This window comes from Miscanthus floridulus, chromosome 9 (genome assembly GCF_019320115.1).
Source record: "Miscanthus floridulus cultivar M001 chromosome 9, ASM1932011v1, whole genome shotgun sequence".
NCBI classification, from domain to species: Eukaryota; Viridiplantae; Streptophyta; class Magnoliopsida; order Poales; family Poaceae; genus Miscanthus; species Miscanthus floridulus.
In genome coordinates this window covers 123705708-123777796 of record NC_089588.1, presented here as the reverse complement: position 1 = coordinate 123777796, position 72089 = coordinate 123705708, and the positions used below count along the sequence as shown (strand labels likewise).

Below are 72089 nucleotides of genomic sequence, written 5' to 3'. Positions count from 1 at the left end.
TCAGCAATATCAACCTACCCGATCAAGATCGATCTAGATCGGCCACACATCCTTTTAATCCATCGTTTATTTTTGTTACATTCATCGGTTCTTGCTTTAAACAATGGATTAAGTTTCTTCGGGCATTCTGCTTCGATCTTGGTCATGCATAGCACGTGGTCAAGGCATGTATGATCTTTAGAAGGTTTACTAGCTAGTTGAATCTGGTCCATAGCTAGCTATTATGGATGTATCGATCCGGTCGACCCCCACTATTAATACTTTAGATCGGAGGATGCTAGCTTGTAGATTTGCTTTCGACTAGGCATGACCTTGACTGTTTGCTACGCCCACATTGGCTAAATTGTTGATCGCCTGTGCTTTAACTCCTACAGTGTGTTTCCATGATTATGTTAAATATGAATAGATCTGTTTATTTTAAAGGTTCGATTTGTTGTCTTTATCATGGCTGCCATCGATCCAGTTAAACCCTACTATTCAATATAACAGTTTAGGTCTGATGAGTTTATAGATCTATCCATGTGAAATAGTTGATTGTTCACTTGCTATAGTCCCTTTTCTACCTGGATCGGCTATTCCAGCCGATTCGCTTGTGCTTTCACGCATATAGCATGTCTCTCAGAAAATCTGTCAATTTATAGATGATTTTATGGATTCTTCGGGTTTAGTTTGTTATTATCATCATAGCTGCCATAGATTCGGTCGAACCTCACTGTTGATGGTAACATATTAGATTCAGAGCGTTGGTAAATCTAATTGTACTAAACAATCGATTTGTTCGCATGCTATATCCTTTCTTGTTGAACTCATCGGCTCAATGCTTTACACTGGTAATATTCACCTAGCTGATGATTTTACTTACATCTGCGTGCATTATACTTGTCATCATAAAATCAATCGCAACCCACAAGCTTTATAGTCCTGAATAGCTGATTTCTTTGAGTATTGGCTGTTTAGTCGATTTCTCTGTCTAGCTGTTCCCGAAGCAGCACACTTGGAACTGTCTGGGCAAAGACTGGCATGTTCCACCTTAAATTACTGATAAACTTTGTCTCCTTATCAATTATAGGTCAAATTGACTCACATGTCTTCGGGAATTCACAGGATTGGCTAGCCCTACGTTGAAGCCAAGTGAATCTCTAGCCTTGCTCCATCAAGCTGATCCTTCCAGCTTGCTATGTGCCAGGCACATCGACATGTTTTTGCGCCAACACACGTTCTGGCACGCTCGGTGGGACCACAATCGTTTGATTAGAAGTCAGAGGCCGATGTTAGCATTTATTCGGCCATCATCAAGACGCTATGAGTTAATTCATCATCGTCAAATAAACAAGGGACACGCCAGATGAGTAACACATACCATAGATTATTTGACTAGCTTGATCACAGAGGTACAACATTTAAGAAGGAGAAGCTGTCTAAAGGGAAGCATATACATGTTTACATCCAATCGATTAAATAAAGCCAATGATGGAGGGGCTGTCAGGCCTGAACTCATGCACGTCGATTCTCCAAATATCTGAGTCATGGTGGATGAAGATTGCGGGCATCTCCAAGGTCACGCCAGTAGTTCCTTAGGTTCTCCAGCAAACTTCCTACGAAATCAGATCGAAACAGGAGTAGACTCTATTGACATGGTCATATACATCTAGAATCAGCTTCTGGCAGAAGTAAATTCATTGGCTATGGACACATCTAACTACAAGTGTTTCTGAAGGTTCATGTTACAACGGTAAAACAGCTGATGATTATATTCTAGAATAATGATATTGGCTTGGAAGATCATGGATAAATTCTATCGACTCATCAACTCGCATGAAATCCTAAGTGGCCTCTAGGTTGCCTATCGGCTTGCATAAAATGAGTATAGCTCATCGGCTATAAAAACTAAATAGCTGATGGAGTATTAGCTGAATGGAGTTATTTTATTGAGAAGCTAATCGCCAATGAAGCATGGTCATGTAATGAAGTTTCAAAGGAGAATGATGTGGACCCCGAGCAGATCATCAGCCGTGCCGGATGAACAAGAGTGCCGAGGAAAAGATCCACAACTACATTGGATGGGAAAAGGAAAGCGCTTATGAACCATGGTAGTTCATCAGCCTCCTGCCACTGTTTGATCAACTGTGACATGACATCATGGAGAACAAGGCCGGCGATGGACGGTCCAATCAACAAGGTAGACGGATCCATCGAGATGTTCCTAAAGTGCAGGTATGAGATCATGAAGTGGCTAGACACATCTACGGCGTACCAGTGATGGCGTGAACAACACGTCGACGCTGAGGAAGACAGACGTCAACATCACAGTGAACGACATGATGGATACGGCTCCGACCTCTGAGTGCATCGGACATCATACCGATGAATTCGGGTTGAGCATGATCTTGAGTACCATGTTCGCCATCTACGGCGAGGATGAACGAGAAGCGCTGGCACTGTAAAAAGGATGTCGCACGGCCTCAACCAGGCTACCGCCAATCCTGACTCCTTCGGCGATGACAACCAGGACCGCTATGTGCTATCAAAGCTCGACAAGCAGGTCACAAAGTACGCCGAGGTAGTCATGTCTAGGGAGCTGCACACATTCAAGGTGCATGACAAATTCATCGTTAAGCTCAAAAACTTCAACTTATGACAGCCGATGGTACGCAAGTCAATAAAAGCCAATGAGCTCTTTTACTGCAAGCAGCCAAGAATCAAGAGTCCAGACATATAGAGATCGGCTGGGGGCCAGTACTGGCTCAGTTTCCACTCCAGCTAATACATCAGGTGATGAAGCCATTTGGCCTGGCAGACACGACGTGGCCGACTCAAGTAGATCTACCGCCAGCAAAGGTACATCAGTAGTGGACAACCGCGTGCGACGTGAAGAGCTCGGATACGTAGATGGTGTTCTGAACGCACAATCGGCTATGTAGAGCCGATGCAGACACAATCGACTAAATTTGCTGCTGAAAAAAGGAGAAAGGATCAGAGTGCAAACATGAATCTATCGGGGACTATCACATATGCAAGTATTGATATGATGGCCGATAATCAGGACTCCAAATATATTGTGACACGGGGTGCATATATGAAGAAATAAATAAAAGGAAAATTTGCATGTGTGTGTTTACAAAAAGAGGTGGAGTCCAAACTCAGGTTTTTCGTAGGTCAGGTTTGCATGCTGTTATAAATGGCAGATAGGTTAAGGAAATATTTCTTCAAATTATCCCACCATCGGCCGACTGATTTTCAGCAATAACCATTGGCCGAAAGTTATTATCAACATATAGAAAATCGGATCCGAGTATTGAAAGGTTCTCAGAGTTTGTTTAAATATTGTGGTAGCCAAGAACAAAGGTATCAAGTCAATAGCCGATAAGATGCTCGGAGTATATCATTGTTATGCCAAATGATGCAAGCAAGAGAAGATCAAATTAATAATGATTATTCTGATATATGGAGATTGGCTATTTTTACATTGGCTTACTATTCATGGATGCGTACATGACATGGATTAATTGAGATCGGCTATTTTACATATGCATGAAGGCGTTTTACTGTTAGTGGCCTTATTGAAAAGCAGACCAAGAAACAAGGAATTGTTGTTTCTTTAAGTTGCCATGTGAGGAGGGTCTTGTCGATGACGCATTTACTCTCCAAGCTGACAAAGACCAATCACCTCTCTTGAGATAGAATCGGCTGTTGGTTAAAGACCTTACCCTTCAAACTAACGGAGTCTGCAGCCGATCGACAAGGGTGTAAGACTAGTGAGATATCAGTTTCTGGTACAGCAGTGGAATTTGAAGAATAATCACATAGAGCCAATGAGGATCAACATAGCCGATGATCATCGCTAGTCCAATTGTCGAGGTCACATTGAGTTTTCCACCATGGGTTATTTTCATCGGCTGTTCGGCGAAGTATATTTTTTGATAAGAAGGAAAAGTCATCATGGGAGGTTGTACCAGAGATACAAAAAAGGTTGACAACCTGACAGCCAATAGGAGACCATCGGCTGAAAATTATTATCGACATGCGGAAGATGGTGGAGATTAGCTATCGATAAGGATATCAGGACAAGGTCGTCTAGCTTGATTACTTCATCGTCGTCGCCGAGAATACCATTGTCATTCAGGAGGTCGGATCCCCAGAGTGAGGACTAGTGATGGCTGCCAACACCCTGTGTCCTGGACGCCATCTTCCAATGAAGTAGAATCGGCTGCCCCAAGCATATGAACCATTTGTTCTCCAAGAGTGGATAAACAAGCATGAGGACCCGGTGTATCATGTCATGCTAGGTGCCGACAAGTTCTCACTGGAATTCTTGCTTAACACGCTCAACATCTCATTGGAGCATGACTTGGTAGCAATGGCCGACCGAGTAGAGACTGCTATGTACGTGTGGCGATGCAAGGTTAGTGGCAGCAGCAACAAGTTACTGTGGAACAAGACCAAGGAACTCATGGCTGACGGTGATGACAAGGAAGTGATACTACCAAACAAGGCTATGGACCTCCTCCTCTACATCGACTATATTCTCTCATGGAGGCATAACTGATGGATGAGCAAAGGACGTGGAAGAGTCTGGGCCATAACATGACAAATGCTACTCATTGTTGTCCACATGGAGTCTTGTTGATATGGCGAGTGACCTCAGCTATGCCGTGTCCGACACATCCACGTCCTTCTCGAAGCAGTGCAGCAGCGTCAACATCAACAGACTATTTGAGACGACCGCCACAGTGGCCAAGCTCCTTGGCTAATCCTTGACATTTACCACCACACCCTTCAGACGGCTCAGCATGAAGCCCCACGCCAACATGACCGACCGCTGCTCCATTGGTGACAAGATCGGAGCTGGCGGAAGATAGGGTCTCTAAGCTCGTGCTTAGCAAGGACATGTCTTACAACAACAAAGGTATCTACACTACCATGTTGTACCTACAACGCGCTCAGCGGACAACGTAGGGAGCCTCTTGGCCAGCCCTGACCTTTGTTGCAGTTTGTGGCTTCGGCAAGCGAAATTTTCGTAGTGCTCTCTCTCTCTCTCTGTGTTCTCAACTTGATTTGATTGCGTGACTTCTGAAATTGACAATCGCCTTATTAAAAGTCAGAAGCAGTAAATGAAAGATTGCTCGCAATCGGCTTAAAATAGGAAGATCAAGGCATCATCCGATAGAGCCCTTTATGTAGTGCGTGCAAGTCAGATTTCCATGCATATATGTACACAATGTACATGGGCACAAAAGGATGAATCAGATCTTGGAAGTCTGTGTGGTCATACCATATCATATGTTTGATTGGGAATGCAGAGATCATAAGCCCGACGAAGTCTAGCTGATATATGTCTAGCTCCCTGGCGTTATTGGCTTCTATACAACTTGATTCACACTTGTTATGGTGCCGCTTGTAATTTTGTAGTAGTATCAGAAAACAATGCCAGGCAATTCATCTAGATTGTGGGTTTAGGCCTCCTCAAATGCTTATACAACAACCATCATTTTGTCAAAAAAGCAACAATATCTAAGATTGGACGGTCAGGATCAAACCATCCAAAGAAGTGGTTGACGACCAAAAGGACGGCCAAAAAGAAAGGGTACCAGGATTATTGTAGCAAAAAACCACAAATTAAAAAAAACAATCTAAGATTGGGCGGTCAGGATCAAACCATCCAAAGAAATGGTTGACGACAAAAAGGAGGACCAAGTCAAGGGGCTGTGCGACCATTCTCCGTGAGGGGAGGTGTGTCAGAGAGTGGGAAGGATGGTGAGTTCTTCGGTGGTGCTACTGATGGTAGGCTAGTTCCATTGGAGTTAGGCCATGGCAAGAACAAAGAGGAGGTGGCCGGCGGTGAGGTATGACAACTTCAGAAGAATATAGGATATGGCGTTGCATGTGGACGCTTGATGAGACGTAGTGAGGTGGGTGCTATTAGAGTGCGTAGCGGAATCTGGCCCAGCTTGCTATAGCCATGAGCTAACGTCCCTCGGGCTCAGGTTTTTTCTGACCATGGGCTCCGATTCCACTTGTTGATTCCACTGCGCACTCTAACAAGTATTGGGCCTAACTCAACCCAAAAGACTAGTATGATAGGTGAGAACTGTCCTCGTTTTATATGTTGTGCGCCTCTGTTGGTCCTGAGATCTCCTGCATGGGTGAGCCGACCGCTCACCGCCGACCATACACTATGTCTGGAGGTAGAAGAGGGAGGGAGAACGCACACACACACACAGCACAGGCACCAGCGTTGGCTGGACCTCTGCAAAGGAGATGGCAAAACTAAACTCGCTCTCTTTACTGAGTTGCTGTGGGAAATTATATATACAACTCTGCCCATCTAATCCTAGTACACAGACATGCCAGGCTGCCATGCTGCTACAATGATTAGATGTGACAGCAGGGCTGACTTTGGTGCCTGCCCCTATTGTGGCTACGATGCGGCAGGGGAGCCCTTTCGGCGTCTGCCCCTGCAGCGCGTATAAAGGGAGAGCAACAGATTACTTTACAATTCTTGCCCTAATCCTGCTGCTAACCCTAGAGCCTCCACCATGCTGATCATCTTCTTCAGCTCCATGAACCGAAGACAGGCAAGCGGCTTGGTGAGGACATCCGCGAGTTGCCGACCAGTTTCGATGAACTCGATGACGATCAGCCCTCCATCGACATAGTCCCTAAGGAAGTGGAACTTGACGTCGATGTGCTTGCTCTAGTCATGGAGAACTAGATTCTTTGTGAGGGCAATGGCAGGCTAGTTGTCCACCATCAGTGCTTGTGGGTGAGCTTCCACACCAGTCAGCTCGGCCAGCAGATGACGCAGCCACATAGCTTGGCACGCCATTGTGGCCACCGCCACGTACTCTGTTTTGCACGTGGACAGCGCCACCACCTTTTGTTTCAGTAACAGCCATGAGATTGGAGCCGACCCGAGGAAGACGAGCACACCAGAGGTGCTCCGCCATCCATCGATGTCCCTGCCATGTCTGCATTGCTGAACATAGTGAGCTATAGCCCACTTCTGTTGGTCTTGGGGAAGACGATCACCTGATCCACCGTCCCCTTCACGTAGTGCAGCAGCCACTTCAACGCGGCCTAGTGATCCTCTCGGGGATCCTCCATGAAGCGGCTGACATAGCCTACGGCGAACGCAATGTCTGCCCTCGTATGGACTAGGTAGCGTAGACCACCGATGATGCTCAGATAGAGTGTTGCATCTACATTTGCCACGGTACTGGCCTTCGTCAGCTTTAGCCACTCCTCCATCAGAGTCACGCACGACTTGCACTCAGCCAAGCCGCTCCGCTCCAACAGCTTCGAGGCGTACGCGCTCTGACCGAGCATGAGCATCTCCTTCCCCTGTCTCACCTCGATGACGAGGTAGTAGGAGAGCGTGCTGAGATCACTCATTCAAAAATGAGCCACCATCTCAGGCTTGAAGCTGTTGATGTCCTCCGCACATGCGCGGGTGATGATCAAGTCATCCACATACATGCTGATGACGAGTTCCTACTCCTCCTATCACCGCATGTACAACACATGCTCGGTTGCACACTGTGTGAACCCAAGCTCACCCAGCATGGCATCAAGCTTGGCGTTCCACAATCCTGAGGCCTGCCACAACCCATAGAGTGCCTTGCGCAGTTGGAGTACCCTGTGCTCCGCTCCTTTGATGGCAAAACCTAGAGGTTGCTTGATGAAGACCATCTCCGTCAGCTCATCATTGAGGAAGGCTGATTTTATGTCCAGGTGATGGACACGCCAGTCCTTCGCTACTGCCACAGCCAACAACAGTCGGATAGACTCCATACGCGCTACCGGCGCAAAGACTTCCTTGAAGTCGATGCCCTCACGCTGGACAAAGCCTTGGGCAATGAGGCGTGCCTTGTGCTTGACAATGACGCCACGCTCATCCCACATGACCTTGTACACCCACTTCAGGCCGATCGGATGGCATCCTAGAGGTGGATCGACGAGCTCCCAAGTCTCGTTTTCCTCGATCGCCTTTGTCTCCTCCAGTATTATTCATCGCCTATTTGCATCACGCTCGGCCAGCACGAACGTGGGTGGTTCCTCTGCACTGACGAGAAGCAGCTCTGGGTCATTGAGCAGCCGACCCACCTACCTAAGGACCCTGTGCCACCGACGATGTCATCCAGCCTATGGAACCACGCCTCCTCACCATCATGGAAGGCATCCATGAACTCAGTGATGTCACTTGGAGGTGTGGCGAACTCGATCGGCATTGATGGAGTCCACAATTTTGCCATAGTGGTCGGCATAGCACCTAGAGTGCTCGGTACCCCAACTAAAGTGCTCAGCACTACTCCTGGACCACTCGTCACCACTCCTGGAGTGGTTGGCACCACTATAGGAGTGCTCGGTACCCATCTTGTAGTGGTCGGCACCACTGCAGGAGTGCTCGGCACTAGTCTTGGAGTGGTCGGCACCACTGCAAGACATCTCGGCTCTACTACGGGAGCGTTCGGCACCCGTCCTGGAGTGATAGGCACCACAATAGGACTGCTCGGCACCACTCCTGGAGTGTTCAACACCCCTCCCGGAGTGCTCAGCTCTATTGCTAGAGTGGTCGGCACCTCCTCTCCAGCGTCTCCACCATTGTGGATGACAAAAGTGCTTAACGACGAAGGTGCTGGTGAAGTCGCTAGCTTCCCCCATGCCAGGACTGTCCCAGTCCTAGGCCGCCTTCTTGTTGAACACGACATCGCTTGAGACAACCACCTTGCCTCTGCGTGGGTCGTAGTGCCGGTATGCCTTCGTACCTTGCTCGTAGCCCAGGAGCACCATCGGTGTGCTCTTGTCCTCCAGCTTGGTGAGGACCGGCTTCGTCTTCCTGACTTAGCCGATGCTGCCAAAATTCGAAAGGAAGGACACACTCGGCTTGCGCCCATACCAAGCTTCGAACGACATCACGCCCTTCAGGGCCTTTGTGGTCATGCAGTTGAGGATGAACACCGCCGTGGTCACCGCCTCACCCTAGAACCTTGTCAGCATGCTCTTGGCCTTCATCATGGATTGAGCCATGATGACCAGCGTCTGGTTCCACAGTTCCACCATGCCATTCTGTTGTGCTGAATATGGCATGGTGTGGTGTCGCACCACACCCTGATCCATGCAGTATGCAGCGAACTCCACTGAAGTGAATTCACTGTCGTGATCTGTCCTCAGCATGCGTAGCTTGTGAAGGGTCGAGATGGCGACTAGAGGGGGGTGAATAGTCTTTTCTAAAACTTAATCGCGTCGGCTAACCGATACAAATGCGGAATTTAAACTAACGGTCTAGCCAAGACTACACCCCACTATATGTGTTCACTAGCACCTTGCAAAGATAACAATTATGCAACAAAGGTGCCGGGCTAGCTAGAGCTCTCCTAAACAATTCTAGGAGCAAGGTTACACAAACCTATGCCACTAGTACTTTAAGCGACAAGGGAGCTCCTACACATGCTAGTAAGCAAAAGCACAAAGCTAACGATGCTCACTAGCAATGCTCAATAACAAGGCAACCAATGCCTAATTAGAGAGCGCAAATACTTAGCTACACAAACTAAGCAATGTGACTAACAAGGTTACTAAAACCAAATTAGCCACGCAAGGGAGCTACTTCTATGCTACACAAGCAAGAAGGTAATTAGCAAGCTACACAAGCTATCTAATTACAAGAGCAACTACACAAGCTTAATATGTATAAAAGTAATAGCAAGCTTGTGTAATGGGGATGCAAACCAACGGGAAGAACAAGGTTGACACGATGATTTTTCTCCCGAGGTTCACGTGTTTGCCAACACGCTAGTCCCCGTTGTGTCGACCGCTCACTTGGTGGTTCGGCGGCTAATTAGCATCACCCGCTAAGCCTGCACGTCGGGCGCCGCAAGAACCTACCCCTTGAGTGAGGGTAGCTCAATGACACGCTTTACTAGAGTTGCTCTTTGCGGCTCCCGCGGGGCGAGCACAATGCCCCTCACAAGCACTTCTCCGGAGCGCCGCACAAGCTTCTTGCGCGCTTCGATGGAGACCACCACCAAGCCATCTAGGAGGTGGTAACCTCCAAGAGTAACAAGCACCACCGGCTTGCAACTCGATCACCTAGTGCCACTCGATGCAACCTCACGATGCAATCGCACTAGAATCGCTCACTCACACAATCGGATGATCACTATCAAGTATGTGTGAGATGGAGGGCTCCTAAGCACTCTCAAGCATGGACACAAAGTCCCCCAAGGTGCTCAGCACTAGCCATGGCCGAAGGCCACTTCTATTTATAGCCCCAAGGGCTAAACTAGCCGTTACCCCTTCACTGGGCAACGGTCGGGACGACCGGACGCTCCGGTCGTGTTGACCGGACGCTGGACCTCAGCGTCCGGTCACTCGCAGACGACCATGTGTCCCAGTTCCAACGGTCATTTGACTTGACCGGACGCAGCAGCACTCAACTGACCGGACGCTGAACCCCCAGCATCCGGTCGTTTCTAGTAAGCTCCTGAGCATGACCGGACGCGTTCGGTCGAACGTGATCGGACGCAGCCAGCGTCCGGTCACACTCCAGTTACTACATCACCGTACGTCAGCCTGATCGGACGCAGCCTTCTAGCGTCTGGTGCATTCAGATCCAACGTCCGGTCAGTTGACCGACGCCGGCATCTTCGCGACCAACACGTTTTCACTTCTAACTTCTTCACCCTTGCACCAATGTGCTAACCACCAGAATTTGCATCCGGCGCAATAGAAAATAGACATTCCATTTTCTCGAACCCAAACCCATCTCACCCCTACAAACACCACCTCCTTTGTAAATGTGCCAACACCACCAAGTGTACACCACCATGTGTATGTGTGTTAGCATTTTCACAATCATTTCCCAAAGGATGTTAGCCACTCAACTTGCCACGCCACTCGATCCTAGCGACAATGCAAAGTTAGATCACTCGAGTGGCACTAGATGACCGATATGCAAACAAGTTTGCCCCTCTTGATAGTACGACCATCTATCCTAAACCCGGTCATAAACTTCTCTACACACCTATGACCGGTGAAATGAAATGCCCTAGGTTATACCTTTGCCTTGCGCATTCCATTCCATCTCCTTCAATGTCGATGCAACACATGCACCAACATGATCAACAATGATATGATCCACTTTATATCATCACATGATCATATTGGTTCATCGATCTTGACTTTACTTGCTCTTCACCGTTGCCATCGTCCATCGGCGCCAAGTCTTGCTCAAGCTTCACCGCCACGCGGTCCATCACTCCAAAGCCTTCGACTTGCCCTTCACGCTTGCAACCGGTCCATCAAGCCAAGTCTTGTCTTGATCTTCTCCACCTTGATCACATGACTCAATGTCATGTCTCATGTGCATTTAAGCTCCTTCACCATCATATGTGTGAGCTTTGCAACATCTTCAAGCCATTTTCACCTCCATGGCATATGTTGCTCACACACATGTACCTATGGACTAATCACCTGTGTATCTCACATAAACACAATTAGTCCACCTAAGTTGTCACTCAATTACCAAAACCAAACAAGGACCTTTCAGCTTGTTTCCTGACTCTGCCTCCACACGCACCTAGAACCTCCTGATCGCCTCTGCCGCCTTGTCCGCGCTTGTCAGGAGTTGCAGCCACATATAGCGACCGCAATCATCCATGAGCTGGAGGAAGTACCGCTGACCACCGTTTGTGGCTGGCGTGAGTAGCCCGTAGAGATCACCGTGGATGAGCTTGAGAGCGTCCGCCACACGATACTTGGCTACCTTTGGGAATGGCAGCCACCTCTGCTTCCCGGCTAGGCAACTGTCACACAGCTCGCCTACGTGGTTGATGTGGGGCAGCCCTCGAACCATCTTCTCCAACTGACTAAGCACGTCAAAGCAGAGATGGCCGAACCGGGCATGCCACTCCCATGGCTTCTCGGTGTGCCGTGCTGCAAGGTACACCGACTGCACCACCTCTTCACCTTGGCAAGAAGCCGCTACTCCTGTTCCCTGATCCTGAGGATGCTGTCCTTGAGCAGTACCTCGCTGCCACGCTCATCTAGCTGCCAATGCTAATGATGCTTGAACATAGCTGCGGGATGTAATATACATCCGTCAGCACGTGGTTCTCGTCGTTCTGCCACCTGAAGATGATGGTGCCGCACCCTCGGATCACCACCCTTGAGCCGTCACCAAACTTCACCGTGCCGGCCATGTTGCCATCGAGCTCAGAGAAGTCTTTCTTGGAGCCCATCATGTGGTTGCTGGCACCAGAGTCTAGGTACCACCGCTACTCCTGCTCACCGCCCACACGTCTAAGGTGGACTTGGACGCGCGGTTCGTTGAGGTTGACAACCTTTAGAGCCTTGTTGTGCCCTTCCACCACCATCACCTCTCCCTTCTCCTTGGCCACAATGTCATGAAGTGCACAGAATGTCGCCATCAGGAGAGTGGCCTCATCATCCTCATCAACCTGCGCTAAATGAGCCTTAGCCTTCTTCTCCTACTTACGATTTGGGCACTCTTTTGCCCAATGGCCTATCTTCCCACAGCGCCAATAGGTGTTGGACCTTCTTCTTCTTCGAAGAAGCCTTGCCGCGGCGCTTGCCATCGCCACCATGGTTGGAGGAGGCTTCGTCGGACTTCTTCTCATTCATCCAGGGAGCCCACTCCTCCTCTGTCAGTAGTAGCTTGCCACTGTCCATCATTGCTGCGGCCTGCTCCATGCGCTCATCCACCGCCCGCAAATGGCCTGTCACATCCTCAATGGTGAGGGCAAATAAGTCCAGCATCATCACTATGGAAAGAGTGATCTGGATGTACTTCACCGGCACGAAGTGGAGGTACTTGGAGACCGCCTCTTCTTCATCGATGGTGACACCGTGGCTCCCCAGCTTGCTGATGAGCAACTACTGGCGGAGGGAGAAGTCCTCCATCGAGTCACCATCCTTGAACTTTAGGTTGGCGTACTCCTGCTTCAGCAGCTGGGCCATCGCCTTCTTTGCACGGTCGAAACCGACGCGCATCGCTGCAATGGCGTCCCACGGCTCCATAGTAGGGTTCTTCGCCCCCAACGGCTCCCTATACTCTGCTAGCACAGCAGCGAGAATAGCCTCCAATGCTGACATGTCATCTTCTTCATTGTCAGTGCCCCTGTCAATGGCATTCCTGAGCTGTCGGGCTCTGAGCTTGACCTTCATGGTCACCGCCCACTGGCCATAGTTGGTGCGAGTCAGCGTCGCCCAACTGGTGCCGCTGTCCTCCCGCACCATGCGCACGACGACCTCCTGTCATGGTTGGGCAGCCACAGCAGCGCCGCTGTCGCCCATCTTCAAACCGTCCGTCATCGCTAGCGGTTAGTCAGGCAACAGCGCTTGTACGGCTTCAATACCACTTGTTGGTCCTGAGATCTTCTGCACGGGTGAGCCAACCACTCACCGTCGTTCCCGACTGCACACTATGGCTAGAGGTAGAAGAGGAAGGGAGAACAGAATGCACACACACAGCACAAGCAACAACGTTGGCCAGAGCTCTGCAGTGGAGATGGCAAAACTGAACTCGCTCTCTTTACTTAGTTGCAACTAGAAACTATATATACAACTCTACCCATCTAATCTTAGTACATAGATATGTCAGGCTGCCATGCTGTTACTGTGACTAGATGTGACAGCAGGACTGACTTTGGCGCCTGTCCCTGCTGTGGCTACAGTACAGTAGAGGAGCCTTTCGGCGCCTGCCCCTGCAGTGGCTACAGTGGAGCTGCAGGGGAGCCCTTTCGGCGCCTGCCCCTACCGCGCATATAGAGGGAGAGCAGCAGATTACTTTACATCCTCCACCATCAATTACCGATGTGGGACTAAACCTAACGATCTCTCCCGTCACACATTGGACCCAACTCTTCACATCACACAACTCCGTGCGACCTCCAGAAGCCGTTATCCAGGCCCCGAGTCCAACGCTTCATATCACACACAACCCGTGTGACCTCCGAGATACTAATGGACTCCCCCGTCACCATGTCACCCTAAGATGTTCCAGTTTTTTTTTTCGACCATGGGCTCTGACCATGTGACACTGTTAGAGTGCGCAGTGGAATCCGGCCCAGCTCGCTATACCCACGAGCCGGCGCCCCTCAGGCCTAGGTCCACCAAAACCCACAACATACATAGATTTTGAGTCTGACTCAACCCAGTGTCTGGGCAGTAGGTATGTGGGACGAGATAATGGTAGTTGACAGGGCTTCCATTCATGTCTGAGAATCGTGTTCTGCATGATTAAATGGGGAAAAGGTACGGCAGGAGAACATATGGCCTGTTCGGCAGGACTGAAAAATACTGTTCCGGCTGATTGTTGTGAGAGAAAAATACTGTTCTGGCAGGACGTGAACAGTGATTTTGTGAGGTGGCTGGCCAGCCAGCCGAACACTGCCATAGAGGGTCGGGTTGTAGTGTGTGGCCACGTGGAAGCGCTTACGTCCAGGATTCCACGTTGGTTTGGGGCCTTTGCAGGGAATGACGTTGTTGGAAGAGATTGGTGGCAGTTAGACATAGGAGAGGAGGCAAAGGTGGGTCCTACTTGTCATTGAAAATGAGTGTGAGTTGGTGGGCTAGACTGCTCTTGTTATGGGCATTGACAATGGGCTGGTGGATGAGCAAGATTGGAAAGGAAGCACATGTTCTAGCAGGCCTTGCGGAAACCAGCCTAATTGAGAACATGGCAAAAGAGAAATGATGAAATAGACAAAGGAAAGCGGTGCTGCTAGGCTGAGTTTTAGGTAGTCTAGCGCTGGTTTTGGCCGTCAACAGAATTTATAATCCTCTAAATCTTGTTTTCAAATATGTTAGTAGTGAACAAACCTCTTAAGAATTAAAACTTGGGCAAGAAATACAATTCTAGTTTAGCTGATTTTAAACTCATGTATTTGTAATCTCTTTTTCAAACTCATTTAGAGATCCTTCATAAAATCCTTTTTCCAAACTATTTAAACTATACTTTGTGAAAATGAATCTAAAACTATTTTTTGATGCTATTTTTAGAAAACCATATAAACAATTTTTGAAACCGATAGACTTGACACCAAAATAGGAATCAGATACGTGGATGTGGGGACCGGGGGAGGCAATTTTCCACCCAACCTTCTCTGTTCATCAATTTTATGATACAATCATTTATCAAACTATCTCCATAAATGTACAGGCTGCCTCTGAAGTTAACTACCTCTTTGTGAAGACTATATCTATTTTTACCCACCTCGGTAAAAAAGGCCAGTCTCCTAAAACCAAATTCATAGTAGTGTTCAAACAGTGAAATCGGATACCAGACACACTACAGCTATCAAAACCATACCATTTCAAGCTGGGTTTCTATTTTGTATTTTAATAAAAATATGGTTTAATACTTAAAAGTTCACAATAATTTATTTTAAACACAAAACATGAGACTAGTATCCATTTTTTTCCAAAATGTTATCTATGTGTTCGTGCTTAATTATTTGGATCGTATTAGTTCATGTCCCCATTGTGTCATAGCTTGTAACAATAACTAATATTATTTAAATTATCAGTTTTCACTCTACCTTGTTTTGATTGTAGACTAGTTAGTTACATGATGTTTGAGACACTTCCTTGTTTAAAACATATAATTGCTAAATACGATCTATACATCTGTACATGCAGTGGGGTAATGGTATGTATCTCTCAGGTTGGTGTCATATTCCCCATCTGTCTACTGCCACGTCTGCTTCTTGGTCAGTTCCCAAGTCTTGTACACTGGAAAGCAATTATTTAAATAAATAATGAGCATGACTACAAGAAATTAAACACTATAAGCACAAAGAAATGAATTCAAGATACATCTAAATAGACTAGTATGTTTCATATTTTGCTAATTCAAAATTAATTGGTGATTAATCTTTCGAGAACCCAACTGTCAGTATTACTTTTCTAAAATAGAAATCCTTTCTGAATATAGGTGATGACCAAATTTAACTGGCTTTTATAGTTGGAGAACGTACCCTGTTTTGTAGTATTTAAAGCTTGAAAATCATAATACCATGCGATTTTTTTTTGTGAATCATAATACAGACACATACACTCAATATATAGAGGCATACTCACCTTACCTCTATGAAAAAAACCTCCGAAGAACTAAGATTGAACCGGCATATATCAAAATTGATGGTCACAATAGGAGCCTCGCTGTCCGCGGGTACAATAACAATGGTATTAAATTCTAGAATAAGTCTAGTAAAATGCGAGCGCCAGTGTCAAGTCGATGACTCAACTAGAGTGGACAAATTCAACTAGTTAAGCTATGCTCAGTTCACGTACTACCATGCAAGTTGATGGTGGGAAAATGAAAATTGTTCTCGTGAACACAGAAGCAACAACACTTGATGGTGCTATATATTTGTATAGAAGTGTTGCTACTTTCGTTCCATGTTCCGAGGTTACTAGATACAAGAAGGGTCGTTGCTTTCATGCGTTTTATATGGTACATACATCTCCTCGGTGGTCTCCCCGGTGGTCTTAGATCACATGCAAGGTAGGGACGTAACTGGCATTCATGTGTGCACCAGCAAGTTGCCGATCGAGTTGGCATTTGCTCATCCTACTTGCAGCCCACTATATATGGCCTACCAAGACTCCAAGGACATCCCATCTCTGAGACGACAAAGCCATCCAGATCAAGAGCAGCTAGGAGAAGAAATGTACGTAACAAGGCCTCTGTCAAGGTACCTGGCCGACCCCAAGGCCACGGCAGAGCCACCGCCTGAAGGACCGGGCTCAGGGTTCCTCGTCGTGCTCGACGAGGCTACGGAGCAAGCGAGTACGCTCTGCTGTGGCCTGTGCCTAGATCCCAGGGTGCGCTGTCTCCCATTCCCGCAGAACCGGCAGCTCTCCGTGAAGCAGGGCAACAGCTCTGATCCATTGGAGGGTTTCGGGAAATGTATCGATGTTATCTCGGAGATTCTAGGTAAGGCATTAGATGACCCCTCCGGCGGCGGCAGGGCTCCGGGCGCCGGCAGGTACGTGGCGCCACCAGACTATGTCATGTTCGTGCCAGTCATCGGCCAGCCGCTGTCGTCCGGCCGCTACTATGTCGTCAAGGTCGACGGCAAGCACACCGGGTGAGCACATACATCTCGGCCGAGGATGATCGATGTCTCAATCTCAGTCACCATCTGACTGACATGTGACATGCATCCGTGCAGGAAGGTGTCGGCGTGCTCTAAGGAGGAGGACCGGACGGAGTGCTGCTTCCGCTCATTCCTCACCAACGTGAAGCCCAGGGCCTTTGACCACGGCGACGTCTACCAGCAGATGCAGGTGCAGCAGCATCGCGAAGGCTTCAAGGCAGCGGCGGTCGCCGCGGACGGTATCCCGCCAGACTACCTTTTGAAGAAGGGCTGGACGGTGGTCGCCATGGCGAAACCGAAGTACTACAACCTCGCCGATGACGCGCGAGGGGTGGACTCTGCTCTCCGAGACCGGATGCCAGACCTCGGGAGCCTCGGCGTCCCTCCTGTCGCCGTCGTTGTCGGCAGATGGTATGTCCCGTTCCTGTTCGTGAAGGCCGACGGGGAGCGCCTCCTCAAGGACCAGGTCCGAAAGAGCACGTTCTACAAGATGACGATGGAGCAGAGCTGGGAGCAGATATACAGCCGGGAGAACGCCACACATCTTCAAGGGACTGGGAGCAGCAGTACCAGGCTGGAGATCGCAGTGACTGCGACTGTGCGGCGCTTCACGGCGCTGCTGGGCGGCACCAGCCCGGTACAAGCAGGCGCGCCCCAGGCGGATGATGGGGCGATGTGGTTCCGACCAGCGACGGCCGCGAGAACCACTGTTGAAGGTGTGGGGCTTGACATGGTGCTGTGGGAGAGGATGAGGTGGGAGGTGGAGAGGGGAGGCCGGTGGGTTGCGGCGACCGGCAATGGCGACGAGGAGAGGATCCAGCGGACAGAGAGGCGCGACGACGGCCTGGGCCACTGGAGCAAGTTTGGGTGCTATTTGCTGGTTGAGAGGTTTGTGCTCAGGAGGATGGATGGCACCGTGGCACTCACCTGTGAGTTCAGGCACACAGACAAGATTAAAGCCAAGTGGCTATGACCAAAATGTACATGAAGATGACCACTGAAGCTATCTGTTCGTCAAAATTGGAGTCAAATTTTGTGCCTATGGACTACCTCGTTTCAGGTTCATCAGTTGTGGTTTTTAGGGAGTCCGTATATATCTTATTGTTGTCCTTTGCTTTCGGCTAGCAAGTTGGGTACTTTTGGTATAGCTTGTGCTCATGTTCGTGGTGGTGTTAATTAGTTTGCTTGTCTCTTGAGTCTTGGATCTTCTATTTAAGTTTAGTCAAAGTCCAGAAAAAGCTGTGTTTCATGGCAGCACCAAACCCTCTATGTATGTTAGTCGCTGACCCCATATGCTCCTACGTGGGCTAAAATTTTAAAAAGACACAAATGTGTCATGTTTATTTGAATACGGGCAGCGAATAAAAACTGGCAGAGACATCCCAAAGCTGTTGGACCTTTGGGATAGTAGAGTGCCAATGCACACTTTCCCAGAGCTTTTCTGCTTTGTGAAAGGAAAGACAACTACCCTTGCAAAAGCCAAAATTTACGCTAATCTTCTTGACCTTTTCCATGTACCATTACACAATATAGAAGTACATTTTCAATGGACAGTATCATGCGCAATAATTAGGTGCCACATATTTCTTTCTAATATATGTCAAAAAGAATTATGTAGCAGCGTGAAGGAATTCGTAATCCTTCCATCATGAAATACAGTGCATTCTGACTTCTGAAATTTGTACTGAAATATAATGCATTCTAGATAATGACTATTAGCCTGTTCGTTTCGTCATAAACGATCGTGGATTATTTACTGCTGGCTGGTTTGGTGTGAGAGAAAAATACTGTTCCAGCTTATAATCCACGATCGTGTATGAGCAAGCGAACAGGCTGTATGTCTAGATCTGGAAAAATGTATTAAAAATGAAATCATAATCCGAGGAGAAAATGCTTAATTGGAATAATCCATGGGTACCTGCCTTATTGGAGTGTTCTTTTAAGTTGTATTAAAATTTTTATTAGAATGCACTATATTATAGGATGGAGAGAGTATATACTATGGATTTGACGTGATATCTTCTTTGATGGCACTGAAATCTAATGTCCAGTTCAACTATCGTCATAGACTTGGCATCAGCAACAAAAAATTGTTACGTGAGATCATAAAAACAATAATGTGATATCTATTATGCATATGAGTTGTTGTCTTTCTAGACAGGAATTTAATTATATTTCTATATGACGTGCGGTCTTGGATCCAATAAAGTCATCTGTTTGCTCGCAACAGCCTAATCACTACCAAAATGGTGGAATTCACCTAGTGTTTTTAAGTAGTAATAAAACACCACAACTAGTCATAGCATGTGTGAATCATACTAGGAGGCATTTAGTAGAGAAAAATTATACTAAATTTTAAATGTCAAAACACTTGGAGAACCCCACCTACTAGGAGTTAATATTGTGGTTGTGAGTACTGCACGCAAATGATCTTTTGTCATATTTATTTGAAGTTATTAAATACTTCACTTGCATTACGATATCAAGATATTATTTATGTATCAGTAGAGTGCATATAACTTACTGGATAAGGCAAGAACAATCTAGACCTGAGTGCATATTCTCCTCGTGGTACCAATGAAGATAAGCAGAACTAGGATTGGGTACTCCACAGCGGCTGCCGTTTGTATACGTCTTCCTACTCGGCCATGAGACTGACGCATGGGCCAGGGCTGGTGGGCTGGGTGGCCAGTACTGTTCTATAGACCGGCTTGGGTGCTGTGTTGTCGGCCCCGTACTACTGCTTGGTCTATGAGAGCCGGGTCTACACCGAGAAGAAAAGAGAAGGGGTGGACGCACTGTCCATGACACGTGGGACCGGAAAGTGGACGTGGCGCGGTGCTATTGGTCCTGGCGACGCGGACGGCTTATCCCTGTCTTCTCCTCACGTACGGCTCCTGTGTCCGACCGAGAAAGAGAGGAAGCAGAGGGGAGGAGCAGAGCAGAGCGACGACGGGGATGTGGTCCAGCTCCGGCGGTATGGTGGCCACGGCTAGCGTCGGCGAAGCGGCTTCCGATCGCGCGGATGCAGGCGCCGCTGTTATGTTATCAGGCAGGGGTTCTCGCTCCGGGACTTGGCGTGGCGGTTGGCGATGCCGGAGCCAGGCGAAGGTGCCGGCGAACCGAGACAACCCTGGCCGACTGCGTCGAGGAGATGGCAGGCGGTGCTGAGAAGGAGCACAGAGGGAGCGAGCTCGGAAGGGGGAATGGTCGATGCCGGAGCTCGATGGGGAAAAGGCAGCTTGCCGGCCGACTATTTATAGCCGAGCTCGTCTAACTGTAAGGCGGTGGCGGTAAGAAAAGTCTCAGTGGGCAGAGGATTTTTGCCGGCAGCCATGGCCACACGGCGACGGTTGGTGTGTGAGTGCCGCAGGTGGCAGTAGTGCATCGTCCACACGTGCACACGCGAGCTGCGAAGACGGTACTAAGAATCGGACACCGGGAAGACGACGCGAACGCTGGGCAAGCGTGGTGCATGCATGTGCGGCGAAAATATCTTGCCAGGGAGAGCTTATTTATTTACCGGCAGCCATGAGAGCTTTACTCGTGTGCTGATCGTTCTGCTCTGGCGTGCTTGCTTCCATCAGACATCAGTGGCTGGTGTCCACGCGACCACGCGGAGACCTAGCACAGGTGCACAACCAAGGGAAGGGAATTTGGGCTGGCGTACACAGGACAAGTAAGCCATGTGTGGAGGATTTAGGCATGAGGGGGACTACGAGTTTTTGGGGAAAAGCTGTTTCGGAAATTATAGAAATATTTCTGGTGCCGCAAATAAATTCGACAAAAGCACCCAAACACTCAAAAAATGCAGATGGTGAATTTTTAATGCAAGGTTTGTGGAAAAAAAAATTCAAAGTGGTTTTGCAGAAAATCAACTAACCAAGTTTTAATTTGTTGTGAAATTCTAAAAGTTCAAATTCTTAGTGAATTTTAGCATGAGGAAAAAATACAGGGTGTTTCAGTGGTCCTCGTAGGATGACCTAGACGAGGGCGAGCACGCTTGCGGTGCAACGGTAGTTTTTAGTGCTGTCGATGTGGCGCAACCATGACCATGTTGTCCTCGGCTCCCATCTATTTGCCACAACTAGGGTCTCACACACTTGCGCTCATCGAATGCCGCGCCACACATTGTCGCCATACCGCTTCTTCCTAAGAACAGGACGTGGGGAGAGTGAGAGAGAGCACGTGGAAGAGATAGAGCCGTCGGTTGTCATCAAGCATAGATCCACCAGTTCGTGCCCCTCAGCTCCCTACACCTTTACCCCAACGACGATGCTGAGGAGCACACCAGAGGTTGTGGTCAAGGGAGGTTAGGAGGTCGAGAGGAAAGGGGTGATATGGTCATTCGCAATGCTTTACGAACGTGGCAACCCTGCTAACTTTGGGATGACATGTAGATCAGGTCGGCCGCTACAACTTTGGTATTAACTATCTGAAAATTCAAGGTCGTTTAGAAATTTTGAATTTTAATTCAAAATCTTTGAACATAAAACACACACATATATATGGTTCTCTAGATGACTTCGAATCAAAAACTTATCAAATACAAAGTTATAGATTGTATCGAGAACTACAACTAGGGTATAGACCATGTCAGCATCCGAGGTGGTCTAAAATTTAAAATTTCAAAATCTATTATTTTAGAAACAATATTTTGGGCTCTAAACAGCTTCAGATGAAAAAGTTCTCAACTATAAAGTTATAGATCATGGTGAGAACTCCAAATTTAATATGAAGATTGTCTTCATCCGAGTTCATACAAGAAAATTATGAATTATTTTTGGATGCAACTATTTATAGAGATGCTCGTCTCTAAAAATTGATTTTTAGAGATAAACGCTAAGAATGGCTGCCTCTGTTAATACTACTTTTGCGGGAACATTGAGGCGCTCACCACTATTAATCAATAATTTTCAGAGGTCGTCGCCTTAGGACGTCTGCCTCTGTAAATGATTTTCAGAGGCGGACAATTCCCTGGAGGCAGCGTGACCACTTACCAAGATGGTCTCTAGATTTGTCTCCTCAAATTGTTTTTGCGGTAGTGAGGCTTGCTAATACTGTTAGTACTACATTCATCCCGAAATATACTCCCTCCATCCCAAAGTACTTGATGTTTTAGGATTGTTATAGAAATTTATGCCCAATGTAAATTATCCATGTATCCCTATTTATTGAAATTGAACCATGCTAATTAATGAATAATTAATCCATTAAGTAAAAGAAATGCATGGGGACATGCATGCTGCAACCTCAAGCTGATATGGGCCCAACCTATGGTCCACGAGCGAAAACATCAAGTTTTCTAGGGCCGAGACATGAAACATCATTTTACAGTGTAATCAACATAGGCATAGAACATATAGATAGATAGATTGATAGATAGACATATAGCTAGATAGATACTAAGTGCATCAACAGTAAAATTTTCATTAAAAAGGTAGAATAGATAGATACTAATTAATACGTAAATAACATTTTTTTTATAAAAATAGATAGACAGACAGACAGATAGATATATAGCTAGATATATACTAAATGCATCAACAGTAAATTTTTCATTAAAAAAGATAAAATAGATAGATGCTAATTAATACATAAATAGAAAGATTTTTTGTAAAAATAGATAGATAGATACTAATTAATCCTTACGTGTTCCAAGGATGAGGACGCGACCAAGTGCTGCTTCTGCTCCTTCCCCGCCCACGAGAAGCCTAGGGCCTTTGACCATGGCGACGTCTACCAGCAGATGCAGGTGCAGCATGACAAAGGCTTCGAGGCATCGGCTGTCGCCTCTGACGGTATCCCGCCACACTACATTATGAATAAGGGCTGGACGGTGGTCGCCATGGCGAAACCTAAGTACCCCTTGCACGACGACGCGCAAGGGGTGGACTCTGCTCTCCGAGACCAGATGCCAGACCTCGACAGCCTCAGCGTCGGGTCGCCCCTGCCGTTGCCGTCGTCGTCGGCAGATGGTATGTCCCGTTCCTGTTTGTGAAGGCCGACGGGCGGCGCCGCATCAACGACCAGGTCCGGAATACAAGATGACGATGGAGTAGAGCTGGGAGAAGATATACAGCCGCGAGAACACCCACCTTGATGGGACTGGGAGCAGCAGTACCATGGCTGCGGAGATAGATGTGACTGCGACTGTGCGCCGGTTCACAGCCCTTCTGGGTGGCACGACCGTGGTACAACCAGGCTGTCCCCAGACGGACAGCGGTGCGATGTGGTTCCGACCAGCGGCGGCGGTGGCGGGGACCACCGTGGGAGGTGTGGGGCTGGACCCAGTGCTGTGGAAGAGGATGAAGTCGGAGATGGAGAGGGGAGGCCGGTGGGTTGCAGCCGATGGTAATGGCGATGAGGAGAGGATCGAGCGCACAGAGAGGCGCAACGACAGCCTGGGTCACTGGACCAAGTTTGGATCCTATTTGCTGGTGGAGAGTTTTGTGCTGCTGGAGGATGGATGGCACCGTGGCACTCACCTGTGAATTCAGGCATACTGACAAGATAAGAGCCAAATGGGAGTGACCAAAATGTCGTGAGGACTGAAGCTACCTATCTGTTCGTCGAAACTGGAGTTTTTTTACTAGCAAATGGACATGTGCGTTGGAATGAGTGAAAAAAATTATCAAACATTCATGAAAAAGAACGACGAGAATGACCTCATCCTTCCCCGCGCTGCCCCCCTCACGTCCCCGCCGCCGATCCACGCTGCACACGGCGAGACTGACACGCCGCTTGCTAGCTTGCTCCTGGACTCGCGCCTCCCACCACGGCTATGCTCCATGGCCTGCCCCTACCCCTGTTGAGATCCGTGAAGCTGACGAGATCCACACCGGCGACCTCCGTGTCACTCGGTGGCTTCGAGCTTTGTGCCGACGTCGAGCTCCGCGTCGATGAGTCTCCATTCGTCCAGGCAGCAGGTAGATGCTACACTAAAAGCGCATGTTGCAATAGTATGTTTCAAGTGTTTCATTTGTTTCTGAGGTATGTTGTAAGTGTTGTATATCGATGTTGCAAAAGTAGATCGGGATGTTGCACATGTTGTAATGGCTATACACGTATGTTTCAAGTGTATGTTCCAAATATTTCATCTGTTCTAGACGAATGTTGCAAGTGTTTTGTATGAATGTTGCAAATGTTTCATCTGTTCTAGACGAATGTTGCAAAAGTAGATCTATATGCATGTTGCAGGCATATGTTTCAAGTGTTTTCAGGTGTTTCGTTTGTATGTTTGCAGGTGTGTTTCATCTGGATGTTACATATGTTTGTCATGGCTTTCAAATGTTTTTCAGTCGTTTTCGCAAGTGTTTCAGACGCTTGTTTCAAGTGTTTTATCTGTCATCTTTTGTATGTTGCAACTGTTGCATCTGAATATTTCAAAAATAGATTCAGTGTTGCACATGGGTTGCGCGTGGGAAGCCGCCGGCGGTGCGGATAACGTCTGGGGTGGCGTCGACGATGGGGGACCAGAACTGGTGCGCTCCCTCGCAGGCCAGACGCACTAGGTGCGTGTTCACTCCCAATGCGGGAAACGTCCTGACGCTAGCGCCCAGATCGAACATCCGAACACTAGCAAATCTAGAAAAAAAAGATGTAAAAAGAAAACAAAAACAAGAATCGAACGTGAAACGTGGAGAAAAGGAAAAAGTATAAGACGAAAAAAGATGGAAACTGGACGTGAAAAAAAACAGAAACCATACGTGTAAAAAACATAGGAAAGAAAAAAAGAAGGGTCGGATGGATGGAAAACGAACGTGGAAAAAATGTGACGGGTGTTTTATGTTTGGATCCAGGGAAAATAAAATTATAACTCGGTGAAAAAAGTCAAAAACCTCTTCGAGGTTTAATATTTAGATAAGAAATAAGATTAGATAAGATCCATCTAATTTCTAATTTTATTGTTTTCTATTTGGATTTGGATTAGGATCCCTATTCAACTTACTCACGATCAGAGGTATCTATTTGATAGAATTTTAGTGATCCAAGTTACCTCTAAAACTGACTCTGTGATGAGCACGAGCCAATTCCTTGGATTTAAAGGAGAGAGTCTCGCTGAACAAGATCTGGTCCAGTTCTATCAACATCATTTCGAGTGTCCATCTGACGAACCCACAGATCTGAAGAACTACAGCACTAGGCAGTCCAGGGGCTGCTAGCTTAAACAAAAGATACACTACACCCGTAACATCGCACAGGCCACATCTCGTGGGCGGAAATTCAATCTTTTACATGTGTCTATCTCGCAATTATCTCCTTTTTCGCGAACCACAGATTGCCACAAGTAAGGATGAAATAGAAAAGAAACTAAAGGGGGCAGGAAAGCCGACCAAAGTGAAAAAAGAAAGAATGAACAGCATCGAGGGAGAAACCACAACCCCAAACACTACTAGTCAAAAACCTACGAGAAGAAACACGAATGCAAAGGCTCCCTAGAGAGTGGACAAAAGCCATGATGACAAAGCATCCACCAAGAGAAGACAAAGAACTAGCAACATTGGCGGCGAAGCATCTGCCTGAGAGTATCTGCAAAGAGAGAGGATCGTACACAATTGGCAGCAAAGTATCTACCTGAGAGGGGACATAGGACAGCGACGGCGGCAAAGTATCCACAAGGTGAACCGGCTACAACAACGGCCAAGCATCTGTCCGAGAGGATAAGAGCAACCTTGGCGGCAAAGATCTGCAAGGTGATAGGCAACAAAGTATCTACTAGAGCTGGGGTTCCAAAACAGCGATATTCTCCTCGTGGTACCAATGAAGATAAGCAGAACTAGGATTGGGTACTCCACAGCGGCTGCCGTTTGTATACGTCTTCCTACTCGGCCATGAGACTGACGCATGGGCCAGGGCTGGTGGGCTGGGTGGCCAGTACTGTTCTATAGACCGGCTTGGGTGCTGTGTTGTCGGCCCCGTACTACTGCTTGGTCTATGAGAGCCGGGTCTACACCGAGAAGAAAAGAGAAGGGGTGGATGCACTGTCCATGACACGTGGGACCGGAAAGTGGACGTGGCGCGGTGCTATTAGTCCTGGCGACGCGGACGGCTTATCCCTGTCTTCTCCTCACGTACGGCTCCTGTGTCCGACCGAGAAAGAGAGGAAGCAGAGGGGAGGAGCAGAGCAGAGCGACGACGGGGATGTGGTCCAGCTCCGGCGGTATGGTGGCCACAGCTAGCGTCGGCGAAGCGGCTTCCGATCGCGCGGATGCAGGCGCCGCTGTTATGTTATCAGGCAGGGGTTCTCGCTCCGGGACTTGGCGTGGCGGTTGGCGATGCCGGAGCCAGGCGAAGGTGCCGGCGAACCGAGACAACCCTGGCCGACTGCGTCGAGGAGAAGGGAGGCGGTGCTGAGAAGGAGCACAGAGGGAGCGAGCTCGGAAGGGGGAATGGTCGAAGCCGGAGCTCGATGGGGAAAGGCAGCTTGCCGGCCGACTATTTATAGCCGAGCTCGTCTAACAGTAAGGCGGTGGCGGTAAGAAAAATCTCAGTGGGCAGAGGATTTTTGCCGGCAGCCATGGCCACACGGCGACGGTTGGTGTGTGAGTGCCGCAGGTGGCAGTAGTGCATCGTCCACACGTGCACACGCGAGCTGCGAAGACGCTACTAAGAATCGGACACCGGGAAGACGACGCGAACGCTGGGCCAGCGTGGTGCATGCATGTGCGGCGAAAATATCTTGCCAGGGAGAGCTTATTTATTTACCGGCAGCCATGGGAGCTTTACTCGTGTGCTGATCGTGCTGCTGTGGCGTGCTTGCTTCCATCAGACATCAGTGGCTTCCACGCGACCACGCGGAGACCTAGCACAGGTGCACAACGAAGGGAAGGGAATTTGGGCCGGCGTACACAGGACAAGTAAGCCATGTGTGGAGGATTTAGGCATGAGGGGGACTACGAGTTTTTGGGGAAAAGCTGTTTCGGAAATTAAAGAAATATTTCTGGTGCCACAAATAAATTCGACAAAAGCACCCAAACACTCAAAAAATGCAGATGGTGAATTTTTAATGCAAGGTTTGTGGAAAAAAAAATTCAAAGTGGTTTTGCAGAAAATCAACTAACCAAGTTTTAATTTGTTGTGAAATTCTAAAAGTTCAAATTCTTAGTGAATTTTAGCATGAGGAAAAAATACAGGGTGTTTCAGTGGTCCTCGTAGGATGACCTAGACGAGGGCGAGCACGCTTGCGGTAGTTTTTAGTGCTGTCGATGTGGCGCAACCATGACCATGTTGTCCTCGGCTCCCAGCTATTTGCCACAACTAGGGTCTCGCACGCTTGCGCTCATCGAATGCCGCGCCACACATTGTCGCCATACCGCTTCTTCCTAAGAAGAGGACGTGGGGAGAGTGAGAGAGAGAGCACGTGGAAGAGATAGAGCTGTCGGTTGTCATCAAGCATAGATCCACCAGTTCGTGCCCCTCAGCTCCCTAGACCTTTACCCCAACGACGATGCTGAGGAGCGCACCAGAGGTTGTGGTCAAGGGCGGTTAGGAGGTCGAGAGGAAAGGGGTGATATGGTCATTCGCAATGCTTTACGAACGTGGCAACCCTGCTAACTTTACGAACGTCGGCCGCTACAACTTTGATATTAACTATCTGAAAATTCAAGGTCGTTTAGAAATTTTGAATTTTAATTCAAAATCTTTGAACATAAAACACACATATATATATGGTTCTCTAAATGACTTCGAATCAAAAACTTATCAAATACAAAGTTATAGATTGTATCGAGAACTACAACTCGGGTATAGACCATGTCAGCATCCGAGGTGGTCTAAAATTTAAAATTTCAAAATCTATTATTTTAGAAACAATATTTTGGGCTCTAAACAGCTTCAGATGAAAAAGTTCTCAACTATAAAGTTATAGATCATGGTGAGAACTCCAAATTTAATATGAAGATTGTCTTCATCCGAGTTCATACAAGAAAATTATGAATTATTTTTTGGATGCAACTATTTATAGAGATGCTCGTCTCTAAAAATTGATTTTTAGAGATAAACGCTAAGAATGACTGCCTCTGTTAATACTACTTTTGCGGGAACGTTGAGGTGCTCACCACTATTAATCAATAATTTTCAGAGGGGAGGCCGGTGGGTTGCAGCCGACGGTAATGGCGATGAGGAGAGGATCGAGCGCACAGAGAGGCGCAACGACAGCCTGGGTCACTGGACCAAGTTTGGATCCTATTTGCTGGTGGAGAGGTTTGTGCTGCTGGAGGATGGATGGCACCGTGGCACTCACCTGTGAATTCAGGCATACTGACAAGATAAGAGCCAAGTGGGAGTGACCAAAATGTCGTGAGGACTGAAGCTACCTATCTGTTCGTCGAAACTGGAGTTTTTTTACTAGCAAATGGACATGTGCGTTGGAATGAGTGAAAAAATTATCAAACGTTCATGAAAAAGAACGACGAGAATGATACATATCTATTTATGTTTTACCATTTCCATAAAATTTAAAATCTATAATTTTATTTTTACGATGACCTCATCCTTCCCCGCGCTGCCCCCCTCACGTCCCCGCCGCCGATCCACGCTGCGCACGGCGAGACTGACGCGCCGCTTGCTAGCTTGCTCCTGGACTCGCGCCTCCCACCACGGCTATGCTCCATGGCCTGCCCCTACCCCTGTTGAGATCCGTGAAGCTGACGAGATCCACACCGGCGACCTTCGTGTCACTCAGTGGCTTCGAGCTCTATGCCGACGTCGAGCTCCGCGTCGATGAGTCTCCATTCGTCCAGGCAGCAGGTAGATGCTACACTAAAAGCACATGTTGCAATAGTATGTTTCAAGTGTTTCATTTGTTTCTGAGGTATGTTGTAAGTGTTGTATATCGATATTGCAAAAGTAGATCGGGATGTTGCACATGTTGTAATGGCTATACACGTATGTTTCAAGTGTATGTTCCAAATGTTTCATCTGTTCTAGACGAATGTTGCAAGTGTTTTGTATGAATGTTGCAAATGTTTCATCCGTTCTAGACGAATGTTGCAAAAGTAGATCTATATGCATGTTGCAGGCATATGTTTCATGTGTTTTCAGGTGTTTCGTTTGTATGTTTGCAGGTGTTTCATAAGAATATATACAACCCATCATTAAATATACAAATTCCATATATATTCTTATCAACGTCCTAGAGCTAGCCTTTCAGCCTCATGAAGGTGATGATACTGAGGATTTGTATCTAACCCAGACTCTCGGTCATGGTAGGCACCTCTGACATATACAATCTGGTCCAATATGAAGTTGCAAAGGTCGCCGACGAGCTCTAAGAGTTGGTCATCCTTGCATGGGTCTCTTTTCGTTCCTTTCTCTTCTCTCCACTACAAGAGAACAAGTTTCGGTTTAGTATTTGATACCATGTACAAAGTTTTTATACTACGGGTGAAGATGTTCAAACTTACCCTTAAGGGGTGTCTCCTGTAGGCACTGGTGTTAATCATCATAGAACATATATAGTATCCACAATGTACACTCCCAGGCCTCTGCTTGGGGCACTGTGTGTTTTGCATATGAAAATGTTAAGTAATGCTTTTGACAGCCATGTAACGGAGTACTGAAGAAGTAAGTTACACTTACTGCACATAGTGTTTTTATAGCCAGCTTTTCCTTCCTTGCTGGATCATGCCTTCCATGATGAATAGTGACATAGAACCTAAATGCCCTGTTCGAATTATTTTAGCAAATATAACTTTTTAGTATCCAAAAGTGAACGTTACAAGTATGTATACAAACATATAAGCTAATGAGGATTGTGTTAACACTGGATTTTGGTCGATTCTGGAAGATGACAGGTAGACCTACATGCTGGAAGAAGGGTATTCGGCAAACAAGGCAAGCGGTCGGCTAAATGCATTGCGGTCGGTTATTCCAGAAGGCGGTGATTCCATTTGGGAAAAACAAAAGATGGCAGGCAAGGCCGGTCGAAAAAGTGAAAGTTGTAATAGTAAAGGACTCTAAGAGTTTAGGGTATGGAATCGTGAGTTTCCAAGTTTATTTTAAGGTTCCTTTGTAAATCGTAGTCCTCCAGGACTCGTGTTTTGTCTAGGGTATAAATATTGACCCTCGACCATTGTAATAAGGGTTCACAACCAAATCAATACAACCAGCCCCGTGCCAACTTTCGAGTCCTTTTGTCGTGTCGTCGAGTTCTTCGAGAGGAGTCATCGATCCGTCGACCTCCGTAAGTTCCGACAACCTTGTTATCATGTTTAGTATCATGCGGTGGATTTAGACATGATGCAAGTAGTCTTGTTTGTTTTCAATGGTCGTGCGGCGGATCTTTGTTTGACAATCAAGAAGTCTTTGCTTATGCTTTGTTTATGAGTAGATACCGTGCGGCAGGCGTTTGCTCAATATGCTCAGTAAAAGCAAGATAGTTATCGGCTCTTTTAGATATGGCAAAATCTAAATAGATTCATTAAGTTATCCAGTGTTGCATGTTACGGAATATTTTATATATATATATATATTTGTAACACATTTCTGCCCAATCTAGATTGATATTGTTCGGCCTTCTCTCTCTTGTGGTTTTATTCGTGTTTTAACGATCATTGCTTTTTCATAATATCTTTGCAACTAGATAGTGTGCTCATAATGGCCGAATTATTTTAATCTAGGTTGTCACATGTTGCGGGTTCATGCATGTTAATCATGTTTAAGCTTTAACAAAACCAGGTGTCGTGCGGCAGACGCAGGTTTTAGATTAGTTTAATCGTTTTTATTTGCACGTTCCTTCTTCATGGACCCCAATTCGGCTGAACTGCCGAGCTTGGTTATGCACTAACTCATAATTAATTTCACTTGTTCAAACATGTCTTCCCATGCACGTGTATTCGGCAATCAGGTCTCAACGTGTATTCATCTTACGATTAGCTGAACGGTTTATGAACTCATTGGCAGACAGCTCTCTATAGCTGTATGTCGTTGTAAGTGGCTTCAGGGCCGTATATGTGGAACTGTCTGGTATTACCCGACATGTTCCGGTTTGACATTTAATTGTTTTATCCCTTGTTAGTTTTCAGGTCAAACTGACTGGCACGCTTCCGGATAACGAAGCACCCGGGAACCCGATTGAAGCTACGCTTTTCGGCTTGCTGTGTGTGAGGCACAGTGCGTCACATTTTGTGTCAACACACTTTTTGGCACGCCCGGTGGGACAATCTGCTAGTTCAAGATGGCATCTGAGATCAACAATGATCATGTTCTGGATGTAAGCATGGCAGAATTGCCAGATAATTACAAGGATTTAGTGCTACAAGCATGTGAGCAATACCAACGGAAATGCTTGATGTCTTTTTCCAAAAACAAGAGCAATAAAGTGTTTCAAAAGCAGTCAATGCCAAGGGTTCTTCTTCCGCATCAAACTGATTACACTGAAGAGGAGGATGCTCAGAAGATGGCAGCCCTAGTTTATAAAGCTATGGGAGAAACCATGACAAACCATCACACAGCTTTCCTGAATACCTTTCGAGCAATCATGATCAGTACTTTTAGTCCAATGGTTGATAAATATTTCGAAGAAAATGTTGGACCACTCAGTGGGCCGACGCTTTTCAATGTTCCAAAGCATCAAGAGAAGCCTGTTGGAAAAGAAGTAGCGTCGCCTTCAAATATAGGTGGATTGACTCACACTGAAAAGCAATCACATCCCACCTATGGTCAGGTGACATTTGGTACCACAGGAGAAGTGCCACCTTCAGCTTATAGAGTTTCTCCAGCATCAAACAGATTGCAGAGGAATATGTATGGAGATGGATATCAAGAATTTACTGATTACAGTGCTATCAATGCTGTGCCAAATCCAGGGTATAGAAGTGTTTCAGGATTACCTTCTGGAATGCAAGTACAAGGAAATCAGGATCCAAGCATTGATGTTTTGATGCACAGGATGGCTGATATGATACAAAATCAGTTCGGCTTGAAGCCAAAGAATCAATCCTATTCATACAAGTCTCCTTATCCAGAATGGTACAACAGAGTGGCATTGCCTCCAAGGGTGAAGCCTCCAACAGATTTGACCAAGTTTTCTGGTCAAGATGATACTAGTACCATAGAGCACGTCAGTCGGTACTTAATGCAGCTTGGAGAAGCTGCTTTAGATGAAGCTTGGAGGATTCGATATTTTCCTTTGTCTCTTACAGGACCAGCTTTCACATGGTTCACATCTCTACCAGCTCATTCCATTGGTACGTGGGCAGAACTAGAGCAGAAGTTTCATTCATATTTCTATACGGGTACCAATGAGAAGAAGTTGGTTGATCTCATGAGTCTGAGGATGAGAACAAATGAGACACCATTGGAGTATCTTCGCAGATTTAGGGAGACTAAGAATATGTGTTATTCTCTAAATTTACCAGATGATCAACTACCTGGAATAGCTATAGCAGGAATGTTGCTGAATATCAGGGAGAAGTTGTTCGGTTTAGAGTTTGATGATCTTGGCCAACTTGCACAGCGTTTAGCAGCTATGAGTAATCAAGCCCAAGGATTCAGGAGAGATAATCGCTTTCAGAAAAACAATGCCACTAATGAGGTGTATCAAGGCTTTTTGGATGAAGCGACTGAGTATATTGATGAAGATGAAATAGCTGCAGCTGAGTTAAATTGGGCAAAGGAACCCACTCAAGTTAGTCAACGTTGGTTGAAACAACAAAAGGGAACCTATGATTTTGATGTTACTAAAGCAGACATACTTTTTGCATTGTTGATAAAGGAAGGACGCATCAAGCTGCCAGAAGGACATCCTATGCTACGTCCTGAAGGAGTGAAAGACAAAAAGTATTGTGGTTTCCATAACACTAATTCTCACTCTATCAATGATTGCCGAGTGTTCAGAATACGAATCCAGAAAGCTATCCAAGAGGGACATTTGAGGTTTGATGGCAAGATGAAAATTGATGATCAGCCTTTTCCACAAAATATGATTTCTTTCTCTATGAATATGGTCTCTGCCAATGATCTCAAGGGTAAAGGCAAGGTGAAGGTATTGACTTCTGATAGGGCAAAGGAGAGTGGTGCTGTTGACCCGGATCGGCAAGTCACCAGTAGAGAGCTGCAGCAACGAGTTCGGTTTCAGAATAGCCGAACCGAGAAAAGTCAAACTTCCGAACCCAGAGTTACATCACGTATTTTGCTAAACAAGTGGCAGAGGGAACAAGAGAAGGAATACTGTAAGAAGCAATGGTTTATGGAAGAACGCCGGAGGTATGAGGAAGAAGTATACCGAAGGGAGCAAGAAGAATACATGACAGAACAGGAGCAGTCTCATTGGGGTTGTTCGTTCTTTAGGCATTGTTGGAATGAAGGTTTGAGGTTGCCTGCAAGAAATAATTGTCCGGAGTGTAGTGCTCAGTATTCCGAGTATAGGCAATCTCGAGTCAACCGCCGTCCCGTCTATGAAAGACTTGGAACGAAGGTTTCTGAGGATGATCGGCGTTTAAAAATAGGTGGCTTTGAGAGTCAGCAAAGGAAAAGAGTTGCAGGTTCAGGTTGGATTCATGATAGAGTGCATGATGAAGAAGCTGACTTCTATAAATATGTATGGCAAAAAGGACAGTGATGTCCTCCAGGTCTGAGGAAAAGTCAGAAAAGAAGAGTGCAACGGTTGAGGAATAGGGAGTTAGAGCTGGAAGTTACCGAAACAAAACAAATATGGCGTCCAAAAAAGAAGCCTGATGGATGTAATCCTTCGGCTAATGCTTGTATGGCTTTCTTCCTCCCATCAGAATTTATAGCTCCCGAAACCCAAGATGTCCAAGAAGAGGTGTACTCTGATTTTGATCCCGAAACCCAAGATGTCCAAGAAGAGGTGTACTCTAATTTTGATGAAAGTGAATGTCAGGATTTGATGGCTCAGCTTGTATTAACACAGCAGGCTGTTTTTGATAAACCAATCAAGAATCGTCACTTGAGACCACTCTATTTAAAGGGATATGTCAATGGCAAGCCTTTAACTAAGATGTTTGTCGATGGAGGGGCTGCTATCAATATCATGCCTTATACTACCTTCAGGAAATTTGGGATGAATAATGAAGAATTGTTGAAAACTGACATGGTGCTTAGGGACTTTGCTGGCAATCCTTCCGATACCCGAGGTGCTGTCCATGTCGAGCTGACTATTGGGTCAAAAACTATTACTACCTTTTTTGTCATTGATGGCAAGGGGGCATATAGTCTACTCTTGGGCAGAGATTAGATCCATGCTAATTGTTGCATTCCTTCAACTATGCATCAAATTCTCATTTAATGGATTGGAGATGATGTTGAAGTTGTACATGCTGATAATTCGGTAAGTGTTGCTGCCACAGAATCTACCTATTGGGAATATGAGGGCGTCGATTGTTTCTCTGGAAAAGTGTGGAAAGAAGGTCCTGTAAATGTTTTCAGCGAGGGCCAACAGCCGATCCAAGCAGTCGGCTCTCATAGCAATTTTTAATGGGAAATCCTGTCGATGGCAACAAAGGAAAGTTGGGACGTGGTTTTATGTCGGCTGATAAATTGGAAGAAATTAGTGTTGGTGATGGTTCTAAGCCAAGGCCGATGTATATTAGTGCAAAGTTAGACCCAAAATATAAATCAAAGTTGATAGATTTGTTGAAAGAGTTTAAAGACTGTTTTGCTTGGGATTACACGAAAATGCCCGGATTGGATCGTTCCATTGTTGAGCATCGATTACCCATTAAACCTGGATTTTGTCCTTATAAACAACCTCCAAGGAAGATATACAAAGAGGAAGTATTGGCCGATGTGAAGAAGGAGGTTGAAAGGTTAATAGAAGCAAACTTCATTCGGCCATGCAAGTATGCAGAGTGGATTTCAAATATAGTACCGATATACAAGAAAAATGGAAAAATGAGAGTTTGCATAGATTTTAGAAATCTTAATAAGGCTACTCCCATGGATGGTTACCCAATGCCAGTTGCCGATTTGCTGGTAGATGCAGCAGCAGGTTATGAGGTCATTAGTTTTATGGATGGTAATGCTGGCTATAACCAAATTTTTATGGCAATAGAAGATATTTCGAAAACAGCTTTCAGATGTCCTGGTCATATTGGTTTGTTCGAGTGGATAGTCATGACGTTTGGGTTAAAGAATGCCGGTGCAACTTATCAAAGAGCTATGAATTATATTTTTCATGAACTGATTGGCAAGATTGTAGAAATCTACATCGATGATGTAGTAGTCAAGTCTAGAAATCATGAAAGACATTTAGCCGATTTAAGAAAGACTCTAGAGTGCACAAGAAAGCATGGCTTGAAGATGAATCCAAACAAATGTGCCTTTGGAGTTTCGGCTGGTGAGTTTTTGGGATTTTTAGTTCATAAAGGAGGAATTGAAGTTGGGAAAAAGAGCATGGAAGCAATAGACAAAGTTGTGCCGCCAACTAATCTCACAGAATTGCAATCATTGTTAGGCAAAGTCAACTTTGTAAGAAGATTCATATCCAATCTATCAGAAAGAGTTTTACCCTTTTCCCCTTTATTAAAACTCAAGAAAGATCAAAAATTTATATGGGGTGACATACAACAAAAGGCTTTTGATGAGATCAAACAATATATGAAAGCACCACCTGTGCTGGTACCTCCACAACTTGACAAGCCTTTTAAGTTGTATGTGGCGGCTGATGGCCTAACAATAGGATCGGCCCTTATGCAAGAGTTTGAAGGAAAAGAAAGAGTCATAGCTTATCTTAGCCGAAAACTACTAGACCCAGAAACAAGGTATTCGGCTACAGAAAAACTTTGCTTGTGTGTATATTACTCATGTACCAAATCACGGCACTATTTGTTGAATTCCGAATGCGTGGTGGTTTCTAGTTTTGATGTAATCAAACATATGTTATCAATGCCGATTTTGAATGGAAGAATTGGCAAATGGATTTTAGCATTGTCAGAATTTAATTTAAGATACGAATCGGCTAAGGCGGTAAAGGGTCAAATTATTGCCGATTTTATTACCCAACATCGGGATCTTTCTGTTGAGGCGATAAGCATTGTGCCTTGGGCCTTGTTCTTTGATGGATCATCTTGTAACAAAGGTGGTTGTGCTGGTATTCTCTTGATTTCCCCACAAGGAAAGACTTTTGAGTATGCGGTTCCTATTGACTTTCATGTTACTAATAACCAGGCAGAGTATGAAGCATTGCTTAGAGGGCTTCGGCTTCTTATAGAAGTAAAGGCTGATGCTGTTGAAATCTTTGGGGATTCTGAGTTGGTGATTAATCAACTGAATGGTCAGTATGAATGCAAGAACAATGTATTAAGAGAATATTATGAGGAGTGTAGAGAACTTTTGAAGAATTTTCTGGAAGTGACCTTGCATCATATCCCTAGAGAGTGCAATGAAGAAGCAAATAAGTTAGCTCAAGCTGCTTCTGGATATCGAGAGAGTCGGGAAGTTTTTGCTATGGAAGAAGATGTTTTAAATACTGATCAAGTAGATGGTGATTGGAGATACGAAGTTACCAATTATCTGAAAGATCCATCTCAAAAGGTTTCCCGAAAACTCAGGTACAAAGCTCTCAAATTTGTGTTTCTTGCTGATCAGTTATATTACAAGTCCATCGATGGAATATTGCTCAAATGTTTAAGTCAAGAAGAGGCCAAGAAAGTGATGTATGAGGTTCACGAAGGATTGTGTGGTGCACATCAGTTAGCTTATCGGATGAAGTGGATAATTAGAAGAACTGGTTATTTTTGGCCAACTATGTTGGAAGATTGTTTTGAATATTACAAAGGGTGTCACAATTGTCAGAAATTCGGCAATATTCAAAAAGTTCCAGCGTCTGCTATGAATCCTATAATTAAGCCTTGGCCGTTCAGAGGATGGGGTATAGATTTAATTGGTCAGATTAATCCTCCTTCTAGTAAGGGACACAAATTTGTACTCTTGGCCACGGATTATTTCACCAAGTGGGTTGAGGCTATCCCTTTGAAGAAGGTAACGTCAGAGAATATGATCAGTTTTGTTAAGGAACATATAGTTCACAGATTTGGAATTCCTCAGACTATAACAACTGATCAAGGAACTCAATTTACTTCTTCAGAATTTTGTGACTTTGCCAAAAGTATGGGGATTAAGTTGTATAATTCTTCTCCTTATTATGCACAAGCTAATGGTCAGGCAGAAGCATCAAATAAGATTATGATTAAAATTATCCAGAAGAAGATTGATGAGAAACCAAAGAAATGGCACTTGGTTCTTAATGAAGCACTGTGGGCTTACCGAATGGCTTGTCATGGATCCACTCAAATGTCTCCCTATGAACTGGTTTATGGGCATCATGCTGTACTACCATGGGAGTTACGGTTAGATTCAAGGCGAGTTGTGTTACAGAAAGAATTGGCAAAAGAAGATTATAAGAATCTGATGATGGATGAATTGGAAGATTTACATTTGATTCGTCTCAAGGCATTGGAAAATATTGAGAAAAATAAAATACGCGTTGCCAGGTATTATAACAAAAGGGTTAGGCTGAAGCAATTCGCAGAAGGAGATTTGGTTTGGAAAACTATATTGCCAGTTGGAACAAAGGATAGAGCGTTCGGCAAATGGTCTCCAAATTGGGAAGGTCCTTTCCGAATAGTAGAATGTGTACCTGGCAATGCGTACATATTGAAGACTTTATTTGGGGAGGGGTTTACCAGAGCTATCAATGGAAGATTTCTTAAGAAATACTACCCCAGTGTTGAGGTTGGTTCATGAATGTAGATCAGAAAAACCGACAAAGAAAGAATCACCTTTAGTCTGAAGATCGGATACGAGACTGAGAATAGCCGATATTGTTCATATCGCCTTTAGCCTAAAAATCAGATACAAGATTGAGAATAGCCGATATCGTTCATATCGCCTTTAGCACAAAATAGCCGATGCAGTTTGCATCGCCTCTAGCACAAGAATGTTTCACAATTAGTCGATACAGTGTCCAATAACATCCAATCACGGCTGATCTGCTGGCATCTGAGTGTCAACTTCTCTTGTAACCCGCTTAATATCACCCTGGAAAACTTTAAGCACGTCTAATGAACTGAGGTAGATGAACGCAATAAACACAACGAAATAAATAAAATGCATGTTCCAACGATCTTATATGGGTACAACGTACAAGCATTCAAGCTCCCATTCACGACACAGCATTCACCTACGGTCGGACGATCTCGACAACTACGGACGACAACAACGACAAGAGTACAATACCGGAGGACAGCGACAAAAAGCACTACTACTATAGGTACATCATCCCAAGGAAACTAATCTACATCTTCTCGTGGCAATAGCCGAGTGAGAGGAACCAAGGGTTCTGCTTCTAACACTTTCGAAGGTGGAGGTGCTGGCTTGTTCTGCATCGCTGCTTCTCCTTCTTTCAGGTGGGTGGATAGGATCCCATCCAAGATCGGGGCATCCTGCCTGTCATCATCCAGCGTCCTCTGCTTGGCCCTAGTGAACAGATAGGCCTCACCTAGCTGATGTACATGCCGATCTTCAGCCTCCTTCACGGCTTCCGACATGGCAGTCTCCCGGCTCTCAGTAGCAGCAGCACTGGCATGCGCTTCGGCGAGCTACACCTGGAGCATCCGGGTGAAGATCTTGGATTCCTCAGCTCGACGGAGGCAACTCCTCAGTTCCAAGGCTTGCCGGTCATACTGCTCATCCAGAGCAAGTAGGTACGTGGTCAAGTGCACCATGGTTGGACTGTACTCCTGTGCATCCTGCCCTTGCAAGGCCTCCATGCGAGCCTTCCATGCCCGCCAATGCTTGTCCAAGGGTGGAAAGAACCTCATGGGGGTACGAGCAATGGGCTCTTCATAGATCTGGTAGAGGTACCATAGGGCTTTACAGGCCACAACCTGGTAGGTGTCGATGAAGCTAAACCCAGTTGCGGTCACACTCCAGGCTTCAGTGATGTCGGGGAACTCTTCACTCTTTCTAATATAGACGGTAACCTCACACCGATCAGTGTCATGCTTCTCATACTCATGGCCCTCATACTCAGGACGATCCTTGACTCTGAGCTTTTGTAGGGTGGCATGTAGAATTTTGGGAAAACCCTCAACGTTTAGGCAGTAACTACTAACCGAGGCTCCTGCCATTTCTGGCGGTGGTGGTGAGGAAGGCTGAGCGAAAGGCTGGCTCGAAGGAAAAGCTAAGCGAGCTAAAGTGCGCCGAGTGGTGGTACCAAGGGCTAAGTCAGGCTCTATTTATAAAGGCGGAGCGTTCAGTGGTACCAGCGCGGTCCACCAGGGTTCCCGCGTGGGATCACTATGAATGAATCAACCAAACTTTGCGCGTTCGAGGCGAGCGACGTGCGATGCCATTACTGGGTCCGACAAGAGCGTAGAAAAGGGGTACGGGGAGATGTGGGTCACGATAGGCGTGTACCACGGGCGAACGCGGAGCACGAAGCCACAGTGTAGACCTAACTCTAAAATAGAAAGGAGCCGGTCATGCACAATACGACATGCGTGACACCTATGTGTGGCGTATTTGCAAGCAATATGAGCGCTACAATGCACAAACAGGATATGAATGAATGCACGTCCTATACGTCCTTTCACTGTTGCCAACATATAGGGCAACCATTCTCAGCTTGGTGGCACATCGTTCTCTCCCTGCAACTAGTCGATACTATAGGACTATGCTTGAGTCAGTGTATCTACAGAAAACTTGATTAACCCTACCTAAGTCAGGAGAGTGTAAGGATGAAAACGATCGAACTCGGTCGAAAAACTCCTCAACCGTTTTCTACTTTTACATTTGAAATACGAAAGCGAAAGCGGACAAGCTGGACACGAAAACGAACACGAACTTACGAAATATCTAGAATTTCGGAAACGAACCAATTCGAGCGGAATTATGTCGAACACGGTTGGTACGCGAAAATTCAATACGACCAGCAGCACTAAAAGCAGGAGAAAATTCCTTCAATGCAGGAGAAAATTCCTTCAATCTCTCTCTTTTTCTTTTTTTTCTCTTCATTTTCCTTTTCTTTTTTTTCCTTTTTTATTTCTCTTTCTTTCTCCCCTTCTTTTCTTTTCCTCTCCTCTCTCCTTATCCGATCGGCCTCTCTTTCCTTCTCTCTCTCTCTCTCTCTCTCTCTCTCAGGCGGCGTCCAGGCTATCACCCGCGTCCCCACCTCCGGTCCTCTGCCCTCCACCTTTGGCCCCACACCCCCACCTCCTATCGGCAGACGTCGCTGATGCTGCGCCCGGCCCGCCGCCGTGGTCTCCACCGGCGCATCAGGCGCGTCACGCCGCCGCCGGTGCTCCACCCACCGTCGATCCGCCCCAAGCCCGCCGCCGTGGTCTCCGCCGGCGTATCAGGCACGTCATGTCGCCGCTGGTGCTCCACCCGCCACCAAGTTAGCCCCGCACCCGTGGAAAGCAAGGCAGGGCAGGGCAGCGGCAGCGCGCGGTGCAGGGGAAAGGGGAGCGAAGCAGAGGGGAGCGGGTGGCGGTGGCACGACGCTCCGGCAGCAGGCAACGCCGCAACGGTGGGTGGAAGTAGAGGCAGGGGAAGAGGAAGGGCGAGCTCCCAGTGGTGCACTGCGAGCGGCGAGCTCCCGAGGGTGACCTTCGCTTGCTGGAATTCGGTTCGAACCGAATTTAGAATATGGAACACTCTGAATAAAATGTAGAAAAGTAGAAACCGGTCGAACAAAGCCTAAACCGAATTTAGTATTCCGTACTTCAAATTCGAATTTAGTATTCCGTATTTTGTCCAAAAATACGAATTCGCTCGGGTCAAATGTAGAAAGCGATGCGGTTCGGTTCGGGATATTTCCTTTCTGTTTTCAACCTTAGCAGAGTGCCATCTATCCTGCATACATAACCATAGTAATAGGGCTACTTATATAACTTCGCATACAAACGACCTAACTTTTGAAAAGAATTTGTTGTCAAATTTTAGTTTAGAAAAGTTTTTCCAAGCCTTATTTCCTCATTTGCACTTTGATACCACCTATGGCAGAACCGTCTAATCTAATGTCTCCCAGGAGTGCTTGTCTTCCATTAGACACTAAGCACAAAAGGGAGAACACCAAATTACTCGGTTCCGTCGGGCACACCCTAGGGGAGAACCCGAAAAGCCACATTTTTTCATCAGGATCACAAATGAGAGAATAAAGCTTACATCATTCTTAACCATTTCTTACATCAGTTTTAATACAATATCAGAGTGTAATATTTATTATTATAACATCAGAATGTAATCATATTATCAGAGTTATGAATAATTTAATTAAACAGCGGAATCTAAATATGTGATCAGAATTACAGCAGAAATAAATGGCTATTCATGGCATGATGAAGCATTGATATGTAAACTATGACAACAGATCATAAAACTTTCCTTTATAAAACATTTGATGAGAGTTATAAATAAAAACTACGATCACGGCGTAAAGGAAATCCTCTTTGAGCCCACCAGGAGGAATCCACACATAAGAGTCAGCTTTAGCATCTACCTGTCACCTGCAACAGGGGGAATAAAACCCTGAGCACTCAATTGTACTCAGCAAGACTTACCTAACAGGAGGAAAGAAAAGACTCCAAAGATATGCTAGGTTATCTGGCTTGTGGGTTTATTGCATTTGCAAAAAGCATTACTAAGCGTGCGTCCTTATATTGAATTTTTATTAATAACATTACGTAGGTTTTGAGTCTGACTCAACCCAGTGTCCGGGCAGTAGGTACGTGGGACGAGATAATGGTAGTTGCCAGAGCTTTCATTCATGGGCTTATTCACTGGTTGGTTTTTGGGCTGATAAGCTCAACTGGTGTTGATTCTTAAGAAAAACACTATTGATTGCCTGATAAGTCCTGACTGAAACCAACAAGCGAATAGGATGTTTGAGAATCGTGTTCTGCATGATTAAATGGGGAAAAGGTACGGCAAGATGACATAGTGGGTCGGGTTGCAGTGTGTGGCCACGTGGAAGCGCTTACAGGGAATGATGTGGTTGGAAGAGATTGGTGGCAGTTAGACATAGGAGAGGAGGCAAAGGTGGGTCCTACTTGTCATTGAAAATGAGTGTGAGTTGGTGGGCTAGACTGCTCTTGTTATGGGCATTGAAAATGGGCTGGTGGATGAGCAAGATTGGAAAGGAAGCACATGTTCTAGCAGGCCTTGCGGAAGTCAGCCTAATTGGGAACATGGCAAAAGAGAAATGATGAAATAGACGAAGGAAAGCGGTGCTTCTAGGCTGAGTTTTTTTTGCTTCTAGGCTGAGTTTTTGGTAGTCTAGCGCTGGTTTTGGCCGTCAACAGAATTTATAATCCTTTAAATCTTGTTTTCAAACATGCTAGTAGTGAACAAACCTCTTAAGAATTAAAACTTGGGCAAGAAATACAATTCTGGTTTAGCTGATTTTAAACTCATGTATTTGTAATCTCTTTTTCAAACTCATTTAGAGATCCTTCATAAAATCCTTTTTCCAAACCATTTAAACTATAATTTGTGAAAATGAATCTAAAACTATTTTTTGATGCTATTTTTAGCAAACCATATAAACAATTTTTGAAACCGATAGACTTGACACCTAAATAGGAATCAGATACGTGGATGTGGGGACTGGGGGAGGCAATTTTCCACCCAACCTTCCTTAGTTCACAAATTACGCACATGCTTATAGCCAATATTGCCGAGGCCTTTTTGCAAGAGCGGTACAACGTTCACCCCACCTATCCTTGTTAGCAGGCATTATAGCCTGCTAGTCCTGTTTCACATTCGTCTCTCAAGTACGCGCAACCAAATTTGTTGCGCATAGTGACATGGCCAGTAGCCTAGTGGTTCCAAGAGCCTCAGTGGCATGTGAGGTTCTCGGTTCGACTGCCCGTGGGAGCAAATATTCCAAGATTTACACCTTTTGTTCCTTCAGTGGTTGGCGACATTCCCGTTGTCAGCGAGGCGCCGGTGATAACTTCTTCGTCAGGATTTGTCGGCCCATAGGGGTGGAATTTGTGTGCGTGCATTCATAGGGGTGAATATGTATTCACTGTAAGCGTTTGCATTGTACCATGTAATCTGAAAAAAAAATGGTGGCGCATAGATTAAGTTGGACTAAACTAAAGGAGGCATATGTATAGTGCGTCCATTATATTTTCTTATTTCAGAAAAAAAAGGTTTTTTCTCACTTCGATACGGCATCCAGTACATTCATATTCCAATTTTGAACGAGCATTCATCTGATGACTAAACTAAAATGAGGCTTTTGTTTGCACCAGTAGTATTCTGGTGGCTTCTGTTCGTGAAAGCAGAGGCCGAGACAAGGCATCAAACACACGTACTTGCAACGAGGCATTAGTGATCAGACTGTAGTGGCTTTTCCAGAGTAGTGTTTGTAGCTGTCCATTACTCAAGACGGATGAGGCAGCAGGCAACCAGATGGAAGATGGGCCGAAACATCCGAGGAAGCCTAGGCCCAAGAAGAAGGAGGCGATAATGTTTGGGCTGGATTCAGTAAACACTCACACTGAGCATGAGCTGTAGCACTCCTAGATGGGGCGTGTAAAAAAATAAAAAACACAACCGGCCAGATTTCGATCGAACCCTCCCGTTCCCCATCTATAGGAAAAGGCGGCGCCAGGGCGATCGACGTTTCCGGTGTCAATCCAACTGATTCCTCCTGCCGGCGACCTATTTAGAGGCCATATATAGGAGGTGGGGATCTCTGGGTTGACGGCCGTCGTAGTTACTAGTATAGGAAATAGCACCTATATTAGCATATATAGGAAATAGTACCTATATTAGCATATTTATCCCCATCTTGGGTTCTTCGGCGTCCACCGATTGGGGTCTGTCATGGAGGCTGGAGGCGTCATATCCCGTTCCTTGTGACGCAGATTTGGCTGACGGCGGTTTGCCGGGGCGTTCAACGTTTCAAGAGCACGTTGATTTGTTCGATGTGCTACGGTTGCCATTTTTAAACTGTGATGCATCTTGGTACATACGGGGACCGGTTTCAAGCTTCCATCTTGATAGGCAGGTGTCCCAACCGGAGGCGATGAAGACGATAAGGACCTCAAAAGGACTTCAATGTAATTTCTATTTCTACAAGGGGTCCCCTTACATGGGGCTGGATGTAATATTACGTTTGCATATAAATAAAATCCAATCCATTTTCTCAACAAAAAAAGAAAACGATGGGGCCTGTACGATATATGCTTGAACTCCTCTCGACATAACCATACATACATCGGACCCCCCAACTACAATTCTTCTGGCCTAAATTGCTGCTAACAACTAGTCGTCCCGCTTCAAAGATACAATAGCAAGGCAAGTGGAACTGCTAGTGTCCAGTGTACCCAGCTGGCCGACGTTGGCTGCTACCCGATTCACACATCCAAGTTGGTCATGGCAAGAATCTCCAACAGTCCATGCACTACTCGACGTGAATAAAATTACACCCATACGCCCAGCACCCATGATATGACATGGAAGGGTAAAGAACAAAACACAAGTGGGCAAGCTGCAGCTTCTTCCCCAGCTCCTTAATAAGGTCACCATAACATTTTTTTCTCGAATACGCAAAAGATTTGCGTATCATTCTAATTAAGAAGAAAATGGGTTTAACCATACACACGACACGCTTCTAATAAGCGCCCTAGGAGGTCTTACAGTTTAACTGGACCTGCCTAGTAGACTGTTTCAAACTTGGATATTACATAAAAGTAAACAACCGAACTACGAGCCGCGCAGTAACTAACGTAGCTGTGCGTCTCCGCTAATGGCCGCGCGACTCTGCTCCGTCATCCGAGAAGAGCCTTGTACCAATCGTAGCAGTGGCCGCCGAGAACAGCTTGTCCAGTGCTTCCACTTCGCTCGACGTCCAGTTCCTTGCGAAAAAGTCGTCGTAAGCTCTCTTGGACGCGGATGAGATTGGACCTGCCGGCGGTGCAAAGCCCATCTTCCGCATGAGGAGCACCTCACCCCGCTTGCAGATCGGAATGTGCGCCAGCGGCTGAGCGGCAATCCGTCTGCTCCGCTTTGGCATGAGTTGCCCTCTGGTTGGCACCTTCTGCCTGGGTGGGCTGGCGATCAGAGGCGGCATTCGCTCGAGCTGCACCTCCTCAGTGAACCGTGCGAGCCGTCGTGCAGCCTCGCGTGGTGTGGGCGTCGCGTCGCTGGGGGTGGTGCAACCCTCTGCGACGCCAGGTGCTCCCGCTCGTGGTGGCGTGAGTTGTGCCATCCCCTGCCCTGGCGACGTCAGTGACAGGTCTGTCGTCCACTGAGCAGTCGCCGTCGGGGAACAGGTGTCCGCCACTGGTGCCTCAACCTCCTGCGGGGCTGTCGTAGCAGACAGACACTCAGGTGTTGCTGCTCTCATTGGCTGGCTCACGACGAGCGAGGCGGCGAGCTCCTCCAGCATCGGGTCGAAAGAGATGACCAATGCGGGGGGGGGGGGGGCCGCCCTCGCGCATAGCGCCATCGCCACCGGATCTGGCTCGGGGAAGCTTAGTGCAGCAGTATAAGTAGGTGCCTTATCAGCGTGGTCGTCAGGCGCACCCATGCCGATCTCCTTCGGCTTATTCTTCCGTCGCCGCTGTTGTCGTCGTCTCCCACCGGCGCCCCCCACGGATGTCACCATAACATTAGCTTCACCCAATAAACTAATCAGTTTTCCCGCCGGATCTGCCACGCAGGGCCCACGCACGCCCTAATGTCATTCCAGCCATTGCCAGTGGAGGGGCCAAGGGGGTGGTGCAGGATGTCACAGGCTCTACTACCAATCGTGTCCGGCCACAGGAATACGAGGGTCAGAGATTGAGAGAGGAGAGAGGTTGAGGCAGTTTGACAGATGTGAGGAAAACTGAGGATGTGGCTGATTTTCAGAGGCGATGACTGCAACTGTGGACATTTGAATCCCATTTCTGGAGGCGGACTTGTGAGGAGGGGCCATCTCTGTTCATCAATTTTATGATACAATCATTTATCAAACTATCTCCATAAATGTACAGGCTGCCTCTGAAGTTAACTACCTCTTTGTGAAGACTATATTTATTTTTACCCACCTCGGTAAAAAAGGCCAGTCTCCTAAAACCAAATTCATAGTAGTGTTCAAACAGTGAAATCGGATACCAGACACACTACAGCTATCAAAACCATACCATTTCAAGCTGGGTTTCTATTTTGTATTTTAATAAAAATATGGTTTAATACTTAAAAGTTCACAATAATTTATTTTAAACACAAAACATGAAACTAGTATCCATTTTTTTCCAAAATGTTATCTATGTGTTCGTGCTTAATTATTTGGATCGTATTAGTTCATGTCCCCATTGTGTCATAGCTTGTAACAATAACTAATATTATTTAAATTATCAGTTTTCACTCTACCTTGTTTTGATTGTAGACTAGTTAGTTACATGATGTTTGAGGCACTTCCTTGTTTAAAACATATAATTGCTAAATACGATCTATACATCTGTACATGCAGTGGGGTAATGGTATGTATCTCTCAGGTTGGTGTCATATTCCCCATCTGTCTACTGCCACGTCTGCTTCTTGGTCAGTTCCCAAGTCTTGTACACTGGAAAGCAATTATTTAAATAAATAATGAGCATGACTACAAGAAATTAAACACTATAAGCACAAAGAAATGAATTCAAGATACATCTAAATAGACTAGTATGTTTCATATTTTGCTAATTCAAAATTAATTGGTGATTAATCTTTCAAGAACCCAACTGTCAGTATTACTTTTCTAAAATAGAAATCCTTTCTGAATATAGGTGATGACCAAATTTAACTGGCTTTTATAGTTGGAGAACGTACCCTGTTTTGTAGTATTTAAAGCTTGAAAATCATAATACCATGCGATTTTTTTTTTGTGAATCATAATACAGACACATACACTCAATATATAGAGGCATACTCACCTTACCTCTATGAAAAAAACCTCCGAAGAACTAAGATTGAACCGGCATATATCAAAATTGATGGTCACAATAGGAGCCTCGCTGTCCGTGGGTACAATAACAATGGTATTAAATTCTAGAATAAGTCTAGTAAAATGCGAGCGCCAGCGTCAAGTCGATGACTTAACTAGAGTGGACAAATTCAACTAGTTAAGTTACGCTCAGTTCGCGTGCTACCATGCAAGTTGATGGTGGGAAAATGGAAATTATTCTCGTGAACACAGAAGCAACAACACTTGATGGTGCTATATATTTGTATAGAAGTGTTGCTACTTTCGTTCCATGTTCCGCTAGATACAAGAAGGGTCGTTGCTTTCATGCGTTTTATATGGTACATACATCACCTCGGTGGTCTCCCCGGTGGTCTTAGATCACATGCAAGGTAGGGACGTAACTGGCATTCATGTGTGCACCAGCAAGTTGCCAATCGAGTTGGCATTTGCTCATCCTACTTGCAGCCCACTATATATGGCCTACCAAGACTCCAAGGACATCCCATCTCTGAGACGACAAAGCCATCCAGATCAAGAGCAGCTAGGAGAAGAAATGTACGTAACAAGGCCTCTGTCAAGGTACCTGGCCGACCCCAAGGCCACGGCAGAGCCACCGCCTGAAGGACCGGGCTCAGGGTTCCTCGTCGTGCTCGACGAGGCTACGGAGCAAGCGAGTACGCTCTGCTGTGGCCTGTGCCTAGATCCCAGGGTGCGCTGTCTCCCATTCCCGCAGAACCGGCAGCTCTCCGTGAAGCAGGGCAACAGCTCTGATCCATTGGAGGGTTTTGGGAAATGTATCGATGTTGTCTCGGAGATTCTAGGTAAGGCATTAGATGACCCCTCCGGCGGCGGCAGGGCTCCGGGCGCCGGCAGGTACGTGGGGCCACCAGACTATGTCATGTTCGTGCCAGTCATCGGCCAGCCGCTGTCGTCCGGCCGCTACTATGTCGTCAAGGTCGACGGCAAGCACACCGGGTGAGCACATACATCTCGGCCGAGGATGATCGATGTTTCGATCTCAGTCACCATCTGACTGACATGCGACATGCATCCGTGCAGGAAGGTGTCGGCGTGCTCTAAGGAGGAGGACCGGACGGAGTGCTGCTTCCGCTCATTCCCCACCGACGTGAAGCCCAGGGCCTTTGACCACGGCGACGTCTACCAGCAGATGCAGGTGCAGCAGCATCGCGAAGGCTTCAAGGCAGCGGCGTCGCCGAGGACGGTATCCCGCCAGACTACCTTTTGAAGAAGGGCTGGACGGTGGTCGCCATGGCGAAACCGAAGTACCACGACCTCGCCGATGACGCGCGAGGGGTGGACTCTGCTCTCCGAGACCGGATGCCAGACCTCGGGAGCCTCGGCGTCCCTCCTGCCGCCGTCGTCCTCGGCAGATGGTATGTTCCGTTCCTGTTCGTGAAGGCCGACGGGGAGCGCCGCCTCAAGGACCAGGTCCGAAAGAGCACGTTCTACAAGATGACGATGGAGCAGAGCTGGGAGCAGATATACAGCCGGGAGAACGCCACACATCTTCAAGGGACTGGGAGCAGCAGTACCAGGCTGGAGATCGCGGTGACTGCGACTGTGCGGCGCTTCACGGCGCTGCTGGGCGTCACCAGCCCGGTACAAGCAGGCGCGCCCACTAGTAGAGAACAGACCTTTGATCCTCAGCCAAAATGGGCTCTAGTCCCGGAATTTTTTACCCCCGGGACTAGAAATACCTTTAGTCCCGGTTGGTGGCTCCAACCGGGACTAAAGGTCCCTGCCCAACGGCTACTGCGCCAGACAGAGGTGGCAGGGACCTTTAGTCCCGGTTGGAGCCACCAACCGGGACTAAAGGTATACTTTTACTCCCGGTTTGTGGCTCCAACCGGGAGTAAAGGTCTACTCCCGGGTCGTGGCTGCGCCCGGGGTTGGAAAGTTACCTTTAGTCCCGATTGGATCTATCAACCGGGACTAAATGTTCTCCCTTTATAAATCGGCCGTCTCCTCCTTCCTCCCCGAGCCCGAGCTCAGCACATTTTGAAGCTCACTGCAGTAGTGTTCTTGCTTCCTCCCTCCCTCCATTGTTCCTCCATCCATTCTTCGATTCCTCCGTCGATTCTTCAGTTGTAAAGGTTACCAATCTCATACTCTCATTTTTTACCATTTTCTTATGCCATTTTATTCACTATATATATTTATGGTTCTTTATTGTGGTTTTTTTTCATTTGTAAGCAATTTGAGCTCAAAATCACTTTAAGCTTGCATATTTACATGAAAGAAGGTTAAAGTATATATAAATATAAAGTTAGAAAATAGTTAGAAAATTATAACAAATCCTTACTAGTTGAACTTGCGGACCGTGTTCAGGTCGGCGAGGATGTTCTCTGCCGAGCGGTAACGGACGTCAAGGAGGAGCTTTGATTCTACGAGGGAGAGCGATAACGGTCGTGGAAGACCGTGTTCCCTTCCTCGTAGAATCGGAGCTCTTCCTTGACCAAGTACGGTGCCGTCCGGTGGAGAAATCCTCGCCGAGCTGATCACGTAAGCAAGGTCAACTAGTACGGATGGTTATTTATTCACATGTCCCGATATCGTCGTAGTAGTCTGTCAATCACCGTACCTAAACGTAGTATATATAAATAAAAACTTAGAAAATAGTTAGAAAATTATAGAAAATCCGTACTAGTTGAACTTGCGGACCGTGTTCAGCTCGGCAAGCATGTTCTCTGTCGAGCGGTAACGGACATCAAGGAGGAGCTTTGATTCCACGAGGGAGAGCGACAACGGTCGTGGGAGACCGTGTTCCCTTCCTCATAGAATCGGAGCTCTTCCTTGACCAAGTACGGTGCTGTCCGGTGGAGAAATGCTCGCCGAGATGATCACGTAAGCAAGGTCAACTAGTACGGATGGTTATTTATTCACACGTCCCGATATCGTCGTAGTAGTCTGTTATGTGTGTACATTCCCATTCTTCTGTTAATTTGCGGAAATATCATATGAATTACTTACCTGCCGCAGTAAAAGACGAGAACACAATGACCATTAAAAATATCATTGTTTAGAGATCTAGATAATTTTATAGTTTGTTAATTTTATTTGTTTATAAAAGAAGAAATTTATAGTGTATTAAAAAATGAGTATAGAGAGTAGATGGCAACTGCTTCCAGGTCCTCGGCCTCTCATGGGTTTCCAAAGCGACTTAGGCCGGGCCTTCCTCTCATTCCATGCGGCAAGTGTCGTGATGAGATGAAGATTGTGATGGAGTACCGAGTGAAGAAGGAGGGTCCCAACAAGGATCGTATCTTCTACAAGTGTCCGGATCGCAATGTGAGTTATTTTATCGTATTTAATGATTATGGTTAGTTTATACCTATTTTCATGATGGTTGTGATTAAAGTTCTAGTTTTTTGTTTTAATTTCAGTGGGATGGCAGTGGACGATGTTCAGGCTTCTACTGGGAGGAAGAGTATGTTGAACTCGTGCAAAAATATCTTGCACAACAGGCAGATACGGCGGCTAATGAGGCAGTGATCCAGCCGAAGAAGCCCAAAGATGTTGCACAATCGGGGGATCTGTCTGTTTTAGTTGAGATTGGTCGCGAAATCCTTGTGCTCCTGAAATGTATTTTAGCTTTAGTTCTTTTAGTGGTAGTTGGGATTGTCTACATTGTAGCGATGCTTTCATAAATTTGTATCTTTTGTGGTGGCACGCATGTTATATAAATAATTAATTATGATCTAGGTTTTAATATGATATTTATGTCATGTAATGCAGATGAGCCGTCATTGGATGTATAATGCTGATCGCCGCTCACAAGAGTTCATTGACGGCGTGCATTCTTTATTACGTGCGGCCGAGACAAACAAACGCGACGGTTTCATGTGCTGCCCATGTGCCATATGTAAGAATACGGTGGAATATCCTTGCTCAAGGACTCTTCATTCACACTTGTTCAAGTCGGGTTTCATGCCAAACTATATTTGTTGGACAAAGCACGGAGAAACCGGTGTTGTAATGGAAGAAGATGAAGAAGAACAATGCGACGACAATGATATTATTCCTGATGGTGCGTGCTTCAATGATACTGCAATGGGAGAAGCTGAAGAAGAGGTAGCCGCAGAAGATGAGCCGGCTGATGATCTTTGTCAGGTCATTCGTGATGCACAAAGAGAATGTGAAAGTGAAAAGGAGAAGATCAAGTTCGAGCGGATGCTAGAAGATCACAAGAAATTGTTGTACCCAACTTGTGATGCAGGGCAGAAAAAGTTGGGAACCACACTAGAATTGCTGCAATGGAAGGCAAAGAATGGTGTATCTGACAAGGGATTTGGAGAGTTACTAAAAATCCAAAAGAAGATGCTTCCGAAGTACAATGAATTGCCCGCCACTACCTACGAAGCAAAACAAGTTGTCTGTCCTATGGGGCTAGAAATAGAGAAGATACATGCATGTCCTAATGACTGCATCCTATACCGTGGCAAAGAGTACGAGAAATTGGATGCATGCCCGGTATGCCATGCGTCGCGGTATAAGATCAGGCGAGATGACCCTGGTGATGTTGAGGGCGAACGTCCACGTAAGAAAATCCCTGCCAAGGTTATGTGGTATGCTCCTATAATACCACGCTTGAAACGTCTGTTCAGAAACAAAGAACATGCAAAATTGTTACGATGGCACAAAGAAGACCGTAAGGTAGACAATATGTTGAGACACCCTGCTGATGGGTCCCAGTGGAGAGCAATCGATAGAGAATTCCTGGAGTTTGCAAATGACGCAAGAAACTTAAGGTTTGCTTTAAGTACAGATGGTATCAATCCTTTTGGAGAGCAGAACAGTAGTCATAGCACTTGGCCTGTTACTCTAAGTATCTACAACATTCCTCCTTGGTTATGCATGAAGCGGAAGTTCATTATGATGCCTGTGCTCATCCAAGGCCCGAAGCAACCTGGCAATGACATTATGATGCCTGTGCTCATCCAAGGCCCGAAGCAACCTGTGCTCCTTGGTTCACGCACCCATGTGGAAGAAAAAGTCCATATTTTGGGACCTACCCTATTGGCAAGTCCTGGAGGTCCGTAGCTCGATCGACGTGATGCACCTGACGAAGAATCTTTGTGTGAACCTGCTAGGCTTTATGGGTGTGTATGGAAAGCCTAAGGACACATTTGAAGCACGACAGGACCTGCGTTGTTTGAGAGAAAGAGACAACCTGCATCCAGAGAAGACAGATGATGGACGCCATTACTTACGTCCTGCTAGCTATACTCTAAGCAAAGAGGAGAAGGAAATCATGTTTGAATGCTTAAACAACATCAAGGTACCATCTGGATTCTCCTCGAATATAAAGGGTATTATAAATGTGACAGAGAAGAAATTCTGTAACTTAAAGTCCCATGACTGTCACGTTCTCATGACGCAATTACTTCCAGTTGCATTAAGAGGAATTCTACCTCCAAATGTACGTCTAGCCACCGTAAAGCTATGTGCATTCCTCAATGCAATTTCTCAGAAGGCAATTGATGCATCAGGCAAACATACCTCCGGATGTCGATTTGGATCACCTTGGTGAATTTCTTGATGAGACTGGTCTCGACCTTTACCAGATGTTTGGTGATGGAAACATTGAGAGTGCGGCGGAGGTTGATATTTGGAAGAAAAAATTTGTACTAGGCCAGAGTCTATACAACCCTCAAGCCTTATCTGATCTGGGGACGCAAATGTACCTGCTAAACAAGTGGTACATGCAGGCGTCTACCAGTGGAGACTTCTGCGTTGGTGTCAGAATTAGAGACGAACATTGGTTCCGTGGCGATGATGTTATGTATGTTGACTTTGCAGAATTTCATCAACTATGCCACCTTACCTCTCTGGACAAAGTTATCATTAGCTGCTATTGCCTGTAAGTAATAATTCTTTCGATCTATTATTAAACTCATCATATGTGTGTATATGCATATAAATTATCCTAACAAGTACTATATATATGCAGATTTACAATGACAGAGCTCAGAAAGGAAGGCTGCAATGAAATTGGTTTTGTTGATCCCCATATAGTATTCAAAGACCCAATTACTCCAATGACTAATTGGAAGTCTGAGTCAGAGAGTAACCTCATGAACTTCTTAGTGAACCAACGCCACAAGAAGGATATACTCTTTCCCTATAACTTCAAGTGAGTGTTAATCATGTCGATCATAGCCTTAATGGCTCATATGTTGATTCTAGTTAATTAATGAGTGTTATGCGTTATATCCTATAAACACATGCAGCAATCACTGGATATTGATGGACATCGATCTGGTGAAAAGTCACTTGATAATCTATGACTCAATGAGAAAACCACAACAAGACTACCAAGATATGATAGATATTATCCAGAGGTAATTTCGGGATCTCTAGCAACTATATATACACACAAACATGATGATTAACTATATCTGATGACGTGGCAAATTTTTTATTGGGCAGTGTTTGGAAAACCTTTATTGAGAAGCAACACATGGAAAAATGCAAAGCGCCACTGAATGTAATCCCATTGAAAGTAAGTCCCCTGAATCGCATCATCTTTATTAATTAAACATATAGCTTTCACCGGATCACCAGATTGGATGACAAATCTTTTTCTCGTAAAGTGGTGTCTGAGGCAGGAACAGGGGAACAACTACTGTGGTTACTATGTTTGCAAGTTTATCAAGGTGCTCTCCCAAAGAACTCCTACAGAGAGACTCAAAGTACGTTAAAAATACACTATATATTCATTTAATTATTATTATTGATTGTGTTACTATGTCTTTATATATATATGTACATATATTAATTTATTTTCCTTTAATTCAAACCTGTAGACTCGATGGTTGGAGGAAAAGGTCATACGGCAAGACCAAATCAAAGCAATTCAAGAGTCTATAGCCGGATTTTTTAATGAGCAGGTCATCGATTCCAAGGGCGAGTTCTACTTCGACCCAACACTGCCATTGAAGCCAAGCTAGAGGATGAGAAGAAACTTGTTATGTCACAACAACTATAATGCAATCTTTTGTAATATATGCACATGAAATAATATAATGTAAAATACACATATGCATGCATGCATGTAAATATATATATGATGCATGCATATATATATATATATATATATATTTCCATGCTTGAATTGTGTGATTTAATACGTTCATTGTGCTTGAACCGAAACATACTATATGCGCATATAAATGTATAATTAGCAGCGTACAATACGACTTCGAAAACCTATTTTGAAAAGAAAACAAAAAAATGAAAAGGAAAGAAAAAAGAAAAAAACCTTTAGTCCCGGTTCGTATTACCAACCGGGACTAAAGGTGCCGGCCATCGTGGCATGTCAGGAGGCACCTTTAGTCCCGGTTGGTGTTACCCACCGGGACTAAAGGTCCTCCTTTAGTCCCGGTTCCTGACCCGGGACTAAAGGACCCCCCCTTTAGTCCCGGATGCTTGCTCCCGGGTGGGGAACCGGGACTAGAGGGGGTTCCCCACCGGGAGTAAAGCTCGGTTCTCTACCAGTGGCCCCAGGCGGATGATGGGGCGATGTGGTTCCGACCAGCGACGGCCGCGAGAACCACTGTTGAAGGTGTGGGGCTTGACATGGTGCTGTGGGAGAGGATGAGGTGGGAGGTGGAGAGGGGAGGCCGGTGGGTTGCGGCGACCGGCAATGGCGACGAGGAGAGGATCCAGCGGACAGAGAGGCGCGACGACGGCCTGGGCCACTGGAGCAAGTTTGGGTGCTATTTGCTGGTTGAGAGGTTTGTGCTCAGGAGGATGGATGGCACCGTGGCACTCACCTGTGAGTTCAGGCACACAGACAAGATTAAAGCCAAGTGGCTATGACCAAAATGTACATGAATGAAGATGACCACTGAAGCTATCTGTTCGTCAAAATAGGAGTCAAATTTTGTGCCTATGGACTACCTCGTTTCAGGTTCATCAGTTGTGGTTATTAGGGAGTCCGTATATACAGTGGTGGATGCACGATGCGGGATAAGGGGGGACTAAAACAATGGAGATGTTGATTTGCATGAAGAATTAATGGTGAAATCAAGCTTTTTGCTACAGTGATTAGGCTTGAAATCAAGAAATTAGGGGGGGCTGGAGCCCCCCTAGCCCCCCTGTGGATCCGTCGCTGCGTATATATCTTGTTGTTGTCCTTTGCTTTCGGCTAGCAAGTTGGGTACTTTTGGTATAGCTTGTGCTCATGTTCGTGGTGGTGTTAATTAGTTTGCTTGTCTCTTGAGTCTGGGATCTTCTATTTAAGTTCAGTCAAAGTCCAGAAAAAGCTGCGTTTCATGGCAGCACCAAATCCTCTATGTATGTTAGTCGCTGACCCCATATGCTCCTACGTAGGCTAAAATTTAAAAAAGACACAAATATGACATGTTTATTTGAATGTGGACAGCGAGTAAAAACTGGCAGAGACATCCTAAAGCTGTTGGACCTTTGGGATAGTAGAGTGCCAATGCACACTTTCCCAGAGCTTTTCTGCTTTGTGAAAGGAAAGACAACTACCCTGGCAAAAGCCTAAATTTGCCCTAATCTTCTTGACCTTTTCCATGTACCATTACACAATATAGAAGTACATTTTCAATGGACAGTATCATGCGCAATAATTAGGTGCCACATATTTTTTCTAATATATGTCAAAAAGAAGTATGTAGCAGCATGAACGAATTCATAATCCTTCCATCCTGAAATACAGTGCATTCTCTAAAATTTGTACTAAAATATATTACATTCTAGATAATGACTATGTCTAGATCTGGCAAAATTTATTAAAAATGAAATCATAATCTGAGGAGAAAATGCTTAATTGGAATAATCCATGGGTACCTACGTTATTGGAGTGTTCTCTTAAGTTGTATTAAAAATTTTATTGGAATGCATTATATTACAGGATGAAGGGAGTATATACTACGGATTTAACGTGATATCTTCTTTGATAGCACTGAAATCTAATGTCCAGTTCAACTATCGCCATAGACATGGCATCAGCAACAATAAATTGTTACGTGAGATCATAAAAACAATAATGTGATATCTATTATGCATATGAGATGTTGTCTTTCTAGACAGGAATTTAATTATATTTCTATATGACGTGCGGTCTTGGATCCAATAAAGTCATCTGTTTGCTCGCAACAGCCTAATCACTACCAAAATGGTGGAATTCATCTAGTGTTTTTAAGTAGTAATAAAACACCACAACTAGTCATAGCATGTGTGAATCATACTAGGAGGCATTTAGTAGAGAAAAATTATACTAAATTTTAAATGTCAAAACACTTGGAGAACCCCACCTACAAGGAGTTAATATTGTGGTTGTGAGTACTGCACGCAAATGATCTTTTGTCATATTTATTTGAAGTTATTAAATACTTCACTTGCATTACGATATCAAGATATTATTTATGTATCAGTAGAGTGCATATAACTTACTGGATAAGGCAAGACAAATCTAGACGTGAGTGCATACAACTGATATTCTCCTCGTGGTACCAATGAAGATAAGCAGAACTAGGATTGGGTACTCCACAGCGGCTGCCGTTTGTATACGTCTTCCTACTCGGCCATGAGACTGACACATGGGCCAGGGCTGGTGGGCTGGGTGGCCAGTACTGTTCTATAGACCGGCTTGGGTGCTGTGTTGTCGGCCGGCCCCGTACTACTGCTTGGTCTATGAGAGCCGGGTCTACACCGAGAAGAAAAGAGAAGGGGTGGACGCACTGTCCGTGACACGTGGGACCGGAAAGTGGACGTGGCGCGGTGCTATTGGTCCTGGCGACGCGGACGGCTTATCCCTGTCTTCTCCTCACGTACGGCTCCTGTGTCCGACCGAGAAAGAGAGGAAGCAGAGGGGAGGAGCAGAGCAGAGCGACGACGGGGATGTGGTCCAGCTCCGGCGGTATGGTGGCCACGGCTAGCGTCGGCGAAGCGGCTTCCAATCGCGCGGATGCAGGCGCCGCTGTTATGTTATCAGGCAGGGGTTCTCGCTCCGGGACTTGGCGTGGCGGTTGGCGATGCCGGAGCCAGGCGAAGGTGCCGGCGAACCGAGACAACCCTGGGCGACTGCGTCGAGGAGAAGGGAGGCGGTGCTGAGAAGGAGCACAGAGGGAGCGAGCTCGGAAGGGGGAATGGTCGAAGCCGGAGCTCGATGGGGAAAGGCAGCTTGCCGGCCGACTATTTATAGCCGAGCTCGTCTAACAGTAAGGCGGTGGCGGTAAGAAAAATCTCAGTGGGCAGAGGATTTTTGCCGGCAGCCATGGCCACACGGCGACGGTTGGTGTGTGAGTGCCGCAGGTGGCAGTAGTGCATCGTCCACACGTGCACACGCGAGCTGCGAAGACGCTACTAAGAATCGGACACCGGGAAGACGACGCGAACGCTGGGCCAGCGTGGTGCATGCATGTGCGGCGAAAATATCTTGCCAGGGAGAGCTTATTTATTTACCGGCAGCCATGGGAGCTTTACTCGTGTGCTGATCGTGCTGCTCTGGCGTGCTTGCTTCCATCAGACATCAGTGGCTTCCACGCGACCACGCGGAGACCTAGCACAGGTGCACAACGAAGGGAAGGGAATTTGGGCCGGCTTACACAGGACAAGTAAGCCATGTGTGGAGGATTTAGGCATGAGGGGGACTACGAGTTTTTGGGGAAAAGCTGTTTCGGAAATTAAAGAAATATTTCTGGTGCCACAAATAAATTCGACAAAAGCACCCAAACACTCAAAAAATGCAGATGGTGAATTTTTAATGCAAGGTTTGTGGAAAAAAAAATTCAAAGTGGTTTTGCAGAAAATCAACTAACCAAGTTTTAATTTGTTGTGAAATTCTAAAAGTTCAAATTCTTAGTGAATTTTAGCATGAGGAAAAAATACAGGGTGTTTCAGTGGTCCTCGTAGGATGACCTAGACGAGGGCGAGCACGCTTGCGGTGCAACGGTAGTTTTTAGTGCTGTCGATGTGGCGCAACCATGACCATGTTGTCCTCGGCTCCCAGCTATTTGCCACAACTAGGGTCTCACACGCTTGCGCTCATCGAATGCCGCGCCACACATTGTCGCCATACCGCTTCTTCCTAAGAAGAGGACGTGGGGAGAGTGAGAGAGAGAGCACGTGGAAGAGATAGAGCTGTCGGTTGTCATCAAGCATAGATCCACCAGTTCGTGCCCCTCAGCTCCCTAGACCTTTACCCCAACGACGATGCTGAGGAGCGCACCAGAGGTTGTGGTCAAGGGCGGTTAGGAGGTCGAGAGGAAAGGGGTGATATGGTCATTCGCAATGCTTTACGAACGTGGCAACCCTGCTAACTTTACGAACGTCGGCCGCTACAACTTTGATATTAACTATCTGAAAATTCAAGGTCGTTTAGAAATTTTGAATTTTAATTCAAAATCTTTGAACATAAAACACACATATATATATGGTTCTCTAAATGACTTTGAATCAAAAACTTATCAAATACAAAGTTATAGATTGTATCGAGAACTACAACTATGGTATAGACTATGTCAGCATCCGAGGTGGTCTAAAATTTAAAATTTCAAAATCTATTATTTTAGAAACAATATTTTGGGCTCTAAACAGCTTCAGATGAAAAAGTTCTCAACTATAAAGTTATAGATCATGGTGAGAACTCCAAATTTAATATGAAGATTGTCTTCATCCGAGTTCATACAAGAAAATTATGAATTATTTTTGGATGCAACTATTTATAGAGATGCTCGTCTCTAAAAATTGATTTTTAGAGATAAACGCTAAGAATGACTGCCTCTGTTAATACTACTTTTGCGGGAACGTTGAGGTGCTCACCACTATTAATCAATAATTTTCAGAGGGGAGGCCGGTGGGTTGCAGCCGACGGTAATGGCGATGAGGAGAGGATCGAGCGCACAGAGAGGCGCAACGACAGCCTGGGTCACTGGACCAAGTTTGGATCCTATTTGCTGGTGGAGAGGTTTGTGCTGCTGGAGGATGGATGGCACCGTGGCACTCACCTGTGAATTCAGGCATACTGACAAGATAAGAGCCAAGTGGGAGTGACCAAAATGTCGTGAGGACTGAAGCTACCTATCTGTTCGTCGAAACTGGAGTTTTTTACTAGCAAATGGACATGTGCGTTGGAATGAGTGAAAAAATTATCAAACGTTCATGAAAAAGAACGACGAGAATGATACATATCTATTTATGTTTTACCATTTCCATAAAATTTAAAATCTATAATTTTATTTTTACGATGACCTCATCCTTCCCCGCGCTGCCCCCCTCACGTCCCCGCCGCCGATCCACGCTGCGCACGGCGAGACTGACGCGCCGCTTGCTAGCTTGCTCCTGGACTCGCGCCTCCCACCACGGCTATGCTCCATGGCCTGCCCCTACCCCTGTTGAGATCCGTGAAGCTGACGAGATCCACACCGGCGACCTCCGTGTCACTCAGTGGCTTCGAGCTCTATGCCGACGTCGAGCTCCGCGTCGATGAGTCTCCATTCGTCCAGGCAGCAGGTAGATGCTACACTAAAAGCACATGTTGTAATAGTATGTTTCAAGTGTTTCATTTGTTTCTGAGGTATGTTGTAAGTGTTGTATATCGATATTGCAAAAGTAGATCGGGATGTTGCACATGTTGTAATGGCTATACACGTATGTTTCAAGTGTATGTTCCAAATGTTTCATCTGTTCTAGACGAATGTTGCAAGTGTTTTGTATGAATGTTGCAAATGTTTCATCCGTTCTAGACGAATGTTGAAAAAGTAGATCTATATGCATGTTGCAGGCATATGTTTCATGTGTTTTCAGGTGTTTCGTTTGTATGTTTGCAGGTGTGTTTCATCTGGATGTTACATATGTTTGTCATGGCTTTCAAATGTTTTTCAGTCGTTTTCGCAAGTGTTTCAGACGCTTGTTTCAAGTATTTTATCTGTCATCTTTTGTATGTTGCAACTATTGCATCTAAATATTTCAAAAATAGATTTGGTGTTGCACATGGGTTGCGCGTGGGACTAGAACTGGTGCGCTCCCTCGCAGGCCTGACGTGCTAGGTGCGTGTTCACTCCCAATGCGGGAAACGTCCGGACGCTAGCGCCCAGATCGGACATCCGAACACTAGCAAATCTAGAAAAAAAAAGATGCAAAAAGAACACAAAAACAGGAATCGAACGTGAAACTGGAGAAAAGGAAAAAGTATAAGACGAAAAAAGATGGAAACTGGACGTGAAAAAAAACAGAAACCATACGTGTAAAAAACATAGGAAAGAAAAAAAGAAGGGTCGGATGGATGGAAAACGAACGTGGAAAAAATGTGACGGGTGTTTTATGTTTGGATCCAGGGAAAATAAAATTATAACTCGGTGAAAAAAGTCAAAAACCTCTTCGAGGTTTAATATTTAGATAAGAAATAAGATTAGATAAGATCCATCTAATTTCTAATTTTATTGTTTTCTATTTGGATTTGGATTAGGATCCCTATTCAACTTACTCACGATCAGAGGTATCTATTTGATAGAATTTTAGTGATCCAAGTTACCTCTAAAACTGACTCTGTGATGAGCACGAGCCAATTCCTTGGATTTAAAGGAGAGAGTCTCGCTGAACAAGATCTGGTCCAGTTCTATCAACATCATTTCGAGTGTCCATCTGACGAACCCACAGATCTGAAGAACTACAGCACTAGGCAGTCCAGGGGCTGCTAGCTTAAACAAAAGATACACTACACCCGTAACATCGCACAGGCCACATCTCGTGGGCGGAAATTCAATCTTTTACATGTGTCTATCTCGCAATTATCTCCTTTTTCGCGAACCACACATTGCCACACGTAAGGATGAAATAGAAAAGAAACTAAAGGGGGCAGGAAAGCCGACCAAAGTGAAAAAAGAAAGAATGAACAGCATCGAGGGAGAAACCACAACCCCAAACACTACTAGTCAAAAACCTACGAGAAGAAACATGAATGCAAAGGCTCCCTAGAGAGCGGACCAAGCCATGATGACAAAGCATCCACCAAGAGAAGACAAAGAACTAGCAACATTGGCGGCAAAGCATCTGCCTGAGAGTATCTGCAAAGAGAGAGGACGGTACACAATTGGCAGCAAAGTATCTACCTGAGAGGGGACATAGGACAGCGACGGCGGCAAAGTATCCACAAGGTGAACCGGCTACAACAACGGCCAAGCATCTGTCCGAGAGGATAAGAGCAACCTTGGCGGCAAAGATCTACAAGGTGATAGGCAACAAAGTATCTACTAGAGCTGGGGTTCCAAAACAGCGACGGCGACAAACAATCCGCAAAGCAAGAGGCCTGTACCATGCAATTAAAGCCGTGGGCTCAAATTTCAAAGCAAATTAAATTTTTTTTGAGGGGTTCAAAGCAAATTAATGTGGCACGTAGGATTTGATATCGACATTTCTTTGGCAAGCTATGGAGTCCATCATTTGGGATTCGACCAATGCGGGTAGAGTCCATCAGTCTTTTGTTGAAGTAGAATACTCGGAATGATTTTTTTTTTAAATGCTCACAAATTTTTTTTGCAGCTTTTAGTTAGGAGGATATATATATTGGCTGCAAATCATGGCACTATTGCAACAAATTTCTGGAAACAAGAAGCTTATGATTTATGCGTGCCACACCTTGAAGTTATTGACCTTGCCGATAATGCCCATTCCTGAACAGCGATTCATTAGATGAATTGGACAATAATTAGAAACTATTGCTTACATGTGTTTTTAGCTAGACACATGGGCGTGGATCGGAGTAGGTGGTATTTTGGCTACATATCTGTAGTAATATTTTTCTAGTTCTCTTTGTAGTAGGATTGAAGCCAGCCCGAACTTCTTTGCCATTATATAAAATTATCCTCTTCTTTTTTCCGTAGTATATACATATAAGCACATAGACAAAACACTCACCTACACTACGCAGAAGATAATACGTGTTTCTCAGGATTTGAGCTCAAGACCTCTACAATTTTGTTTCGGAGCGCACATACCAGCTGAGCAACACGAAAAATGTATACATATAGTTGATGCTATTCTTGTAACTACATGTTCGAATCTTATATTGTATATTGGACACTAAAAACAATCTCAAATGAAAAGGTTATTAACTACAAAGCTGTAGATCTAGTGGAGTACTAGAATTTTGATGTTGACTTTGTCTCCATTCAACATTGTTAATCATGTCAAATCTGATCTGAGAACTTATATTGGGACTTATGAACCTTCTCAAATTAAAAAGTTGTCAACTACAAGGTTTGAAACGTCTTTAAACTCAACAATTTTGATTTAAAGTTTATCTTAACCCGATCTTATATGAAAAAGATATAAATTTTTTATTCAAAATAGATATCACTAGTGGTTCATGCCACAACCTGACCTATCACTGTCAATTCGTTGGTTCAACGGATAGTGATAGACAGCCTATCACTACTTGTTAAAGCCACACATATCACTGTTGGTTCTGAAGCAACTGGCAATGCTAGTGTGGCACTCATTATCATTTTTGGCGTATTGTTACAGGAACGAGCACACACAGACCCAACACATATGAGCACCTCCCAGAGAGCGATGAGTCGCAAATCTTGAGATTGAGAAAGTCATCGCATACATATAGGAGTTGTGGTTGGCCACGTTGTCTACTACTAATTCAATAATGATACTTCTTGGTGCTATAAATCTCAAAACATGAACATCCATCGAAACTGAAATTCCATCAGAAAATCTCCTGCCAAATGCTTTGTGAGGTCAGCTAACATGAAAAACCAGATGAATTGCAGTGGAGTAAGGTAATAGCATCTTTTGGGCTACTCTGTCCAGTCTTTTTGGAGTTCCATTTGAACTTCTTCTAAATGTATTGTTTTATTTAACAGTTACAGTGACTAAATTAGAAACATTTCCGGGCCCTAATATATCATTATGCAGAAGTATAAACAGATGGATGCCAATACAAAGCTTTCAAGGGTGTTATTTTCAGAGGAGTGTCATATGAGCTGTAGCGATTATTGAACAAGTGGTAACTAGGAATGGAATATTCCATAGAATCTTTAAAACACATGCACCTCTAGTAGTTTTACAAACATTTACTTAAATGTTTGGACTGCTCATCTTTGCTTCTTCTCAGCTGAACATTCAGAGCTTTAACTGTATCTTGACATAGTTCGCCACTGACTTTTCCATCTCAATCAGTAATAATGCAAGAAGGATGACCATGAAGCATCAAGATATTACTGATGAAAGCTTGAGCAACATCATGACAATGAACGGGACTAGAAATGATGTTCAATAAAAACTTACATTGTTTGTAAATGTATCCACCAGACCACCACAATCTGGATAACACCTTTATCTTTTATTATCTGGGTAGGCCTTCAAACAAAATCCATGGTCATGTTGGAGAAGCCAATGTCAGGAATGGCAACGGCTCTTGAAATTGAGGAAAGTTCACATGCTTGATGAACTTTAGATTTTCAACATATATACTGCTCGATAGTAGTAACACTTCAAAAATTAGCCCAAAACACCACTACACCCAGAGGAAAACGAGACCCAAGTTATGTATGAAACCTGGGAGGAGAATAATGTCAGTTGACGTGTGGCTACAGCTAGCTGTGATGGATGTCCCATATGCTGGAGCCAAGCGTGAAGTAGATCCAATACCACGGATGTAGCCATGCCACAAGTGGATGTTCTGTGGCTGCTTCTTTCTCCTGTCCTAGTACTCTCCCTGGTGCCGGCACCGGCCATCTCCGAAACGGCTCAAACACCAACACCGGATTGCCATAGCAATACCATGTGCGGCGATGTAACCATTCCCTACCCATTCGGCTTCAGTGAAGCCTGTTTATGGGATGAATCCTTCACCCTCTCCTGCAACCATAGCTTTAGCCCTCCGAGACCGTACTATAGCAATATTGAGGTGATCAATATTACTGTGGAGAGAGGCGAGATGCGTGTCTTCACCGGCGTCTCGCGCATCTGCTTCAACTCGTCCACAAACGTGTCTGACGAGTACTCCTGGTGGTTCAACTTCACCGGTACCCCGTTCCTGGTCACGCCGGGCCGGAACGAGTTCACAGGCATCGGGTTCCACACCCTGGCGTTGCTCCGTGGCAAGGAAGACGACAGCTACTTCAGCGGCTGTGTAACGACGTGCACTAGCCTCGATGAAGCTGAGTTTGCCGGCAACAGCAATGGCTGCACAGGGCTCGGATGCTGCCAGATTCTGACCCCGAGCAACCTGAACAAGATCGAAGTTCAATGGCAAGTCAGCACCAACCGTGCCTGGAAGTACAGCCCATGCAGCTACGCCATGGTGGACGAGAAAGGATGGTACGTACACGTCCTTCTCCTTCATTCTTGAGAGCCTGCGCATTGTTCAAAAGATTGTCCTCGTTCGTTCTAGCCAGTGTCTCCTCTATACTGCAACCCAATGAGAAAGCACAATACGATCGACGCATCGTTCTCATGTGACACGGATGGTGAACCTGAAGAGACACCTCCAAATCTCCAACCATCCTCATCCCACCGTCCTCACTTGAGGGCCTGTTTGGCTACACTTCAATCTACTCCATTCTGCATGGTTTGAGAGGGATTGAGGTGGAAAATTATTAACTATTAGAGTTTTTGGGATGGGGAATCAATTCATCTTAGATGGGGTGATGCATTATAAGTCTGTTCCATAAATTTAGTAGTTTGTGATGATTGAGGTAACGATGGATTAACTCATTTTATTCCATAAGCCAAACAAAAAACTAAAGAGTGAGATGATGATGGACTGCCTTATTCCACAAACCAATCATCCCATAAATTTACACCTCGATCCCCCCAACCCATGTGGATTGAGGGGATTGGACTGCTGATAAACAGGCCTTTACTAGATCACTGTTAGTCTGCAAACCTACAATAATAATGAGAGAGAATGAAGTAGGGAATACTCGATACATTGATTAGTGAGAATCAGTTAGTGCTGAGTACATAAGGAAAAAGTCCACTTTACCTCCCTCATCTTTTGCGATAGTCAGCTTTGCCTCCCTGATCTCGAAAACCAGAGAAACGACCTCCCTCATCTATCCAAACCATGCACATGACCCCCAGTCCTGGTTTCAGCTGTGATTTTGGCTTTGTTGGCGCCACGGTGGATATGGGCCAAGCTGACTCAGCCCCAGGCTAAATAGAAAGGAAGAGGTCCCGTGAGCCAAAAAAATCCCCCCAAACGCCGGAGACGACGCCCACGCCGGCAAACGGAGAAGGGGAGCAGCGGCGAGGCGGTGGGATCTGGGCGCTGGTCGGGCGCAGGGCGCAGCGCGCAGCGCGCAGGCAGGAGCATTGCCGCTGCTCGGGCACCGGTCGCCGCAAGCAGTGAAGCACAGGATTTGTGCTGACCAGGGTGAGCGGTAAGGCACAAATGGATCTGTGTAGTTTTGAGTTGTTTTTGTTTCGGATTCCTTGATTCCCTTGGAATTTGTGTTGTTTAACTAGTGATTGGTACATCTGATTATGATTATAGCCTTTGCTTTATATTTGTATAGAAGTGTTGCTACTTTCGTTCCATGTTCCGAGGTTACTAGATACAAGAAGGGTCGTTGCTTTCATGCGTTTTATATGGTACATACATCTCCTCGGTGGTCTCCCCGGTGGTCTTAGATCACATGCAAGGTAGGGACGTAACTGGCATTCATGTGTGCACCAGCAAGTTGCCGATCGAGTTGGCATTTGCTCATCCTACTTGCAGCCCACTATATATGGCCTACCAAGACTCCAAGGACATCCCATCTCTGAGACGACAAAGCCATCCAGATCAAGAGCAGCTAGAGGAGAAGAAATGTACGTAACACGGCCTCTGTCAAGGTATCTGGCCGACCCCAAGGCCACGGCAGAGCCACCGCCTGAAGGACCGGGCTCAGGGTTCCTCGTCGTGCTCGACGAGGCTACGGAGCAAGCGAGTACGCTCTGCTGTGGCCTGTGCCTAGATCCCAGGGTGCGCTGTATCCCATTCCCGCAGAACCGGCAGCTCTCCGTGAAGCAGGGCAACAGCTCTGATCCATTGGAGGGTTTCGGGAAATGTATCGATGTTATCTCGGAGATTCTAGGTAAGGCATTAGATGACTACTACAGAATCGATTTTTAGGGGCGGCTCGTAACCATTTGAAGGGGCGGTTTGGCCAGCCGCCCCTACCGCGGTGTTTCCAGCCGCCCCTACAAATCAATTTGTAGGGGCGGCTCGTATTACCAACCGCCCCTACAAATCAATTTGTAGGGGCAGCTAGAAACACTAGCCGCCCCTACAAACAGGTATTTGTAGGGGCGGTTCAATCTAGAACCGCCCCTACAGTACGTTTTCCCGCCAAAAAAATTCAAATTTATAATTCAAAATCGCGTTGCCGAACGTCCCGCGACAAACGTTCCGAACCACGTTCGTGTTGCCGAGCGCCCCATGACCAACGTTCCGAACCACGTTTGCGTTGCCAAACGCCCTGCGACCAATGTTCCAAACCATGTTTGCATTGCCGAACGCCCTGCGACTGTGACTACAAGCACAAGAGTATTCTATAAACTATAATTACAAGTCCAATTCATAAGAATATATACAACCCATCATTAAATATACAAATTCCATACATATTCTTATCAACGTCCTAGAGCTAGCCTTTCAGCCTCACGAAGGTGATGGTACTGAGGATTTGTATCTAACCCAGACTCTCGGTCATGGTAGGCGCCTCTGACGTGTACAATCTGGTCCAATATGAAGTTGCAAAGGTCGCCGACGAGCTCTAAGAGTTGGTCATCCTTGTATGGGTCTATTTTCATTCCTTTCTCTTCTCTCCCCTACAAGAGAACAAGTTTCGGTTTAGTATTTGATACCATGTACAAAGTTTTTATACTACGGGTGAAGATGTTCAAATTTACCCTTAAGGGGTGTCCCCTGTAGGCACCGGTGTTAATCATCATAGAACATATATAGTATCCACAATGTACACTCTCAGGCCTCTGCTTGGGGCACTGTGTGTTTTGCATATGAAAATGTTAAGTAATGCTTTTGACAGCCATGTAACGGAGTACTGAAGAAGTAAGTTACACTTACCGCACATAGTGTTTTTATAGTCAGCTTTTCCTTCCTTACTGGATCATGCCTTCCATGATGAATAGTGACATAGAACCTAAATGCCCTGTTCGAATTATTTTAGCAAATATAACTTTTTAGTATCCAAAAGTGAACGTTACAAGTATGTATACAAACATATAAGCTAATGAGGATTGTCGATATGTATACGTCTTGAGAATCAATATGAAGCCTTTGTATGTCACTGTGTCCCTATCTAATGAATCAAAGACCCATGCATGCTGCTCCCGACATCAACGGCTATACAAATCTAGTGGTTAATGCAAGGATTTAATCATAGAACTAGATAAGTTCTTTTGCATCGAATAAAATATATTGAACAAAGCTTTAAGTATAGAGTTGAACTTACTCGAAGTTGTATGGTAGCCATATAGTAGAGTGTTGTTGGAGATTTTTGAAAGCCATGGCAATGTATGCCGCAACCTTAAGGCACTCTTCCCTTAGTTTCACCGTACGGATGCGCTCTTTCTCCCGAAGAGTCTTTGTAGCAGCTAGCTCTTTGGCATCTAGTGTCCACCATTTAGGGTAATTAAAATTTGTTTGGGCTATAGCTTGAGGGTCTACATATCTGGCTTTCACACTTGGCATTTGTTTGACAATGTGCACTTGCATTCTACAAATCATGGCGTGGGTTAGTTACAACAAAATTCAAAGATTATATTCATATCATATCGGGAGGACAAGGACTTACAGGCACCATGTGCGAATTAGATTCATCTCCATTTCTCCCAGGTGAAAGCATGTGTGCATGTCATTGAAGTCAAAGACAATTTTCCCGGCTGGGCTTCCAAATGTGCCGGTGGGGAAGCATGCTTGTATGTTATCTATGCTTGTTGGGAGAACATGCAAGTACCAATCATGGAACCTTCTCATTCCAAGTGGTAGGCGCTGGATGTCCCGGTTTGGTAGGAAGGGCTTGCCTCTTTCATATGTTTTTGGGCGAAACTTTGACCATTCGATGGCATCAACATTTGGATACTACTTTGCAATTTGGTGGAGTTTGCTAGTGACGGCCTCCTCAGAACGCCGTGATGGGACTTTTTTAACTTGGTTCTCAGGCTTGAACTGGTCATGGGAATACCACTTGGACACCGACGAGACATCTTTGATCGGAACATAAACTGGCCTTATGTTGATTGGAATCTTCTTTTGGAGTTCCCATTCTAGCATGTCCTCATCTTCTTGTGCATAACCTTCTTCAGGAGGCACTCGTTGTTCATGTATCGGTTGTGCTTGTTGAGAAGACTATGGCATCTCATCATGCACTTGCTCGATACGAGCTAGAGAAGGTTGCACCATCTCATCAGGCACATGCTCGCTAAAAGGCGGGGAAGAATGTGGCATCTCAGGAATGTGGGGGTCACGAGACGGTGAAAATATCTCCCCAACCTCAACAACTCGCTCCAAATTTGGGAGAGGGGGAGGCGGCGAAGAAGCAGTCAATATAATGTCCTGTTTGTGCCAGAGGATGAACTACCCCATAATGTCTCCGAGTAACACCAGCCCCTCGGGAGTTGCGTAGTCTATCCTCCACTGCATGAACTCGGGCTTCACTGTATGCACGTTGACCCTAGTGTAGTCTGGCGGTATCTTATTATTGTGGTGTAAGCCACCGGGAGGATGTGCCACACTTGTTGCCACCTCCATCACAGTGTTCTACCAGCCGCTGAGAAACACCAAGGTGCAACTAGTTGGTTCCCGTATGCGATCGACTAGGGTTGTGGCTGCAGTGGAACCTTGGCTGCTAGGAACTTTTGGAGGGCTGCCAACTAATGCCAGTTCTCCCAGCGGCGTCACTAATATCCGTGGCTCCATAGATAGTCCTTGCTCCTCCAGCGCCTTCACATCTAGAGCCTTCACTTGTAGCTCAAGACTAGTCTCCCGGCCTCGGCCATGTTTCTTGTACATGTGCCTGTCCTCTTCGAATCCTTGCTTCTAGGTTGTCCTTTTCCCTAGCCCCCTAGTGCGGCCTGTGTGCTCCTTGTTTCCCAAGCTAAGGCTAAGCACCTCCCTCTCTCTAGAAGGATTGAATGAGCCCTTCTCCTTGTCTTCAGCATATTTTAGTATCCTTGATACCGCCTCTTGGGTCTCCAGCTTATCCAACTAAAGATTACTGCCGGATGATTCTGTACTCCTCGCATATATCCAGTTCCTTGAGCGTACCTTCAAATTCATCACATCAATATTCCCAACAGTTGCGGCCTCTTCATCCATCTTCCTAAACTGTTCTTCCTTGGCATAGTAGCCACCAGGGCCTAGATGATGGTGGTGTTTGTTCCTCTTCGCCAGCTCGGTGTTACGGGCACAGAGTTCTAATGCCTCATGTGAAGTCTTCTGAGCCACGAGCTCCTCCCATTGACTAGGAGTTATTTTGCCAAACTCGTTGAAGGGAGTTAACCCCTTTTGGATATACTTCGTGTTGAGCTCCGACCTCCAACATCGTAATGACTCTCCCATCATCCCGATAGCATTTTTTTACCAATTCATGCTTACCCTCCAGAAATCTAAAATTGAGCTTCAGCTACCTATCCCATAGTGCATTCTTTGTGTTCTCTGGTACCTCTTTCTAGTTAGGGATTGTTGGGTTCAATTTATCTCTTACTAGGGCCCTGATCGCATTGCGGAATTATCCTCTTAATTCCTTCAGCTCAAGGATCTGCCCTGCTGGCCCGACCTCGGTTATCACATAGCACGCCTTATCTGGATATAGATTTCCTATTCTATCCCCTCATTTCCTCTTAGGCTTGGTAGTCGTGGTTGTGTCTTGAGTTTATGGAGCAGAGGCATCGTGATCCGTCTCTGTGGCTGTTGCCTCTGTTCTCCTTTCCTCTACTCCATCTTGTCTAGAAAGATGTCGCGGACATCGACGTCATCTTTTCTGAGTTTCAGGAGGGACTTGTATATACAATAGGTCAAAGTGTTAGCAGAGGTAACATAGCCAAAGCTTTAGCAAAATTTACAAGCTAAGGCTTTTTCCCTGCCTCCTTGTTAGGGTCAAAATCCTTGTCCAAATCATCCTCTGTTGGCCTCCTTCTGGCTTCACGTGGGAAAGGATCCCCAGGACTTTCATATCCCTCTTCTGAGTCATCATCATCATCATCCTCTTCTTCTTTGACTTCAGCAGCCTCTCCTGCTCTTCCTTCTGCTCCCCCTTCCTCCTCGTCACACTGCTCCTGAGTAAGCATCACTTCTAGATCCTTTTCTAACTCATTATCAAACTACTCCTGAGTTAGCTGGTCCTCTAGTGCTTGCTCCTCATTGGTTGGGTGCTCATCATGCTTGGGGCATCGGGTTGCACTGTCTGGTGTCCATGACATTATTTCGCGCTTTGTTCTAATAGATGCAAGAAAGTGTGCTTTAGGTACGCGAGAAGGTATAAGAAATAAAAAGGGCTATAAACCAAAGTAGTCCTATTAAACAACAATATATAAAAAAGAGTAGTAGCAGTGGTAGAGGCCTCAGAAACATGTCAATCATCATCTGATCTTGAACTTGGAGCATCAAGGCATCATAACAGAGAAGAGAGGAGAAGGTAATGTAGGGGCGGCTGCTAATGATGCCAAGTTCATCACAAGTTCTTGATCATTAGCTCATATTCCATATAATGTACGGACTTGGACAATTTCATCATCGGCAAAACAAAGGAGAGGAGAGGAGAGGGGAGATTTGGCAAAAAAACCAACAGCTGCTTAGCAAACATAGTGCAGCAGCTAATGGCAAAAGACATGACAACAAGTCCTAGGCGAGTCCTGGGAGATTTGGCAAAAAAAAGCAACAACAGCCAACAGTTAGTATCTAGAAGTAGCCACTTAGGAGTAGTAAGTAGAAAGTAGTTGAGTAGAGTAATTGTAGCAGTAGAGCGGTAGTAGTAGTGTAAGAGCAGCAACCACTTAGGAGTAGTAGTAGGAGCATCACTAAAAGAAGAGCAGCAGTAGGAGTAGCAAGTACAGGGAGGAGTCATAGGAGTAGTAAGAGGAGTAGTAGGAGTAGTAAGAGGAGGAGTAGGAGGAGTAGTAGTAAGAGTAGTAGTAGTAGGAGTAGTAAGAGGAGGAGTAGTAGGAGTTGCAAGAGGAGTAGGAGGAGGAGTAGGAGTAGTGCTAGTAGTAGTAGTAGTAGTAGGAGCAACAGCAGCAGCCACTACACACCAGCAGTATATAACCAATAAAACATTTAGTGGGAACAATCAATAAGTAAACCTAGTCCAAATATATGTGAACGGGTATCTGGAGTTTGCATCTAGTAGTTTTTTTAGTCTCAGGACTGAAAACATTCAACGTGTGCCAATTGTAAAACATCACATGCTTCCAGTTAATCTTGTCCAATAAAGTCAGGAAGTGCACAGCTAAAAAACAGGTGCCAGTAAAGCTTCACGACCACTGATAGAGAAACATAGGTGCTAGCTCAAGTTCACTAGTAGAAGTACAAAGTTTCCTCCCAATTTCCATATATTATTTGATAACCAACATATTTGTTTATTTATATTTGCTCTCAAATCAGAGGGTTGCTGCATGAGGCAGCCTTCCAACGCTTGTTGGTGATCTCAGATCCTAGACGAATGTGACAGTCCTCCTTAGCAAATTATAGGTTTTTTAGATCAAAGATTAAATGCCTAGAAAGACAACAATATAATCGAGTACCAGGTTACTGAAGTTTTAGAACAGTACACAAATATTAAAAGTAACACAGGTTATATGCTCACAGGTTTAACTAACTGATCAGCAAGTAATCAGTTCAACAGTAGAGATAAAAATACTAGGCAGGTAATAAGACAATGATGAAAATAATCAACACTACCCTTCACTATCATGTTGTCTCACTACACCGCATTGTATCATCGAGCAATTTAATCCGCCCACGCAATTGCAATCACACCCAAGTAACACAGTACTAGAAGATTGCACAAATGTAAATATATAAACTAAAAACCGAGAGGGGCAAC

At 45.6% G+C, this 72089-nt stretch overlaps 2 protein-coding genes, 2 non-coding genes and 2 pseudogenes across 5 annotated transcripts; all 6 read left to right on the top strand.

The window, feature by feature from the left end:
- The first annotated feature begins 16692 nt into the window (after positions 1–16692).
- LOC136482858 (uncharacterized) lies at positions 16693–18096 on the top strand. The gene is made up of 2 exons (XM_066480033.1): positions 16693–17114; positions 17199–18096. The coding sequence occupies exons 1-2, from the start codon at positions 16693–16695 to the stop codon at positions 18094–18096; spliced, it is 1320 nt and encodes a 439-aa protein (XP_066336130.1).
- On the top strand, positions 17694–17816 carry LOC136484566 (small nucleolar RNA Z206). Its single transcript, XR_010766079.1, has one exon. It is a non-coding gene; the product is annotated as a small nucleolar RNA Z206 (small nucleolar RNA).
- A 4680-nt stretch (positions 18097–22776) lies between the features above and the next one.
- On the top strand, positions 22777–26523 carry LOC136482859 (uncharacterized; annotated as a pseudogene).
- LOC136484568 (small nucleolar RNA Z206) lies at positions 23244–23373 on the top strand. Its single transcript, XR_010766081.1, has one exon. It is a non-coding gene; the product is annotated as a small nucleolar RNA Z206 (small nucleolar RNA).
- Positions 26524–47587: 21064 nt separating the features above from the next.
- On the top strand, positions 47588–55017 carry LOC136482856 (uncharacterized; annotated as a pseudogene).
- An 8391-nt stretch (positions 55018–63408) lies between these two features.
- On the top strand, positions 63409–66989 carry LOC136482855 (wall-associated receptor kinase 2-like). 2 transcript variants are annotated; one of them, XM_066480032.1, is made up of 2 exons: positions 63409–64359; positions 66743–66989. In XM_066480032.1, the coding sequence occupies exons 1-2, from the start codon at positions 63701–63703 to the stop codon at positions 66750–66752; spliced, it is 669 nt and encodes a 222-aa protein (XP_066336129.1). In that variant the 5' UTR covers positions 63409–63700; the 3' UTR covers positions 66753–66989. The 2 variants fall into 2 exon arrangements, with proteins under 2 accessions (XP_066336129.1, XP_066336128.1); XM_066480031.1 differs by lacking the exon at positions 66743–66989 and adding an exon at positions 65137–65499.
- The last annotated feature ends 5100 nt before the right edge of the window (positions 66990–72089 follow it).

Excerpts from the sequence above, each read along its gene's own strand:
- LOC136482858 (XM_066480033.1), top strand. The coding sequence starts at position 16,693 with ATGTACGTAACAAGGCCTCTGTCAAGGTACCTGGCCGACCCCAAGGCC. Across the intron at positions 17,115-17,198 it reads GTCGACGGCAAGCACACCGG|GAAGGTGTCGGCGTGCTCTA; the intron begins GTGAGCACATAC and ends GCATCCGTGCAG.
- LOC136482855 (XM_066480031.1), top strand. The coding sequence starts at position 63,701 with ATGCCACAAGTGGATGTTCTGTGGCTGCTTCTTTCTCCTGTCCTAGTA. Across the intron at positions 64,360-65,136 it reads ATGGTGGACGAGAAAGGATG|CTGTGATTTTGGCTTTGTTG; the intron begins GTACGTACACGT and ends TCCTGGTTTCAG.